General features: G+C 53.2%; 6 protein-coding genes across 8 annotated transcripts in view; 3 read left to right on the forward strand and 3 right to left on the reverse strand.

Annotated features, from left to right (window-relative positions):
* Positions 1 to 3,869, forward strand: part of LOC103171939 (zinc-binding protein A33-like) — a gene marked incomplete at its 5' end in the record, with an annotated part of 15,515 nt that extends 11,646 nt beyond the window's left edge. Inside the window, 6 exons of the mRNA XM_042344755.1 lie at positions 370 to 701; positions 1,738 to 1,833; positions 1,923 to 2,003; positions 2,730 to 2,752; positions 2,850 to 2,965; positions 3,358 to 3,869. Of these exons, the coding sequence (XP_042200689.1) occupies positions 370 to 701; positions 1,738 to 1,833; positions 1,923 to 2,003; positions 2,730 to 2,752; positions 2,850 to 2,965; positions 3,358 to 3,869 (1,160 nt within the window). The remainder of the gene's footprint in view (positions 1 to 369; positions 702 to 1,737; positions 1,834 to 1,922; positions 2,004 to 2,729; positions 2,753 to 2,849; positions 2,966 to 3,357) is intronic.
* Positions 3,870 to 9,932: 6,063 nt separating this feature from the next.
* Positions 9,933 to 16,688, reverse strand: LOC103171727 (probable cytosolic iron-sulfur protein assembly protein CIAO1 homolog). The gene is made up of 7 exons (XM_042344756.1): positions 16,473 to 16,688; positions 15,741 to 15,921; positions 14,774 to 14,880; positions 13,712 to 13,861; positions 12,600 to 12,680; positions 11,734 to 11,946; positions 9,933 to 10,141 (listed from the first exon to the last, which is right to left on the reverse strand). The coding sequence occupies exons 1-7, from the start codon at positions 16,686 to 16,688 to the stop codon at positions 10,022 to 10,024; spliced, it is 1,068 nt and encodes a 355-aa protein (XP_042200690.1). The 3' UTR covers positions 9,933 to 10,021.
* Positions 16,689 to 21,786: 5,098 nt separating this feature from the next.
* Positions 21,787 to 33,822, reverse strand: LOC103171726 (60S ribosomal protein L5-like). The gene is given in 8 exon segments (NM_001292612.1): positions 21,787 to 21,961; positions 23,577 to 23,668; positions 24,274 to 24,451; positions 26,916 to 27,118; positions 28,076 to 28,210; positions 28,832 to 28,947; positions 30,476 to 30,545; positions 33,743 to 33,822. Coding segments are annotated over 8 exon segments (894 nt in total). The 5' UTR covers positions 33,746 to 33,822; the 3' UTR covers positions 21,787 to 21,864.
* A 4,101-nt stretch (positions 33,823 to 37,923) lies between these two features.
* Positions 37,924 to 51,057, forward strand: LOC103172174 (death domain-associated protein 6). 2 transcript variants are annotated; one of them, XM_042344804.1, is made up of 6 exons: positions 37,924 to 38,327; positions 43,022 to 43,841; positions 45,515 to 45,985; positions 46,702 to 47,470; positions 49,634 to 49,772; positions 50,781 to 51,057. In XM_042344804.1, the coding sequence occupies exons 1-6, from the start codon at positions 38,052 to 38,054 to the stop codon at positions 50,838 to 50,840; spliced, it is 2,535 nt and encodes an 844-aa protein (XP_042200738.1). In that variant the 5' UTR covers positions 37,924 to 38,051; the 3' UTR covers positions 50,841 to 51,057. The 2 variants fall into 2 exon arrangements, with proteins under 2 accessions (XP_042200738.1, XP_042200739.1); XM_042344805.1 differs by having other exon boundaries at positions 49,634 to 49,757.
* A 5,904-nt stretch (positions 51,058 to 56,961) lies between these two features.
* On the reverse strand, positions 56,962 to 68,121 carry ercc6l (excision repair cross-complementation group 6-like). Its single transcript, XM_042344757.1, has 5 exons — positions 67,647 to 68,121; positions 63,341 to 64,633; positions 60,972 to 61,418; positions 58,026 to 59,399; positions 56,962 to 57,503 (listed from the first exon to the last, which is right to left on the reverse strand). The coding sequence occupies exons 1-5, from the start codon at positions 68,020 to 68,022 to the stop codon at positions 56,962 to 56,964; spliced, it is 4,032 nt and encodes a 1,343-aa protein (XP_042200691.1). The 5' UTR covers positions 68,023 to 68,121.
* An 83-nt stretch (positions 68,122 to 68,204) lies between these two features.
* Positions 68,205 to 69,700, forward strand: part of LOC103191425 (nucleoside diphosphate kinase homolog 5) — a 7,269-nt gene continuing 5,773 nt past the window's right edge. The window contains exon 1 of one of the 2 annotated variants that reach the window (XM_042344854.1): positions 68,205 to 68,267. The gene's annotated coding sequence lies outside the window, so the exon portion shown is untranslated. The remainder of the gene's footprint in view (positions 68,268 to 69,700) is intronic. The other variant, XM_042344853.1, reaches the window with a different exon arrangement.

The raw sequence follows: 69,700 nt of genomic DNA on the forward strand, positions 1-69,700 counted from the left end.
CTCAGCAAACAGAAGTGTAAGGAAACTTGCCCAATGTTTTGTCCGGCCTAGGATTCAATTAGGATCCTCTCGCTTGTGAGGTGAGTGCTCTAACCACGACAGGATGTTACAGGAATCCACAACCAGAGAGACGCAGTGAGAGGGTTAATCTGTCACTCAGTATTCACTTCGTTGATAAGTAAAGATTACAGGACGGAGCTGAAGAGCAAGTGACTGGTTATCAGGAAGGAGCCACTCCTCACAAACAGCGAAGTAAAAGCAATTTTGAATCAGGGAGTGCTGAGGGTGAAATGGCTTCTCAACACCAGACTCACGGTCTGACCGAGGAGTTAATTTGTCTGGTTTGTCTGGATTTCTTTACTGATCCAGTTCTCCTGTGTTGTAGCCACAGCTTCTGCCGCTCCTGCATCACACAGTGCTGGGAAAATAAGGGCGTGAACACCTGTCCTGTGTGTCAGGAGCCTTTCCCGGAAAGGAACCTCAGGACCAATCGGGCCCTGGCCAACCTGTCAGAGAAAGCTCAGGAGTTGAGGCTGACCCCAAAAGAGACAGAAATTAAACGTCGCTGTGAGAAACACCAGCAAGAACTCCAGCTGTTCTGTGAAACTGACAGGAAATTGATGTGTTTAGTTTGCAGAGATTCCCGGGAACACAGAGATCACAGCTTCCTGCCCATTGATGAAGCTGTTGAAATCTACAAGGTAAAAGGATCCTCACATGGGATTCATTCAATTACATTTTCACATTCAAATAATTTGATTCCGTCGTGTTTCCAGTTGAATGTTGGCAGGACGGAGGCCCTCCTGCTTAGCTCCCATCAGCTCCTCCTCACTTTAGGTGCTGACAGTATCACTATTCTAGGAATTTCCACTGACGTGAACAACAACAACAAAATTACATTTGTAAAGCGCCTTTCACATCAGGAGGACATCCCAAGGCACTAAAGAGTCGGAGATCAGGGTGAGGGAGGGCAGGCTTGGTATGAGGGAGGCCAGAGTTAGGAGGGCGGCTGAAGGTACGGTCAAAAAGTAGGAACTTAAGTCGCGTCTTGAAGGGATTGTGGGATGGAGTTCCAAAGGGTGGGGGCAGAGTGGCTGAAAGCCCGGCTGCCAATGGTAGGGTGGGTCAGGCAGGAGACATGGAGAAAGCTGGAACCTGTTGAATGGAAGGAGCGGACATGTTGATAGGGGGTCAGCAGGTCAGTGAGGTAGGAGGGGTCAAGGCCATGGAGGGCCGAGAGAAACAGGATTTTGAACTCTCGCCTCTGAGGGATGGGGAGCCAGTGAAGTCGGGCGAGGGTGGGTGTAATGAGGTCACGGAGCCTTGTGCAGGAAAGGGCACAAGCTGAAAAATTCTGGTTAATCTGCAGCTTGTGGAGGGAAGAGTTGGGGAGGCCAACAAGGAGGGAGTTTTCGTAGTCGAGCCTTGAGCTGACGAATGCGTGGATGAGGGTTTCAGTGTCCTGAGTGGTGAGCCAGTGGTGGAGTCGGGCAATGTTGCGGAGGTGGGCTAAGGCAGAGCAGGTCATGGCATGGATATGGGAGAGAAAGGATATTTTCAGGTTGAACAAGAATTCCAGGTTCCTGACTGGCTTGATGAGGTGGAGTGAGCATTCGTGGATGCTGATGCTGGAGAGACTCATGCGGGGAGAGGGATTGTGTGGACGGTCAAAGTCTGACTGTTAAACAGCACAGTGAAAGACCCCATATAAATGTGATTTGTTGTTGTTTATTCCAGGATAAAGTGAAATCCTCCTTAGCTTCTCTCACACAGAGGAAGGCCACTGCTCTCACAGCTAAAGAGAAACAGAAACAAAAGATTTCACAAGTGAAGGTAAGTTGTGTCGGGGCTGATGTCTGGGCTCTCAGTCGTGTGTCTCTCTTTACTGTGCACAGTGTGATGTCCGACGCTTCATTTTGTAGCAACAGGCGAACAGTCTGGAGAACCACGTCACGGCAGAGTTTGCTAAAATGCGCCACAGCCTCACTGACAGAGAGCAGCGTGTAATCCGAGAGCTCAGAGAGCAAGAGGAGAAGATTTTACACCAAATGGAGAATAATCTGAGACAGATTCAGGACAAGTTAGATTCTACTGAATAAAATCTCTCAGTTACTGAAACAGATGGAAAAGGACACACTCACCTTTCTGCAGGTAAAGAGATTAAATTATAATGGAGTTCAGTAACAGTTACACACAGTCTGGAGCAGAAAGTCAAAGTCTGACTGTTAAACAGCCCAGAGATTTTATGATTATTTGGTATATTCTGATGGCGACTCTGCTGCTGTCACTCAGTACAGAACTGAACCCACATTCAGTCACTCCCAGGGCCTGCGGTGTCCCTGCAAAGCCAACATCCAGGGACACGTCAGCTGTGGTTATCCTGGGATCAACATTTATTCGTCTGTGGGAGAATGTTATCATTCACCTTCTACTTACAGTGCAATCCTATTAATATTCTATTTACTGTTTCTACAGGTAAGTTACTGTAAGTTATTGAGTTTGACAGTGTGTGTCTGTAAGTAGGTCTCACTATGTGTCCCTGTCTATAACCTCACACAAACACCACTTTATATCTAAACTTTCCGGACTTTGGAGACAACATTGAGTGACTAACATTCCTGTAATAATGACAGTAAATTGTGTGCTGTAGAATTCTATTCTCTGTATCTGAATTTACAAATGTTGTGTCTCAGTGTGAGCTCAGATTTGTCTGTGTTTCATTTCTTTAGGAGGAAACTGCTCGGAAGAGAAGGTATAATCATTTCTTTACAAAATATCGGCAAAATTTACTGCACAAACAAATCACAAAGTGTAGTTTCACTTTATAATGTGAATGTCTCCTATTTCAGGATCAGTGCTGATGGTTTTGTGCTGTCAGTGTCTGGGGGGGATCTGCCTGTGGGGATATACAAAGGGCCTCTACAGTACACAGTCTGGAGAGAGATAATACACAGCATCAGCCCAGGTACATGTCTCCCACTCTCAGACTGAAGGTGTGTGAATATCTGACACTCACCTGATCCTAAATTAAACATTGTTGGTGATGAGATGTCACTGTAACACAGCGCAGAGCTCTGTACTCTTGTAGTTACCGCGTGACGTCAGCAGGTGGCGCTGTGTGAGCGTTTTCACCAACAGCGACTCCAGTCACACGGTCACCAGCGCCCTCTGCTGGCGGCCTGGCGGCGGGACACCCTCAGGGCTGTGTGTCCTGTGTTCAGCAACTGACCCTCTGACCACCCACTCACACACCGCCCCCTAGTGCCCGCCCTCACTCCTGCACCCCCCCCCCCCCCCCCCCCCCCACTGCACTGGGACCCCCTCACTCCACTTGGTGTTGTTTCTCTCTTCTCTCAGCTCCGGCCGCTCTGACTCTGGATCCTGACACAGCCCATCCCCGGCTCATCCTGAGTGAGGACCGGACCAGTGTGAGAGACGGAGATGAAGAGCAGCCGCTCCCTCACTCCCCGAAGAGGTTTAGTGACGATCCCATTGTCCTGAGATCTGAGGGCTTCACATCGGGGAGACATTACTGGGCGGTGCGGGTGGGCAACAAGTCAATGTGGGCTGTGGGATTGGCCACAGAGTCTGTCAACAGGAAACAACCAATCACTTGGTCACCAGAGGGTGGGGTCTGGGGGTTGTGGCTGTGGTTTGGGGTCTATGAGGCTCTGACGTCACCCCCCACCCCTCTGCCCCTGACAGTGAGACCCGGGAAGGTCGGGGTTTACGTGGACTATGAGGGGGGACAGGTGTCATTTTACAACGCTGACAACATGGCTCATCTCCACACTTTCACCCAAACTTTCACTGAGAAACTTTATCCTCTGTTCAATCTCAGGTTTGGTTCTGAGCCTCTGACGATCTGACGGTTATTGTATTAACAGTGATGTGGTTTTACCCGTTTCCACGTGATTCTCTCTCTTGTTTATGGGGATACAATGCGGTGGGGGAGGAGATTACAGGGGGAGGGGGTTACGGAGGGATTTACAGGGGAAGAGGGGGTAGTATTAAAAATACAAACTTCACAAATCTTCCTTTCTTTGTCTCTCTTTATTTTCCTATTGATCCAATCTGGTGTAGGTTTATTTATTTTCCCCTTATCTTCCTTTTCTTCTTTTATCTCCTGTTTATTTTCCTATTGATGCTTCTTGTTGAGTTTTGTTTATTTTGCCCTCCTGCACTTGGCTATATTACTTGTCCTTTGTGCAGTGCATCATGTTCTTCAAGGATTTCCATCGATCCCCAAATAATAAAGATAACAATAATAATCCTAGTATTTTCACATAGCGCCTTATCACCTCGTTGAGACATCTCAAAGTGTTTCACAGAATATGGTAAAGTGAGTGGACTGTATATTTGAGGGCGAAACGCAGAAGCCAATGGACCATCAGTGTCCCATAAACAGCCGTGGATTAAGTGACTAATTCTTTTTGCGGAGGGAGTTACTCCAGGAAAGCGACCCACCAATCAACAAACAACCAGGTTCCTACTTACTGCGAGGTAAACAGAGGTGTGTGGAGTAAGGAAACTTATTTAAAGTTCATTGAACTGATTTGTCATTGAGTTACACCTTCCAGTCCATGTCTGTCAGCTCAGCCCTCAGCCCCCTGACGTTTCCCCATCTAAAGTTATGGACCAATTTGATTATGTGCTGGTGCTGTTTTCCCAAGTTCAACTGAAGGTTGTTGAACTGTGGTCACTTCCTGAATAGTATCTGGATCACTGACGAGAATGATAGAAGGGACCTGGTTCTTGTGGGCTCCCTGACACACTGAGTATTTACACAGGGAAGGAGGGGGCAAGGCAGAGGGATTTATATAGATATATGTGGATTCCCAGTGTATGTTGGGCTGATTGAAGTGCCCCATCAGTACTACCTTCTTTCTCTCACACACTCCTAATAAGTTCATACAGTGACCTGTCATTCTCTCTGCTTTACTTTGGCGTTTGCAGCAAACCCCAAATGTTAATCCAGCCATTTTCTCTTTCAACTAATCTAACCGGAGGATTTCATTCCACGATTGATCATGGAACTCAGACTGATCCTATTCTCAACTACCTTAACATCTCTCTCTCTCTCTATGAATGGTCTCTCTCTCTCTATGTGCGGGGTGTGTGTGTCTCACTCTCTGATGGATCTCTCCCTCTGTGATGGATCTCTCCCTATCTCTTTCTCAAGGGTCAATATCTCTCTCTCTCTCTCTCTCTCTTGCTGTGTGGTGTGTATGTTTGATAGATCATATTTCTCTCTGACCTCATGGATCATCTCTCTCGCTCTCTGTGATGGATCTCTCTCTATCTCTTTCTCTCTGTGTGTGTGACTTTTGTATGTGTTTGCATAGAGTTTGCATCTCACTCTCTACGATGGGTCTGTCTTTCTCTCAGTTCGAAGTAGAATCCCTTAAACATCAAAATACATACTGAAGCATCAGTCGCTAACTTCACCATCTCTACACAGCCTGTGGCTGGGATCTCACTGACACAGCGTCTGGGGTTGACGTTTGTACAATATCACGGGTTCACATACAGAACAGAAAAGTTTATTGTAATCGAGGCAAACAGTGACCAGCCGTGAGCTAAAGTGCACAGGTAACGCCAACAACAATCCGCTCACTCGCTGCAACATCTGATACATCAAGACCTGATACGGCCCTATATCAAATGCAAGGATTATTATTATTATTTCTAAGCACTTCACTTGTAGTGTTTAAGTGTAGTGACTGTATATTGTCGGCAAATAATAATAATAATCCTTGCATTTGATATGGCACTTTTCACATCTTTTTGATGTCTCAAAACGCTTCACAGAATAGACTGTAAAGTGAATTGACTGTATATTTGTGGGTGAACGCGGCAGCCAATCGCGCGCAGCAGTGACCCACAAACAGTCGTGGATTGAAAATGACCAATTTATTATTGTTTTTGGTTTTGGAGGGATTATTATTAGGCTCTGTGTGGAGTAAGGAAACTTGCCCAAGGTTTCGCCCTCTGCCTGGAATTGAACCCAGGTCTCTCGCTTGCAAGACGAGTGCTCTAACCATTGAGCTGCAGGACGCACATCGACATCCCACAACTTATAGAACGCCCTTCACATGGGGTAGCATCTCAGGAGTATTTAATGGCGGCGGAGCTTGATGAACCTCACTCCTCTTCTCCCCGCATCCCCCCACCCACCCCCCCACAGCTTGTTTGACTCAGTCCCACCCTGTCCCCCCCTCCCCTCTGCCCCCTCACCCTCAGTTGTTGAGTCTTCAGTTCCCTCGCATCTAATCTTTGGGACTCCCTCCCTCTGCCTCTCAGTTTCACCCCCTCTTTTTCTGTCTTAATAAGAATTATAGGAATCCCTTGCACTTCATATAACGGCTTATAACATTGTTGAGACATCTAAAAGCGCTCCACAGAATATATTGTGAAGTGGCTTAACTGTATTTTGTGGGCAAAACATGTCAGCCAATTGTGTAAAACAGTATCCCACAAGCATTCGTGGATTGAGTGACCCCAATTTTTTTTATTATTTATTTTTGAGGAATTATTACCCAAGGAAAAGCGATACCACAATCGACTAACAACCAAATTCCTATTCACTGATAGGTAAACAGAGGGTGTGGAGTAAGGTTTCCCCCTGCCCGGGAATCGAACCCGACTCCTCTCACTTGCGAGGCGAGTGCCCTAACCACTGAGCTACAGGACTCCACAGGTCCCGTCTAAGAACCTCCCATTGATCATGTCAATTGTCACCTCCGCCCCCACCCCCCAGATTAGTCTCCAGCCACAGCCCTGTGAAGCATCCGAGACCCTACATGATGGGCAGTGTGTAAATACAAGTTGTTGTCATGGTTTGCCACCTCTGTTCCCCACAACACCAGGTCCCACGGGGAGCAATGTTGCAGACTTACATTGTCAGTGAATTCACTACAAAATAGATCAGAACAATATCTGACCCCGACCCCAGTTACAGCCCATCCTGTACCATGTTGTCCTGTCCCTCCCTGTCGCGAGCACCTTCCTCTGTGACTGAGCCTACGGCCACATCCCCTCTCTGCACGGCTCAGGGTTCTGCTCCACTGTTGAGCGCTCTGGGAAGCTGCGCAGTGTGAAGGCCGCTGTATAAATGCAGGTTGCTGTTGTCATGTTGTGCTGTGCCATCCCGTCCTCAGTTAGTTTGCGATAGAGGCAGGTAATGTGACGTAATCTGTCTCTCTCTCTCTCTCACTCTCGGGCTCCAGCACAGTTGGTGGGGAGGGTAATGTGCACTATTTCCAACCGCATTACCTTCTCTCTGTGCCTTCTCTTCTGTTCTGTCTCGTTGCTCACTGTTCTGTCCCACGGTGACCTGTCAGGTTCAAGTCCCTGAGCTCACAGTCCAGGCTGACGCTCCACTGCAGTGTTGTGAGGACGTCACATTGTCGGAGGTGCGTCCTTCACTTGAGACATAAAACCATAGTCCTGTCTGTTCCTGTTCAGGTGGACGTTAAAGATCCTGTGGTGCTGTTCCTAAAGAGAAGGGAGTTTATCGCTCCCGGTGTCCTGGATGACAATCCAATTTTATTTGATGAAATAAAATAAGCCCCTGACATGGGGCTTGAGCTCAGAAATGTCTGACTCTGAGGCAAGTGTGTGAGCGACTGAGCAAGGCTGACATGTGAGTTAGCGGAGCTGAGGTCGGGGCTGGGTGCGGTGGGGGGGGGGCTAGGCCTGCAGGGGTGTGGGGAGCCAGGCCTGCAGGGGTGGGGTGGGGGGGTGGACAGGGGGGAAAGAGCGTGGAGGGATTTGATATTAAAGTCAGTCAATGTAGTGTCTCCCAGCCCGAGTGTTGGTACCTGCTCAGGCCGTGCCGTCCGCTTCTCTTTCCTTTCACTCCTTTTCCTTACTGTTTGTGCTGAAATGAACAGAGATAACAGTTCGTCAACAACAACAACTAGTGTTTATAAAGCGCCCTTCACGTGGGGTAGCGTCCCGGAGCTTACACACCCTCGTGAATACCCAGAGGGACATGATTCACAGAGAAGGGATTCACAGGAGATTATATTATAATAATCATCATCGCAATAATCCTGGCATTTGATATCAGTTCTTATCACATCGTTGAGATGTCTGAAAACGCTTCACAGGATTCACAGGAAAGTGTTGTGTCCGTGTGTTTTGTGGGCAAACCCGGCAGCCAATTTACGCACAGCAACATCTCACAAACAGCCATGAGGTGAGGGATGAATTTTATTTGGGGGATTGTCGGCCAGGACACCGGGAGAGAGAAACCCTCTTCTCTTTTCAAATAGCATCGCGGGATCTTTCACGTCCACCTGAACAGACACAGACGGACCTCGGTTTAATGTCTCAGCTGAAGGACGGTGCCTCTGACAAGGCAGCGCTCGCCCAGCACTGCACTGGAGTGTCAGCCTAGAATTGGCAGCTCAAAGTCTCCGAGGTGGGGCTTGAACCCACAAGCTTGTGACCCGGAGGTGAGGGTGTGAGTGCCTGAGCCAGACCAGCGCAGAGCAGGTGGTACTCACCTCGTCTGGTGTACAGGACGATGGAGAGCAGAAGGAGCCAAAGGAGCAGGAAACAGCAGTACGTCACAATCAACACCAACACCGGCAATGAGACACAACCAGAACCTGACACACAGCAAGTCAGCGTCAGCTACAGGCTCAGAACATACATAAACAACACATGTACAAACAACATGCAAACAATGTACAACACACAAACATACAACACACAAACAACACACAAACATGCAACACATAAACACAACACACAAACATACAACACACAAACAACATACAAGCAACATAAAGCACACAAACGTACAACATGCAAACAACGTACAACACATAAACCCAACATACAAACATACAACACACAAACAATATACAAACATACAACACAACACACAAACATACATAAACAACATATAAACAACATACCGCACACAAATACACACACATCACACAAACAATATACGTAAATAATATACAACACAAAGACACAGGAGGTCAGCGTCAGCTACAGGTTCATGTCACACGTAAATAATGTACGAACACGCAAACACAACACACAAACAGCATAAAACACACAAACACACACAACACACAACAACATACAAAATACAACACATAAACACGCACAGCACACAAACAACAATCAATGACTCATAAACAACATACAACACACAAACAACATGGAAACAGACCAAACACACAACACGCAAACAACACACAAATAACACAGAAACAACACACTGAGGTTTCCGTGTCACACTTGGTTGCCAGTGTTTGCTCCTTTTCAGCATTGACCACCTGTTCCCTTTTTCAGTGGCTGCACAAACAGTTTCCCACTCACTACCAGGCGTGTGGAGTAAGGAAACCCTCCCAACGTTTCGCTCTGCCCGGGAATCAAACCCAGGTCCTCCGGCTTGTGAGAGCACTGCTACAGGTGGATGTGTGGGGGAGGGGAGGGGGGAGAGGGGGGGGAGGTTTGCTTATTTATCAACTGGATGGAAACCTGGAACTAGCAGGAGAGTTCTGGAGGGATGAGATTAGACCGGCCAAAAAGCCTGTGGTATTCACCCAAACCGACCTCGTGATAAATCCCAAGCCCCAACCCACCCACACACCCACCCGCCCGCCCGCCCGCCCCAGCGCTCACGCAATCACCAAGAACCTGCTGAATAATGACAAGCATCGGAACTCAAAGTTAACAAAAGCATTTAAATTCCGCTCTGAGTAATCAACAATACAGTCTCGTAACTCGCCACTTGCCGCTCTCAGCGAAAGGCTGGTACAAAAAAAAAAGGCTTCCTTTTACAACAAAAACATTGGCCACAGAGAACCCGGTGTCGGGATCAGGGGGTGTGGAGAACAGAGACCACAACGTGCTGACGGGGGGAGTGGTGGGGGGGGGGGGGGTTTGGGGAGGGATTCTTTATGTCAGTTAAGTAAAAAAAAAACTCTTGTCTTCAGGTTGAACCTTCCCCCATTCTCCTCCTGTACCCCATCCCAGAGAGTGGATCCAGTCGCTACACGAGATACGCGATCTTCAGGTTCCCAGCCACTCCAGCCACCGCGATGTACTGTCCGTCCAGCACGCTGTCCAGGGTCTGCACTGCCTTGTTGGTCAGGTCTATCTCACCCAGGATCTGAGGGGGAGAGAAAGAGGTAGCGAGCGACTGTAGTTAGGACAAAGTTACAACAGTCTTTACAATAATAATACAATGAGAAAATTACATTTGTGCAGCGCCTTTCACATCCCAAGGCACTGGGCAATCAGTGCTTCAGACCCGAGCTGAGGGTCAGGATTGGGGAGGGTGGAGGGCAGTGGGGGGAGAAGGAAGGTAATCGAAGGCACGGTCGAAGAGGAGGATCTTGAGATGGGTCTTGAAGGAGACAAGGGAGGGGGAGAGGTGGAGGGACTGCGTTCAAAAACAGCATTCTTCCCGACATGGTGAGTCTCTTCAGCAAAGTCAGCACCAAGTGTGGGGCCCTCCGTGACCGTCTCTAGTCCCGATTCCTGAGCCAGGCGTTGGTAGGGGGTTTGGGAGGTGGCAGCGGTAAGGGGGGAAGAGAGGCCATGGAGGGCTTTGAAGGTGAGGACCAGGATCTTGAACTGTATTCTCTGTGTGATGGGAAGCCAGTGGAGTCGGGCGAAGATGGGGGTGATAAGGTCGCGGAGCCTGGTGCGGGTGAGGACCCGGGCTGCTGAGTCCTGGATGATCTGCAGCCCATGGAGGCCGACAAGCAACGAGTTTGCATTTGATATAACACCTTATCATTGCCTCAGAGCACTTCAATATTGTAAATTGAATTGCCCACAGCAGTGCCCCACAAACAGTCACATACTGAGTGACTAAAATATTTTTGGTTTGTTTTTGGAGGGAATATTACCCCCAGAAAGCAATCCGCCAATCGACTGACAACCAGTTTCCTACTTACTGCTACGTAAACAGAGGCGTGTGGAGTAAGGAAACTTGCCCAACATTTTGTCCCTGTTGGGAACTGAACCTGGGTTCTTTCGCTTGTGAGGTAAACACGCTAACCACCGCACTACAGGACTCCAGATTTGGACGCATTTAACAGCACTTCACGTGGGATAACACCTCGGAATGTTTCACAAGGAGAGTCGGACACTGAGTGGGGATGGGGGTGGGAGTGACCATACGCATCAGGACTGAGTCAGCTCAGTGGAGGGGCTGAGCAGAGGAGTGGGGTATGAGCAAGTTGGAGACTTTTGTTTCTTTGCTCAGCCGGGTCTCTGACACATGCGGAAACCCATCACCGTGCATAAGAGTCTCCAAACCAACCTGAGAGTTCCATGCATCCCACATACACGTGGAAATCCCAGAGATAGATTGTTGGAATGGGATACATACTCTCTCCCTTGGAGGGATGCATCCTGCTTACCTAATTCCGCAGAGTATTAGGCGCAGGTTGACAAGAGCCAAGGCTTGAGAGTGTGTGTTGGGGTAACTGCTGGAGTCTAACCAGCTAAAGCCATTGATATCGCTGTCTGGCAAGCTTTCCCGCTGCTTTTCCAGCTTGGACCACCCTACCTGTTAGGGCTTTAGTTTGCAGAGTTAACAACAGTCATCAGCCCACAACTTGGGGCTTGAAACCACAGCCTTCTGACTGAGAGATAAGCGTTACTGACTGAGCCAGACTGAGACCTGACTGAGGCAGGCCGGCGGGGGTGGGGGGAATGTGGGGAGAAGGGGCTGATTGGGGTGATTCTTACCTCGCTGGTCTTGTGGTTGATGGCTTTAGCGCTGTTGGTGCCACTGCCCCCGGCCATCACAATGTCACGGTTACAGAAGCGGGCAGCATACAGGAAGTCACCCTGGTTCTGTCTGGACAGGAAGGGGATGTTCTTCTCTACCTCCCAGCGCCGAAAATCCCACAGCTGAAGAGCGTCCTGGGCCACCCACGAGGCCGTCAGTATTTTGTTGTCCTGACGCGGAATTTCACAACAATAATATGTTAGATTTTGAAGAGGAAATTTCATCCAAGATGTCGAGTAATCCTTCCATCTGATACAGCGCCTTATCATGTCTTTGAGACGTCTCAAAGTGCTTCACAGGATGCACTGTAAAGTGAAGTGACTGTGTATTTTACGGGTGAAATGCAGCAGCCAATTGCACACAGAAACGTCCCCACAAAACAGTGGTGGATTGAAGTGTCCAATTCATTATTTTTTTTTTGAAGGCATTATTACCCCCGGATAAGTGATCCACCAATCGACAAACAACTGGGTTCCTATTTACTGCTGAGTAAACAGAGGCGTGTGTGTGGAGTAAGGAAACTTAACATCCAGCTGAACAGGCAGACGGGAGCTCGGTTTAACGTCTCACCTGAAAGACAGCACTACTGACAATGCAACACTCCCCTCAGCGCTGCATTGGAGCATCAGCTTAGACTGTGCGATTCCAAGTCCTGACGTTTGAACCCACAACCGTCTAACTCAGAGGCGAGAGCGCTAATGACTGGGGCCAAACCTTAACTCAGTCTCACACGATTGACCCCATGACTTACCCTGATTTCGAGGGGCAGGAGGCGGGTGGTGGGGGTTGGTGCAGGGGGTAGGGGAGAGGGAATATGACTTACCCAGATGTCAATGCCGGGCCCACAGATGTGGGGGCCATTCAACACTCTGCGAGCCTGCTTCTCCATTCTCTTGTCCCAGACCTGCGACACACACAGGATTTAAATAGCATTTAAAGGACAACCGACGGCAGGAGCCGAGAGGGAGAGGGAGAGTCTTAAAGCGAGAGAGTGAGAGCGATAGAATAGAGTGAAAGACAGAGAGAAAATGAGAGACAGCGAGTGAGAGAGAGAAAGAGAGACTGAGAGTAAGAGGGGGAGAGAGACTGAAAAAATCTGAGACCGAGTAAGAGTGAGAGAGGCAGTGATATCAATGGCAAGCTGTGCGGATTTAGTTGGTTAGATTCCAGCAGTTACTCCAACGCACACTCTGGGCTCCCAACCCCCCACCACCCAAGCCTGTATTCTGTGAGTGAGAGTGACTATGTCACCACAGGTGTGTGCATGTCTGTGTGTGTGTCTGTGTGTGTGTGTCTGTGTGCGTGCGAGTGTGTGTGTGTCTGCGCCTAATACTGTCCGGAATTAGGTAAACAGGATGCGTCCTTCTAAGGGAGAGAGTTGTATCCCATTCTAACAATCTCTCTCCGGGATTTCCAGGTGTGGGTGGGAGGCCTGGAATTCTCAGTTGGGTTTGGAGACTCTTAAGCAACGGCGATGGGTTTCCCCAAGGGGTCAGATCGTGTTGGAGAAAGAGAAACATTTTGGTCGGCCAACAAAATAAGTGCTTCTCGATTGAATATTTCTTGATTCACGGCCTAAATCTCGGCTGTTTTGGTGTTTGTTTGATTATTTTGTTGGTCAACCACAAACAACAACAACAACTTGCACTTGTATACAAGCACTACAGTCGAAAAGGAAGGTTTTCAGGCGGGAGTTGAAAAAGGGGAGAGAAGGGGGGCAAAGCGGAGGGATTGAGGGAGAGTGTTCCAGATTTTCGGGGCTTAGTGGCTGAAAGCACGAACTCCGCCGACAAAAGCGGAGGGTGCGAGGGACAAGTAAGAGGCCGGTACCTCCTAAAAGGGTAAGTGAGCGTGCAAGCTGGCGAGCGTGCGAGCGTGCGAGCGAGAGAACGACTGAGCCAGGCTGAAGGGTGGAGCAGAGACCGGTGACACCACCTTGACTGAGTCGTCCCAGCCTCCGCTCAGGAAGATGTGCCTTTCCTGGGGGTGGAAACGCAGGGCATAGATACGGCGAGAATGCCCATCGATGGGCTGCAGGTCCTTCCCGCTGGTGACGTAATCCGCAGGTTCCAACACGTGAGTCACCTGCAAAAACACACACACAGCCTTGTGAACCTGTCCACACAACACGCACACACACTTCCACAGACAGGAGTGCGTGCACTCACACACACGGACACAGAAATGGCCAGCCACATGCAACACAACAACAACAACTTGCATTTATATAGCGCCCCTCAAGCAAGGTAGCATCCCAGAGCCCTGGGTAGATCATGCACACGCAGAGTCACGCACACATCCCGTGGTCACATAGTCGCTCTCATCATGCAAGCACGCACACGCAAGCTGTGTACACACAGATAGGTCTGCACACACATGCAGACACAGAAATGCATGTGGACACTCACAAACGCAGGCGGACATACACACACACTCGCACGCACCGACACACACAGACACACACACACAGATACACACACAGACACGCACACACCTGTGGTGACATAGTCACTCTCACTCACAGAATACAGAATGTTACAGCACAGAAGGAGGCCATTCAGCCCATCGTGCCTGTGCCGGCTCTTTGAAAGAGCCACCAGCGAGTCCCACTCCCCCGCTCTTACCCCCGAGTTCTGCAAATTATTCCTTTACGAGTAAAATATCCAATTCCCTTGTGAAAGCTTCTATCGAATCTGTTTCCACCACTTTTTCGGACAGTGCTTTCCAGATTGTAACAATTCTCTGGGTAAACAAATTTCTCCTTGTCTCCCCTCTGGTTCTTTTGCCAATTATCTTACATCTGTGTTCTTTGGTCAACAGTGGAAACACTTTCTCCCTGTCTACTCTATCGCAACCCCTCATAATTTGGAACACCTCTATTAAATCAACCCTTAACCTTCTCTCCTCTAAGGAGACCTCCCAGCGTCTCTTGTCTCTCCACATAACAGTTGTTGTCTACGGTTACTCTCACACATAATGATTTAACCCAGTGGTTACCTGGTTGGTTTTGACGTCGTAGATACAGATCCCTCGGCTCTTTCCCCCCGTGGCATAGTAACCCCCATCAGAGGAGATGTCTACAGCATTCAGCTGGTTCCCCTCCTCTGGAGGAAGGCAGAAAGATACAGGTCAGGAGTGGGGACAGGCCAGGCTGATAACAATAATAATAATCTTACATTTGGCACATCATTTAAGTGAGAGACTTGAGTTCAATTCCAGGCAGAGGGCGAAACCTTGGGCAAGTTTCCTTATTCCACACACCTAGTAATAATCCCTCCAAAACCAAAAACAATAATAAAAAAATTGGTCATTTTCAATCTACGACTGTTTGTGGGACATTGCTGTGTGCAATTGGCTGCCGCGTTCGCCCACAAATATACAGTCAATTCACTTTACAGTGTGTTCTGTGAAGCGCTTTGGGACATCCTCCCGACGTGAAAAGCGCTATATCAAATGCAAGGATTAGGATCATCACTTGGAGTGGTTTCAGTTTGTTGGTCACTGGGGACAAGAAATCCTGTCAAAGCCCAAGCACACAGGGTGGTCCCAGCTGGACAAGCAGCGGGAAAGCTGGCCAGACAGCGATATCAATGGCAAGCGATGGGGTTTTAGCTGGTTAGACTCCAGCAGTTACACCAACGCACACTCTGGGGTCCCCCCCCAACCTTGGCTCTCACCAACCTATGCCTAATACTCTCCGGAATTAGGTCAGCAGGATGTGTCCCTCCAGGGAGAGAGAGAGAGAAAGAGAGGGAGCGCCTTTCATTCCAACCATCATTCTCTGGGATTTCCATGTGTAGGTGGGAGGCCTGGAATTCTCAGCTTGGTTTGGAGACTCTCAAGCATGGTGATGGGTTTCCGTGTGTGTTAGACACCCAGCTGATCAAAATTACTGTACAAGTGGAGAGAGAAGCTATGAAGTAGAGAAGACTACGTCAATGGTATGTGTAAACAGACCCCTTACCCTTCATGGTGGCGATGCACTTTGCCACATCCGTTTTGTACACAGATATGATGCCTTCGGCTCCCACCGCGATCAGATAGTTGGGTTCAGTCGGGTGGAAACACATCGATGTGGTGGCTTGTCGTGCTACACCTCCACTGAATATATCTCGTATTACTTTACCCGTGGCTGGTTTCAAAGACTGGGACGAGGGGAGGAGGGGGAGGAAAAGAGGAAGGGAGTGGGGAACAAAAATTAGGAAGTAGTTAGCATGGAAATTCAGGCAGAGGAGCGGAGGTAACGGATAGACCAGTATGGGGTTAGCAGGTCACAGAGGTAGGGAGGATCAAGGTCATGGAGGGCTTTGAAAGCGAGGATAAGGATTTTGAACTATCATCACGGGATGGGGAGCCAGGCAAGGATGGGGTTGATAGATAGCTGCTGCAAGCCAAAGCCCTAACGGGGAGGGTGGTCCTAGCTGGACAAACAGCAGGAAAGCTTGCCAGCCAGCAACATCAATGGCAAGCTAGGAGGTTTTAACTGGTTAGACTCCAGCTTTTACGAAAACGCACACTCTGGGCTCCCCCCACCCCAAGCCTTGGCTCTTGCCAACCTGCGCCTAATACTTTCCGGAATTAGGTCAGCAGGTTCTGACAATCCAGGGAGAGAGAGAGAGGACGCCTTTCGATCCAACCATCCAACAACCTATCTCTCTCGGCTAACCCAAAAGAAATTGTTCTATCTTCATGCTACCTGAACAGCTCCGTTGCCGAAGCCCACGACCAGTTCATTGCCGCTGGGGGAGAAGACCACGCTGAAGATGTTGCGCGAGTCCCGGCTCAGCGGGACGTGGAATCGGATCTTCAGCTCTCCATAGGTCTTCTCTGGCGGAGGGGTGGGGCTCCGCTGATCCTGTGCAGTCTCCGTACCTTCCTCAGGCTCCCTGCTGGCACTGTCAGCCTCATCCATCTGAGCCAGTCACTGGGTCAGAATATAATACATAATAAATGTAATAATATACAATAATAATATGTAATGATATATAATTATATAATAATACATAAGTGTAATCCTCGCATTTGATATAGCACCTCATCACGTCTTCAAGACATCTTTTAAGGAATTATTATCCCCAGAAACACGATCCGCCAATCAACTGATAATTGGGTTCCTACTTACTGCTAAATAAACAGAGGCGTTGTGTGTGGAGTAAGGAAACTTGCCCAACGTTTCATCCTGCCCGGGAATCAAACCTGGGTCTCTCGTTTGTGAGGCGAGGGCTCTAACCACTGAGCTACAGGCCTCCACGTAATATCTAATAGTATATAATAAAGAATAACAAACATAAACTCCCCGACCACCACCATGGCCACCCCCTCGATCTTGCTATCTATCACTCACGGCTTTGACATCTCCAATCTGTCCATCAAAGACAAGGCCTTCTCAGACATTTCCTCATCTCCTCTCCTCCCACATCATCCTCCTCTCTTCCAAGCCCTCCACCATCTTTTCCCGACCTTAGTAAAAGCTTCCACCCAAGTACTTCCCTAACTTCCTCGGATCTCTTCTCCCTCTGGATTTCCACCTGCAGTGATCCTGAATGGGCCAACTGTTGATTTCAGACACAGAATAATGTGGAGTCCTGCAGCTCAGTGGTTAGAGCACTTGCCTCGCAAGCGAGAGACCTGGATTTCATTCCCTGCCAGGGCGAAATGTTGTGCAAGTTTCCTTACTCCTCTGTTTACCTAGCAGTAAGTAGGAATCTGGTTGTTAGTTGATTGGCGGATCGCTCTCCAGGCGTAATAATCTCTCAAAAAAAAATTATAACAATAATAATTTGGTCACTCAATCCACTAATGTTTGTGGGACACTGCTATGTTCGATTGGCTGCCACGTTTCGCCCACAAAATACACAGCCAATTCACTTTAAAGTATATCGTGTGAAGCGCTTTGAGACGTCTCGATGACATGATGAGGCGCAGTATCAAATCCAAGGATTATTCCTCACAGCCATTGGAGTCCTGTAGCTCAGTAGTTAAAGCACTTGCCTCGCAAGTGAGGGTCCTGGGTTTGATCCCTGGCAGGGCAAAACCTTGGGCAAGTTTCCTTACTCCACACGGCTGATAATAATTCCTCAAGAATAAAATTGGTCACTTCAATCCACAACTGTTTGTGAGGGGACGCTGTCGCGCGCAATTGGCTGCCGCGTTCCGCCCACAAAATATACAGTCAATTCACTTTATAGTGTATTCTGTCAAGCGCTTTGAGACACCCGGAGGACGTGATAAGGCGCTGTATCAAATGCAAGGATTATTACTACTGCTATTATAAAGTTAAATCCCCCCCTCCACCAGCACTTTATTTGACAGATATAGTACCTGAGGCAGGAGCGGGGGGGGAGGTGGAGAATATTCTTCTTCTGTTGACGAAAGGACAGTAGGGCTCCTTCCGGTACAGTACTGCCGGGCTCAGCCCGCGTTTAACGGGCGGACGAGGGCGACCGCTTCTCTCAGGTGGACCACAATGGCAGAAGACCACGTTCTGACTGTTCCCTGGCCTGACCGGGGCTGCTTACGTGGGCAGTTTGCTATTTACACGGGCCATTCCTCACGGCCCAGGGGACACACACAGCACCGGCCAAGACCATTGGCTGTGTCGTCCCATCACCGGCGGGTCCCGGGGCAGAGGAATGATACATCGCATCAGCTGGCGACGGGGCTCGGCCAATCGGGTGCTCTCCCGCTCCCGGCCTCCCTCTGTGACCTCACTGAGCATGTGACATCACCGCCTTGCTCAGCACATTGTCCTCAAGTCACCCCCATCATGTGACCGCCCTCGCTCGCCTCCCCCTTCCCCTCCCCCAACATGTGACCGCCCTCGCTCGCCTCCCCCTCCCCCTCCCCCAACATGTGACCGCCCTCGCTCGCCTCCCCCTCCCCTCCCCCAACATGTGACCGCCCTCGCTCGCCTCCCCCTCCCCTCCCCCAACATGTGACCGCCCTCGCTCGCCTCCCCCTCCCCCTCCCCCAACATGTGACCGCCCTCGCTCGCCTCCCCCTCCCCTCCCCCAACATGTGACCCCCCCCCCTCGCCTCCCCCTCCCCCTCCCCCAACATGTGACCGCCCTCGCTCGCCTCCCCCTCCCCCTCCCCCAACATGTGACCGCCCTCGCTCGCCTCCCCCTCCCCTCCCCAACATGTGACCGCCCTCGCTCGCCTCCCCCTCCCCCTCCCCCAACATGTGACCGCCCTCGCTCGCCTCCCCCTCCCCCTCCCCCAACATGTGACCGCCCTCGCTCGCCTCCCCCTCCCCCTCCCCCAACATGTGACCGCCCTCACTCGCCTCCCCTCCCCCTCCCCCAACATGTGACCGCCCTCACTCGCCTCCCCCTCCCCCTCCCCAACATGTGACCGCCCTCCTCGCCTCCCCCTCCCCCCAACATGTGACCGCCCTCACTCGCCTCCCCCTCCCCCAACATGTGATCCCCTTTCCCTCTCTCCCCTTCCCCCACAACATGTGATCCCCTTTCCCTCCTCCCCTCCCCCCAACATGTGATCCCGTCCCTCCCTCCCCCTCCCCCCAACATGTGATCCCGTCCCTCCCTCCCCCTCCCCCCAACATGTGATCCCGTCCCTCCCTCCCCTCCCCCAACATGTGATCCCGTCCCTCCTCCCCTCCCCCCAACATGTGACCCCCTGTCCCTCTCTCCCCTTCACCCCAACATGTGATCCATTGTCCCTCTCTCCCCTTCACCCCAACATGTGACCCCATCCCCTCCATCTCTCCCCCAACATGTGACCCTCCTGTCCCTCTCTCCCCTTCCCCCAACATGTGATCCCCTGTCCCTCTCTCTCCTTCCCAACATGTGATCCCATGTCCCCCTCTCCCCTTCCCCCCAACATGTGACCCCCCCTCCCTCTGTCCCCTCAACATGTGAACCCGCTCCTCTCCCTCCCAACATGTAAGCCGCCTTCCTCTCTGCCTCTCCCCATTAACATGTGATCCCCCTCCCTCTCCCCAACAACATTTGCAACCCCCCCTCCCAAAAGTATCGCTCCTCCCTCTCCCACAAGTGACCGCCCCTGACGCTCTGCCCCCCAATTAAACCCTCTCCCTCTCCCACAAGTGACCGCCCCTCCCTCTCTCCCCCTCCCCAACATGTGAGCCCCTCCCTCTCTCTCTCTCCTTCCCCAACATCTGAATCCTGTTGCTCTCTCCCCTACCCTGTGTGACTCCCTTGCTCCCCCCCCCTCTGTCTCCATGTCACCCCCCCCCCCCCAACTCTTTTTTTCTCTATCCTTTCTCTCTCCTCCCCACCCCCAGCTTGTGTGAGCCCCTCCCTCTCTGATGAGCGACAGCTATGGCAGCTAATCACTGTTTGGACTCTGCCCTCTTTTTAAATCCCGACAAAGATTTAAATAAACCACATTTTTACAATGATTCAGCAGCCACATTTGAACTGAAAACTGCATTTGATACAGCACCTCATCACGTCTTTGCGACGTCTCAAAGCGCTTCACAGAATATACTGTAAAGTGAATTGACTGTATTTTGTGGGTGAAACACAGCAGTGTCCCACAAACAATCGTGGATTGAGTGATCAAATTATTTTTTAATTTGGTTAAGGATCCCGAGCCCTTTCTTGGAGACAATCCTTCACTGGCGATATCCCACAAACAGCAATAAAGTAAATGACCAATTTTTGTCAGTGGGCGGAGGGGGAGACATTGGGACAGAAACTCCTTTCTCATTTTCGAATAGCTCCGTGGGATCAGTTTAACTCCTCTCTCCCCTTTCACCCCCATCCTCGCCCGACTCCACTGGCTTCCCATCACAGAGGATAGTTCAAGATCCTGATCCTCACCTTCAAAGCCCTCCACACTCCCCTCCCTACCTCTCCGACCTCCTAACCCCCTACCATCCTGCCCGTTCCCTCCGCTCAGCGGGCTCCGGCCTGCTTCTCGTCCCCCACCTCACCATTGGCGGGCAGGCCTTCTGCCACTCTGCCCCCACCCTCTGGAACTCTATCCCGCAGTCTCTCCGCCTCGCCCCCTTCCTTGCTTCCTTCAAAACCGTCCTCTTAGACCGTACTTTCGATCTCTCTGCTTCCCCCCTCTGCCATCTACCCTCGCCACCCCCATCCCCCCCAACTCGGGTCCAATACACTGACTATCCAGCGACTTGCGATGTCCTCCTAACGTGAAAGCCACTATACAAATGTAATTTTGGTGGTGTTGTTGGTCCTCATCTTTAAAGCCCTCCAAGACCTTGCTCCCTCCAACTTCTGTGACCTTCTCACCCACAACCAACCTGCCTGTTACACGCCCCCCACCCCGCCCGCCCCACCATTGGCGGGCGGGCCTTCTGCCCCCACCCATCCCGCAGTGGAAATCCAACCCACAGTGCCTCTGCCTCGCCCCCTCCCTTGCCTCCTTCATGACCCTCCTCTTCGACCGTGCTTTCGATCACCCTCCTTCCCCTCTCTGCCTTCCACCCACCCTCTCCGAAGCACTGTTTGTCCAGCGCACTGGGACGTCCTCCCGACGAGAAAGGCGCTATATTCATGTGCTACTTTGGAGGATCAGCCTTGGACTTGAAGCTGAGAGTCTCCACATGGGATTGAAACACCAGAATCTTCTGACTCAATCAAGTGCTGTGGACCGAGCCGGGCTGCCCAGCAATAAGATGATTGTCACCCAATTGCTTATAGTCTCTCACACCACCCCTCCATTTTTTTTTTTGGGGGGGGGAAACGAGGGGATGGGTAGGGGCCAGCCAGGTATCTGCAACGCAGACTGCCATCACCATGCTTAAGAGTATCCAGAGTGAGTATCCACCCACACATGGGAATGCTCGATAATTATCGAAATGGAAAGCAAACTCTCTCCCTGGAGGGACACTTTTTTTTACCCAATTCCGGAACGTATTAGGCGCAGGTTGGCAAGAGCCAAGGTCCCCCCTCCCACCACCCAGAGCGTGCATAGGGGTAACTGCTTTCGAAATGCGGCAACCAACTGCGCCCGGCGGTGTCCCACAGTCGGGCTTAAGAAAAAGAGGAGGGATTTTTGCTGTTGCTCTTTTATTGTATTTTTGGTCACAGATCTGTTCCGTGTAGTAGGTGGGCAACCAGCAGGTTTGGTCACATTTACTTGTCAACGGCTGCCTGAGCCCTCAGATAACTGGCCTTTCGCTGGGCAACTCGGTCCTTGCGCTGAGCCAACGAGAACTTGGCCCGATTCCAGCTGCGAGACACAAGAAGCAAGTTAGCCACGAACAGTAAACATCATACATCAACCTCGCACACAGCGAACTCCTGCCTCGCCCGCCCCACCGTTGGCAGGCAGGCCTTCAGCCTCTCTGCCCCCATCCTCTGTAACTCCAGCCCACAGTTCCTCATTCTCGCCCCCCACACTCCTTTGCCTCCTTCAAGGTTCGTCTCAAGACCCTCCTCTTCAACCGTGCCTTCGGTCACCCTCCTACCCCCACCCTCTCCGCCCTCCTACCCACCTGATCCCAACCACCAGCTCGGGTAAGGATCCCCGACTGTCCAACACCTTGGGACGTCCTCCCGACGTGAAAGGCGTTGTGTAAATGTAAATGTTGTTGTTCTTGTCCATACATCATCTCCACACACAGTGAACTACATTGAACAACTCCACACGCGAGGAATAGTAATGTGGAATCCCATAGTGTAGCGTAAATGCCCTGAGACACTACCCTGTGTGGAGGGCGCTATGTAAGTGCTTGTAAGTTGTTGGTACTGGTTTTCACGCTCGTCTCACAAACAAGAGGACCTGGGTTCGATTCACCCTGAGACATCTCAAAGCGCTTCACAGAATATACTGTAAAGTGAATTGACTGTATATTTTGTGGGTGCAACACGGCAGCCAATTGCGCACAGCAGCGCCCCACAAACAACAACAACAACAACAAAATGACATTTATAGAGCGCCTTTCACGTCGGGAGAATGTCCCAAGGCGCTGGACAGTCAGAGGTCAGGATCCGAGCATGGGGGAGGGATGGGGTAGGGTGAGGGAAGGCAGAGATGTGGGAGCACGACCGAAGGCACGATCGTAGAGGATTGAGCAACCACATTTTTTTAAAAGGATTATTACCCCCAGAAAGCGATCCGCCAATCGACTATCAACCGGGTTCCTACTTACTGCTGGGTAAACAGAGGTGTGTGTGTGTGTGTGTGTGTCTGTGTGTTTGTTAGAGTAAGGAAACTTGCCAAATGTTTGGCCCTGACTGGGAACCGAACCCGGGTCCTCGCTTGCGAGGCAAATGCTCTAAACCACTACGCTGGAGTCCTGTAGCTCTAAGTGGTTAGAGCACTCATTTTGCAAGCGAGAGACCTGGGTTCAATTCCCGGCAGGTGAGGGTGAAACCTTGGGCAAGTTTCCTTACTCCACACACATGCCTGATGATAATCCCTCAAAAAAGAAAATAATAAATTGGTCAATTTCAATCCATGACTGTTTGTGGGACGCCGCCGTGCGCAATTGGCTGCCGTGTTTCACCCACAAATATACAGCCAATTCACTTTACAGTCTATTCTGTGAAGCGTTTTGAGACATCGAGAAGACGTGAAAAGAGCAATATCAAATGCAAGGATTATTATTATTATTATATCCTTTTGAAAGTTATTATCCAATCTGCTCCCACCACAACCACCGCAGTCAATTCACTTCACAGCGTAACCCGTGAAGCGCTTTGAGACGCCTTGATGACGTGATAAGGCGCAGCATCAAATGCAAGGATTATTACTATTATTAATTATTATAACTACACATGTACTGTAACGAGGTGAGGTGGGGGATTCCGGGTCGCGGAACAGTTTAAAGATGGGATCTTACCGCTTGGGTTTGGTGATCTTCTTCTCTGGTTTCTTCTCGTGCACGGGGTTGGAGCGGATACTCTCGTGCGCCTTCTTATAAATCCCCTCCATCTGCGGGTCACAAACAGTGCTCAGTGCCCGCTAGGGGTTACGACGCCCAAATATATACGGAGAGACCCAGCGTCAGAGTGACGGTCATTTCGATTTGGTTTGCGTTTGCCCGTCCGGGAGTCTGACACGCGCGGAAACCCATCACCGTGCCGAGGAGACTCCAAACAAACCCCAGTTTTCCAGGCTTCCCACCCACATCTGGAAATCCCAGAGAGTTTGTTTGAATGGCACACACACTCTCTCCCAGGAGGGACGCATCCTGCTGACCTAATTCCGGAGAGTATTAGGCGCAAGGTTGGCAAACTCACTGCTTGTCGGCCTCCCCAACTCCTCCCCACACAGGCTACAGATCATCCAGAGCTCTGCAGCCCGTGTCCTCTCTTGACCCTATCACCCCCATCCTCGCCCGACTCCACTGGCTTCCCATCACTCAGAGGAAACAGTTCAAGATCCTGGTCCTCACCTTCAAAGCCCTCCACGGCCTCTCTTCCCCCCTTACCGCTGCCACCTCCCAAACCCCCTACCAACGCCTGGCTCAGGAATCGGGACTAGAGACGGTCACGGAGGGCCCCACACTTGGTGCTGACTTTGCTGAAGAGACTCACCATGTCGGGAAGAACGCTGTTTTTGACGTACTGCGAGAACTGCTTTTTGTAGGCGTCCTCGTCTTCCTCCATGAGTTGCCGCATGTAGTCAGCCACGTTCACCCCGTAGATGTGACGCCGGTGGATCTCAGCATTGAATTCTTTGCTCTCGGAGTCATAGCCAGGGAATCGCTTGGTGCTGGAACATACAGGAGAGACGGCGGCTGAACAATTGTCATAATCTTTATCACAACAATAATCATAATCCTTATTACAATACTCCTTATTACAATAATACTCATTACAATAAAACTTATTACAATCATTACCTGGAGCACTGGACAAGTGGTGGAATCTGACACGGAGGCGGGGAGGGAGAGGGAATTGGGAGGAGACCGTGACCAACATTAAAAAGGAAGGTCTTTGGGCGGGATTTGAAAGTGGGGAGGAAGGGGGGGGGGGGGGGGGAGGTGCGGAGGGAGCAAAGTGGCTGAAAGCACAGCCGCCGACGATGGAGTGGAGGGCGTGAGGGATAAACGGGAGGCCGGAGCCGGGCCGAGCGGAAGCAGAGATGGGACACAGAGAAGTTTGAGGGTTGATACAATTACAGTCTTTAAGCTTCTGAAGGGATTAGATAATGTAGACCCGATATGCTGTTTTATCTTGTATTGAACAGCACAATCAGAGGACACGGCCTACGACTGAATGGGGGTAAATTCAGAACAAATCTGTGGAAACTCTTACTTCAATGAGCGAGTAGTAAAGTAGCAAAGTTGGAAGCAGAAAATGTCATTGGTTTCAAGAAAAAATAAGATAAGATTTCTGCTAGAAAATAATATCTCTTGGGGAGTCCTGCAGCTTGGTGGTTAGAGCCCTCGCCTCGCAAGTGAGAGAACCCGGGTTCGATTCCCAGGGCAGGGAGAATCGTTAGGCAAATTTCCTTACTCCACACACACACACACACACACACACTCTGTTTCTCCAGCAGTGAGTAGGAACCCAGTCGCTAGTCGACTGGGGGATCGCTTTATCGGGGGTAATAATCCCTCGAGAGGAAAACAAAAATAATTTGGTCCCTCAATAATTTGGGACGCTGCTATGCGCAATTGGCTGCCACGTTTCGCCCACAAAATACACGGTCGATTCACTTGACAGTGTAGTTTGTGAGGCGCTTTGAGACGTCTCAAAGACATGATAAGGCATTGGGTTGAACGCACGGATTATTATCATTATTATTACAGTATGTAGTTCAGGACACGACATGTCAGGCTACTGGATGGACCTTGGTCTTCCTAGGTCAGAGAATTCTGTGTGTATAGCGCCTTTCATGTCGAGAGGACGTCCCAAAGCGCTGGACAGTGTACAGTATTTCAGGCCCGAGTTAGGGTCGGCGGGGAGAAGGGAGGCGAAGGGGGGTGGCCGATGGCACGGTCTTGAGGCGGGACTTGAAGGAGGCTAAGGAGGGGGTGAGGGGGAGTGATTGGGGGATGGAGTTCCAGAGGTTGGGAGCAGAGTGGCTGAAGGCTCTCCTGCCAATGGTGGGGCGGGTGGGTCGGGGGACGTGGAGCAGCCAGAGCCGACTGAGCGGAGGAAGCAGGAGGGATGGTAGGGGGTTAGGAGGTCACAGAGGTAGGGTGGGACGAGGCCATGGAGGGCTTTGTAGGTGAGGACCAGGATTTTGAACTGGATCCTGAAGGATAGGGAGCCAATGGAGTCGGGCGAGAGTGGGGGAGATGGGGTCACGGAGTTTGGTGCGGGAGAGGACACGGCTGCAGAGTTCTGGATTATCTGCTGCCTGTGGAGGGAGGAGTTGGGAAGGCCGACAAGCAGGACGTTTGCATAGTCGAGCCTGGAAGTGACGAAGGCATGAACAAGAGCTTCAGCGCCTGAGGGGTGAGGTAGTGGCGGAGTCGGGCGATGTTACGGAGGTGAGGGAAGGCAGAGCGGGTCATGGCTTGGATGTGGGGAAGAAAAGACAGTTGAGGGTCAAACAAGACACCCGGGTTCCTGACTGCTGGTGAGTTGTAGTGAGCAACCATGGAGGGTGATGCTGCCAGAGCCTGAGGTGCTCGTTCCAGGACCTTGGAGAGGAATGGGAGGTGAGAGATGGGGCGGTAGCTGGAGAGGAGGGATGAATCCAGCAAGGGTTTTTTCAGGATGGGGGTGATGACGGCTGTTTTTAGGGGAGTGGGAACTGAACCGGTGGAAAAGGAGAGGTTGATGACGTCGGACAGGAGAGGGGCCAGAAGTTGGAGCTGAGAGATGAGGAGAGAGGTGGGGATGGGATCGAGGGAGCAGGTGGTGGGTTTGAGTTTGCGGACAGTCATGATGAGGGAGGAGGGAGATAGGCTCAAAGTGGGGGTGGGTCATGAGGGAGAGGTGATGTGGGGGTGGCTGTGGAAGGGGCTGAAATGGCTGAACGTATCCCTTCAATTTTAGATTCGAGGAAGTCCAGCATCTCCTCACAGTTGGAGTTTGAGGAGAGGATGGGCGAGGTATGGGAAGGCGGACGGAGATGGTTTGTGGTCGAAAAGAGAAGCCTGGGGTTGTCCTTTGCCTCCAAGATAACCTTGGAGTAGAAGGAGGATTTGGCGGAGGTAAGAGCGCGGCGGTAGGTCTTGCGTAAGCAAATCGGGCAGAGCCCAGTGAGACCCTGACTTTACCTGTGTGGGATGGAAAGACCCCCGTCCACGGCCCCCTTCATCGCCCCGAAGACCTTGTTCCCCGAGGTGGTGCGGGTCAGCCCAGCGTCCAGGTAACAGGTGAAGGCCGAGGGTTTCCCATCGATGCTCTCGATGTTGAATTCTTTCCCAGTTGCCTCCACCTCCCCCTCGTAAATCTTGTCCAGGTTGAACTTGGTCAGTAGCTGCTCGAGAGGAAACCGAGGAGGGGAGAGAGAGAGAGAGAGCATGTGTTACTCCGTGATCCCATCACCCCGCACCCTCGCCCAGCTTCACTGGCTCCCCATCCCCCATAGCTTCCTGTTCAAGCCCCTCGACTTGAGATTCAAAGCCCTCCCTACCTCTGCGGGGCTTAACCCCCAACCAACCCGTCCACTCCCTCCGACTTGCCCCCTCCCTTTGCCTCCTTCAAGGCCCATCTCAAGACCCTCCTCTTCGACTGGGCCTTCAGTCACCCTCCCCTACCCCACCCTCCTTGCCCTCCGCGCCTCTTGATCCCGACCACCAGCTCGAGTGCAAACCCTTTCCTGTCCCAGAGCCTTGGGATGTCCAACATCAAAGACGCTGTGTAAAGGTAGTTTGATGTTGTTGTTGTTGTTGTACATTCCGGGGTTTTGTTAGAGGTTTGAAACGAGTATGGGCAGGAGAAGGGACACAGAGAAGGAAAGGGAAGAGAGAGAGAGAGAGAGAGAGAGAGAGAATATAAGGGCAAATGAGAGAGAGCGAAACCGAATGCATGAGAGCAGAGAATAAAGGGAGAGAGAGGGAGCGAGCGAGAGAGAGAGAGACGGTAAAAACAAGAGAGGAAAGGGAAAGGAGACAAGAGTTAAAAAAAAAAGAGCCGGAGAGAGAAAGTAGAGAGAGAGAAAGCATCAGAGCGAATGAGAGAGATCGAAAGAGAATGCACGAGAGCAGTGAGCAAGAAAAGGGAGCGAGAGAGAACGTAAAATAATAATAATCATAATAATCCTCGCATTCGATACAGTGCCTTGTCATGTCTTCAGAGACGTCTCAAAGTGCTTCAAAGGAGTGCAGTGACTGTGCACTTCGTGGGAGAAATGCAGGGACCAATTGCGTACCGATTGGAGAGAGGAGAGAAAGGATAGAGAGAGGGAGAGAGAGAGGGCGAGTCCAACTCTTACCCTGCGAGCGAGCAGGAGTCCTGTGCAGTAAGCTGCTGCGTAGTTTGTCAGCCCGACTTTCACGCCATATCGGGGAAGCTCATGAGAGTATGCTGCGCACACAATGATGTCTCCCTCGATCTTGGCGTACGCTACCTATAACAACACATTAATATTAATAACAATAATAATAAGCCTCGCGTTTGTCACAGCCCCTCGTCGCCTCAAAGCGCTTCACGCTGTAGTGACTGTCGTGTTTTGTGGGCGCAATTGATTGCCGTTACGGCCAGAGACCATCACAGGGGGGAAAAAAAACCACCTCCCCCACCCCAAGGAGGTAAAACATTGATTCCCACAACCCACCCCCATCCCACCCCTCACACACACGCAGGAGTGAGCAAAGCACTGCCCTTGTACACTCTCCACACCCCCCATCACGAAGAGTGACCCCCACACACACACACTCACTCGCTCCCCACCCCACCCACCCGATCACAGGGAGTGACACCCACATTCACACCCAGCCACCCCCCTCCCTATCCAATCACAGGGAGTGACCCCCACTCACACCCCCCATCCGATCACAGGGAGTGACCCCCACACTCATACCCCCTACTTCCCCCCCATCCGATCACAGGGAGTGACCCCCACATTCACACACCCCCTAACCCCCCCTCCCATCCAATCACAGGGAGTGATCCCCACAGTCACTCACCAAGCCCCACCCCACCTCCAGGGTTCACGGGAATGGAGTGGTCCTCATCACACAGCACTCACCTGGCAAATGATGTCCCTGTTGGTGATACGCACTATCATGCGGTATTTGGGGGTGTTGTACTTGTTCTTGTCTTGAACCACAAGGCGTTTTCGTGCAAAGTAGTCGGTCTTACCCTCTGGGGGAGAGAGAGAGAGTTAGAGACCCTCTGACCAGCAGACTATATCCCTGCCAGCCAGTCCACCCACCGCCCACCCACCGCCACACCCGGTGTTATTTGCCTTTAAGCTCCTGTGACCTCTTCAACACCACCCCAACCCATCCACTCCCCCCGGCGCAGATGTCACTTCAGGAAGCGCCAGCCGGAGGCCATTTTTATGGCCTGGTTACAACCTGAATTCAGGGACATAGAAATAGGAGGAGGCCATTCAGCCGCTCGAGCCTGTTCTTGCCATTCTATTAGATCTTGGCTGATCTGTTACCCACCTTTGCCCCATATCCCTCGATACCCTGACCCAACAAATGTCTCTCCACCTCAGGCTTGAAAATTTGAATGGATCCACATCCAGAGCCTTTCGGAGGGAGAGAGTTCCAGATTTCCACGAACCTTTGCGTGAATAACTGCAGCCTGAGTTCACTCCTAAATGGCCTCGCTCCGATCTTAAGATCACGCCCCCTTGTTCTGGATTTCCCCCACCAGAGGAAATAGTTTCCCTGTTGCTATCCTATCAAACCCCTTTATTATTTTATAAAAACCTCAATCGGATCACCCTTTAACCTTCTCAACTCCAGGGAATACACACCAAACATTTTCGTTACAATAACAACAACAAGATTCCATTTATAAAGCGCCTTTCACGTCAGGAGGACGTCCCAAGGCGCTGCACAGTTGGGTCATGACCCGTGCAGGGGGGATATGGTCAGGGTGAGGGGAGGGAAGGGAGGGAGCGAGGAGGGGGGATATGGTCAGGGTGAGGGGAGGGAAGGGAGGGAGCGAGGAGGGGGGAAATGGTCAGGGTGAGGGGAGGGAAGGGAGGGAGCGAGGAGGGGGGAAATGGTCAGGGTGAGGGGAGGGAAGGGAGGGAGCGAGGAGGGGGGAAATGGTCAGGGTGAGGGGAGGGAAGGGAGGGAGCGAGGAGGGGGGAAATGGTATGGGGAGGGAAGGTTACAACAACGCATTACACTTACACTGCGGTTTTCACATCGGGAGGACGTCCCAAGGCGCTGGAGAGTCAGGGATTTATTTGAACCCGAGCTGGGAGGGGCTGAGATCGGGGATTGGTGGAGGGCAGAGAGGGGCTCACAGAGCGGAGACATCTATACGGGGTAAGCAGGTCACAGAGGTGGGGAGGAGCAAGGCCAGGGAAGGCCTGGAAGCCAAGGACCATGATTCTGAACTCTATCCTCTGGGGGATGGGGGGCCAGTGGAGCCGGGCGAGGGTGGGGGTGAAGGGGGTGATGGGGTCGGGGAGCCTGGTGCGGGAGAGGACACGAGCTGCAGAGTTCTGGATGATCTGCAGCTTGTGGAGGAGGGAAGAGTTGGGGAGGGCGACAAGCAGGGAGTTGGCATAGTTGAGCTTGGATGTGACGAATAGTGGGCTGGACCGAATTGTGGGAGCTGAACCAACACGGACACGTCCTTCACTGAACATTCAGACAGAGCCCTGATGGTTGGCCAAGGTTCTGGCAGTGACGGCAGCACTCACCTCTCCTCCTCCTGTATTTGACCTGGTATCTTCTGAAGTAAGCCTTGTTTTTGACAACTTTCACAAACCCCTGCAACAGAAGACGGGCAGAGATTTAGCGAACGAAGAAACCCTTGCTCAGCGGGTACAGGGAGCCAGCGGAGCCCAGAGACATCGAGGGGAAGGAGCAAAAAAAAACACCAACACAGCAGCCGAAATTTGCACACGGTAACGTCCCACAACCAGCAAGGAAAATAATGAGGAAGATTAAATGATAACTAAATAATCCTTGCATTCGGTATAGCAGCTTATCGATTATTATTATCTATTATTGTTATTATTAGCCTCAAAACTCTCATTTTCGACCGTGCCATTGGTCACCCACCTCCCCCTACCCTCCCTTTTCCCCCCCCTGACCCCAGCTCGGGTCTGAAATGCTGTACCCTGTCCAGCGACTTGGGACGTCCACCCGACGTGAAAGGCGCTATACACATGTAATCTTGTTGTTGTTATCACGTCGGGAGGACATCTCAAAGGCGATCGCCGCAGCCCAACTGTGCACAGCAACGTACCGCAAACAGCCACGAAACAAACCACCATTTCTTTATTTGGGGGATTTGTCGGTCAGGACACTGGGAAAGAAACACCCTTCTCTCTTTGAATAGCCCCGGGGGATCTTTAACGTCCACCTGAACAGTCACAGACAGGACCCGGGTTTAAGGTCTCACCCAAAAGATGGCATCTCCGACACTGCTGTGCTCCTCCTCACCCCCACCCCCCCACCCCTCCAACCACACCGCGTCATGCGAATTTCCCAACGTAAGAGCTTGAATATCGACGGTCTATTCAGCCTCTCTGCCCCCATCCTGCGGAACCCCATTCCATAGTTCCCTCAGCCCCCTCCCTCCCTCACCTCCTTCAAGATCTGTCTCAAGCCCCTTCCCCTTCGACTGCGGCTTTGGTCACCCTCCTACCCCCACTCTCCCTACCCTCCACCCTTCCTGATCCCAACCCCCAGCTCGGGTCTAAATCCCTGACTGTCCAGCGCCTTGGGACGTAATTTGCTGTTTGACGTTGCAAACGTTTAAAATTTGGGCTATTCCAAAATGTAGAAAAACACAAACTGCACAGCAGTGCACAGCCAAATCGGGTTCAAAAGACAACGTTTAACAGCTGAACGTTCAAAAACCCACTTCCTCGTCTTAGGGTAAATATTCCGGGGCCTGGAATTTAATGCCAGGCCTGGCTCAGTTGACAGCACTCTCACATCTCAGTCACGACACACTCAGTTCAAGTCAAAGATAAAAAATAATCCCTGCGTTCTGACACACTTATCCCGTCGCTGAGACGTCTCAAAGCCCTTCGCAGGATATACCATAAAGTGTGTAGTGACTGTGTATTCTGCGGGCAAAACGCGGCAGACAGTTGTGCACAGCAGCGACCCCCTCCCAAACAAACAGCTGTGGATCGGGTGAACAGGTTATCATGATTATTATATTGCTTTGAAGGGATTATTAACCTCTGTCAATCGATTAACAACCAGAGCCTTTACTAACTGCTCGCGAGGCGAGTGCTCTAACCATCAGACACAGTAATTTCCTAATACCCTGCAGCCCCCGCCCACCACCGCCACCCCCGGATAAAAAGTGGGGTGTATTCACGTCACGGTGGGACATCACCGTGCGCAGAAGTGGGGGGGATGGGGTGGTGGCGGGGGGGAGGGTGGGGTGGTGGCGGGAGGGGGCATGGGGTGGTGGCGGGGGGGATGGATGGTGGAGGGGGAAGGGGTGCTGGCGGGCGGGGATGGGGTGGCGGGGGGGGATGGGGTGGTGGCGGGGGGGATGGGGTGGTGGCGGGGGGATGGGGTGGTGGCGGGGGGGATGGGGTGCTGGCGGGCGGGGATGGGGTGGCGGGGGGGATGGGGTGGTGGCGGGGGGGATGGGGTGCTGGCGGGCGGGGATGGGATGGCGGGGGGGATGGGGTGGTGGCGGGGGGGATGGGTGGTGGCGGGGGGGATGGGGTGGTGGCGGGGGGGATGGGGTGGTGGCGGGGGGGATGGGGTGGTGGCGGGCGGGGATGGGGTGGCGGGGGGGATGGGGTGGTGGCGGGGGGATGGGGTGGTGGCGGGGGGGATGGGGTGGTGGCGGGGGGGATGGGGTGGTGGCGGGGGGGATGGGGTGGTGGCGGGGGGGATGGGGTGGTGGCGGGGGGGATGGGGTGGTGGCGGGGGGGATGGGGTGGTGGCGGGGGGGATGGGGTGGTGGCGGGGGGATGGGGTGGTGGCGGGGGGATGGGGTGGTGGCGGGGGGGATGGGGTGGTGGCGGGGGGGATGGGGTGGTGGCGGGGGGATGGGGTGGTGGCGGGGGGATGGGGTGGTGGCGGGGGGATGGGGTGGTGGCGGGGGGGATGGGGTGGTGGCGGGGGGGATGGGGTGGTGGCGGGGGGGATGGGGTGGTGGCGGGGGGATGGGGTGGTGGCGGGGGGATGGGGTGGTGGGGGGGGGGGGGTGGCGGGGGGGATGGGGTGGTGGCGGGGGGGATGGGGTGGTGGCGGGGGGGATGGGGTGGTGGCGGGGGGATGGGGTGGCGGGGGGGGGATGGGGTGGTGGCGGGGGGATGGGGTGGTGGCGGGGGGATGGGGTGGTGGCGGGGGGGATGGGGTGGTGGCGGGGGGGATGGGGTGGTGGCGGGGGGGATGGGGTGCTTCCGGGGGGGGAATGGGGAAGAGACTGCCTCCTTCGCCCTCGAAACCTCGCAGCCAATCTCACACCGAGAAGCGCTCTGAGGCGTTCCTCCCGGCGGCGGCGGCGGTGCCCCCCCCACCGCACCCCACCCCACCCCACACCCCGAAAAACCCCGGGCCGGGGCGGCGGGTCCCGCCAAGCGCTCCGGGGGCGTCCGCGAGGGCGCGACGAGGCGCCGCGTCAGACCCGAGGTTATCATCATCATCATCCTCCTCCTCCTCCTCATCTTCATCAAACATCTGCAGCTTAGAACCTGAGCAACAATCGCAGCCACTGAGAAGCAAATGGCGTTTGAACGACATCCCGTGTCCCGGTGTGAAGGGAAATAATCGGTATTAACGCCCGCGGTGTCCCCCTCCCCCTCCCCCCCCCTCACTGTCATGGCAGCCACTCGCTCAGCCTCACACACACACACACACACACACAGAGCGCCCGCGGTTCGCATCCGCCCGATATCCCGTCCATCCGCGCCCCCCGGCGGCCGGTCCCGGGCCCCCCGGGAGGGCCGGGGTGGGGCTGATCCCCGGGGCCGCCCCGCGCTCACCATTTCGGGTGATTTCGGGAGTCTGATCCCCGGGATCCTCAGGTAACGATTTCAGTTGCGGGCCTCCAGCGGCGGAAAGGGCCCGCCTCACTGCGCAGGCGCAGGACAAGCCGAGCGGCCGCGACGGCCCCGCCCCCCGTCTGATTGATTCTGCGCGTGCGTCAGGGCGCGAGGGGGGGGTGGGGCAATCGCTCCCGCCTGACTGCGCGTGCGTCAGGAGAGGGGGGGGCTCTCCCACGCGTGACTGCGCGTGCGTCAGGGCAGGGGATTTCCCCTTCGAGACTGCGCATGCGTCGCGACACACACACAAACACACACACAGAGAGAGAGTGAGAGTTTGGAAGAAGTTTTCTTATCGGAAAGACACCTTTGTGGGTTGTCGAGTGTGTTTGAGTGCACGTGGGGGTGTGGTTGATCCATGACAATGCTTTATAATAATAATAATAATCCTTGCAATTTGTTATATTTGGATGTCCTCCCGACCTGAAAGGTGCCGTACAAATGTAATTTTGTATTTTGAATGCAGCGCCTTCTCACATCATTGAGACGTCTCAAAGCGCTTCACAGAACTTACTGTAAAGTGAATTGACTGCATGTTTTGCGGGCGGAATTCGACAGCCAATTGCATACATCAACGTCCCATAAACAGTTCATGGATAAAGTGACCGAATATTTTTGGAGAGATTCATTACCCTCAGAAACAATCCGACAATCAACTAGCAACATACTAAGTAAACAGAGGCGTGTGGAGTAAGGAAACCTGCCTAACCAATCAGGTATAAAAACAGCACCCAGTCAGAAACTGAGAGATCCAAACAATTGCCGGCTGCCTGCCACTCTCCAAGGGATAGGCAACTATATATACACGGGGGCTTAAAGCACAAAAGTGAAGCAATAATTGCTGAACTTGTACAAATCATTGGTTAAATTACAACTGGAGTACTTAACTGTATTTGGTTTTGGGCACCTCACTTTAAGAAGGATGTTAAGGCCTTGGTGGGGTGCTGAAGAGGTTTATGAGGAAAACCTTGTATACCGGGGTGAGGAGCTATTTTTATAATAATAATAATAATCCTTGCATTTGATATCGCGCTTTTCACATCTTCTAGACATCTCAAAGCGCTTCACAAAATAGACTGTAAAGTGAACTGACTGTATATTTGTGGGCGAAATGTATGAGGAGAGATTGGAGACGTTGGGCCAGAGAATGCCAGAGGTGAACAAAATTATGGGGGACGTTTCATGGTAAATAAGGGAGAAGCTATTTCCACTGGTAGTGGAGGCAGTGATTTGGGGTCATAGTTATAAGATAGAAATAAATAAATCATAATCCTTCTATTTGATATGTCATCGAGATGTCTTCTTCAAGATGCTTCGTAGAATATACTGTGAAGTGAATTATATTTGTGGACGATATATGAGAGATAGAGCCCTGATTCGGTGTGGGGATAAGGCAGGGCAGTGGGATGGAATGGACACCTTGCTGTGAGAGCTGGTGCAGACTAGATGGACCTAACTTCCTATGATTCTATAAGTGCGTGCATTACCACTGCTGTCAGGGGGAATCTGTTGAAGATGGACCAGGGTTTCTAGTTCCTTTCAGGAAGAAACCCAACTTGGAACAGACAGAGGGTAGCGTGGGTTCAGGCCAAGGTTAGACTGGACAAGGGGACGAGATGGACTGAGAGTGAGCCTTTATAGATGTGATGATGGATTCACTGCCCCCGACTCCATCACACATTGGGAATCTGCTGAGCATGTCCCGCACTCTAACAGTCGTGTGGGTTCGGTTGGGAATGGAGGGGAGGCGTGAAGCACTTGGAAGCCATGGTAGAGCGGACCAATGGGAGCACCGGTTACAGACCACCAATGAGAGCACGAGTCACAACTACCCAATGGGAGCACTAGCCACAGCTGGCCATGGCGGCCAGTGAGAGCACCAGCCACAGCTGGCCATGGCGGCCAGTGAGAGCACTAGTCACATCTACCCAATGGGAGCACTAGCCACAGCTGGTCATGGGGCCAGTGAGAGCACCAGCCACAGCTGGCCATGGGGCCAGTGAGAGCACTAGCCACAGCTGGCCATGGGGCCAGTGAGAGCACCAGCCACAGCTGGCCATGGGGCCAGTGAGAGCACCAGCCACAGCTGGCCATGGGGCCAGTGAGAGCACTAGTCACAGCTGGCCATGGCGGCCAGTGAGAGCACCAGCCACAGCTGGCCATGGCGGCCAGTGAGAGTACCAGCCACAGCTGGCCATGGCGGCCAGTGAGAGCACCAGCCACAGCTGGCCATGGCGGCCAGTGAGAGCACCAGCCACAGCTGGCCATGGCGGCCAGTGAGAGCACCAGCCACAGCTGGCCATGGCGGCCAGTGAGAGCACTAGTCACATCTACCCAATGGGAGCACTAGCCACAGCTGGTCATGGGGCCAGTGAGAGCACCAGCCACAGCTGGCCATGGGGCCAGTGAGAGCACTAGTCACAGCTGGCCATGGGGCCAGTGAGAGCACCAGCCACAGCTGGCCATGGCGGCCAGTGAGAGCACCAGCCACAGCTGGCCATGGCGGCCAGTGAGAGCACCAGCCACAGCTGGCCATGGGGCCAGTGAGAGCACCAGTCACAGCTGGCCATGGCGGCCAGTGAGAGCACCAGCCACAGCTGGCCATGGCGGCCAGTGAGAGTACCAGCCACAGCTGGCCATGGCGGCCAGTGAGAGCACCAGCCACAGCTGGCCATGGCGGCCAGTGAGAGCACCAGCCACAGCTGGCCATGGCGGCCAGTGAGAGCACCAGCCACAGCTGGCCATGGCGGCCAGTGAGAGCACAGCCACAGCTGGTCATGGGGCCAGTGAGAGCACCAGCCACAGCTGGCCATGGGGCCAGTGAGAGCACTAGTCACAGCTGGCCATGGGGCCAGTGAGAGCACCAGCCACAGCTGGCCATGGCGGCCAGTGAGAGCACCAGCCACAGCTGGCCATGGCGGCCAGTGAGAGCACCAGCCACAGCTGGCCATGGGGCCAGTGAGAGCACCAGTCACAGCTGGCCATGGCGGCCAGTGAGAGCACCAGCCACAGCTGGTCATGGGGCCAGTGAGAGCACCAGCCACAGCTGGCCATGGGGCCAGTGAGAGCACTAGTCACAGCTGGCCATGGCGGCCAGTGAGAGCACCAGCCACAGCTGGTCATGGGGCCAGTGAGAGCACCAGCCACAGCTGGCCATGGGGCCAGTGAGAGCACTAGTCACAGCTGGCCATGGCGGCCAGTGAGAGCACCAGCCACAGCTGGCCATGGGGCCAGTGAGAGCACCAGTCACAGCTGGCCATGGCGGCCAGTGAGAGCACCAGCCACAGCTGGTCATGGGGCCAGTGAGAGCACCAGCCACAGCTGGCCATGGGGCCAGTGAGAGCACTAGTCACAGCTGGCCATGGCGGCCAGTGAGAGCACCAGCCACAGCTGGCCATGGGGCCAGTGAGAGCACTAGTCACAGCTGGCCATGGCGGCCAGTGAGAGCACCAGCCACAGCTGGCCATGGCGGCCAGTGAGAGCACCAGCCACAGCTGGCCATGGCGGCCAGTGAGAGTACCAGCCACAGCTGGCCATGGGGCCAGTGAGAGCACTAGTCACAGCTGGCCATGGCGGCCAGTGAGAGCACCAGCCACAGCTGGCCATGGGGCCAGTGAGAGCACTAGTCACAGCTGGCCATGGCGGCCAGTGAGAGCACCAGCCACAGCTGGCCATGGCGGCCAGTGAGAGCACCAGCCACAGCTGGCCATGGGGCCAGTGAGAGTACCAGCCACAGCTGGCCATGGGGCCAGTGAGAGCACTGGCCATGGCGGCCAGCGAGAGTCAGCCAGTGCGTGAAACCAGCCAATGAAAATTGAAGGATTACAGCCAGCCAATGGTATTCAGCCAATGGTAGTGGCTGTTGGAGGCAGATAGTGGGTACGCCGGACCAATGGAAACGGCGGTTACAGGCGTCTAGTGGGTGAGGCAGAGGCCGACCAATGGAAGCGGCGGTTACAGGCGGCCACGGTGGGAGGCGGACCAATGGGTGAGGTGGTTACAGGCGGCCACGGTGGGAGGCGGACCAATGGGTGAGGTGGTTACAGGCGGCCACGGTGGGAGGCGGACCAATGGGTGAGGTGGTTACAGGCGGCCACGGTGGGAGGCGGACCAATGGGAGAGGCGGTTACAGCGGGGCTGGGATTTGTGTGATGGCGGTTACGGACCGCATCGCGTCGCGCGCTGACTGACCCCCCGCCGCCACCACCGCCGCCATTAGCCACACGGCACGGGAGCCAACCCGCTGCCCATGGAGACACCGGGGGGCGACGGCATCGTCAACCTGCTGACAGACGATGAGGAAGAGGAGGAGGAGAAACCCGAGGCCCAGGCCTCACCCGGGGCCCAGCCGGGGCCTGGCTCCCAGCGGAGGCTCCACCTGCAGCCCCCGGTACCCGTCCCGGTTCCGGTCGAGCTCAGCGCCATCCTGACCGGGGTGGAGCTGGCGGGGGAGGCGCTGATGGAGGAGCAGCGGCAGCGCGAGCGCGGCCTCGTCCTGAGGGAGAACCAGAGGCTCTTCACCGAGGTGAGACCCCGGGGGGAGGCCCCGGGCCCCGGGCCTGGTCTGCCCTCTCACACACTGTCACAGTCACACACACAGTCAGTCACACACTGCCACACAGTCACACAGTCAGTCACACACTGTCACAGTCACACAGTCAGTCAGTCGCACAGTCACACACACAGACAGTCACACACACAGTCAGTCACACAGTCACACACACAGACAGTCACACACACAGTCAGTCACACACTGTTACAGTCACACACAGTCACACACTGTAACACACAGTCACACACTGAAACACACACAGTCACACACTGTAACACAGTCACACACTGTAACACACACAGTCACACACACAGTCACACACAGTCACACACACACACAGTCACACACTGTAACACACAGTCACACACTGTAACACACAGTCACACACTGTAACACACAGTCACACACTGTAACACACAGTCACACACAGTCACACACTGTTACAGTCACACAGTTAGTCACACAGTCACACACACAGTCAGTCACACACTGTCACAGTCACACAGTCAGTCAGTCACACACAGTCAGTCACACACACACAGTCAGTCACACACACAGTCAGTCACACATACACAGTCAGTCACATACACACACACACACACAGTCAGTCACATTGTACTCCCAACTACACACACACACACAGTCAGTCACACACAGAGTCAGTCACACATACACATACACAGTCAGACACAGAGTCAGTCACACATACACACGGTCACACATACACACACACACACAGTCATTCACACATACACACACACACAGTCAGTCACACATACACACACACAGTCAGTCACACATACACACACACAGTCAGTCACACATACACACACAGTCTCACACACACACAGAGAGACACACACACACAGACACACTCACAGTCTCACACAAACAGTCACAGTCTCACACAAACAGTCACACACACACACAGTCAGTCACACACACATTCACACACACATACATACAGTCACCAGTCAGTCACACACATACACCTAGTCATACACACCTAGTCATACACACACAGTCACACACACACAGTCAGTCACACACACACAGTCACGCACACACAGTCTCACACACACACACAGTGAGTCGCATACACAGTTAGTCACACAAACACACACAGTCTCACACACACAGTCACACACACAGTCAGTCACACAAAGTCAGTCACACACGCAGTCAGTCAGTCACACAGTCTCACACACACAGTCAGTCACACACACACAGTCACAGTGAGTCTCACACACACAGTCAGTCACACACACAGTCACAGTCAGTCACACACCCAGTCACACACACAACAGTCTCAGACAGTCACACCACCACACAGTCACAGTCAGTCACACACACATTCAGACACACACACAGTCAATCACACACACACCCACAGTCAGTCTGACACATGCAGTCACAGTCTCACACACATACACAGTCACAAACAGTCACACATACACAAAGTCACAATCACAACACACACAGTCACAGCAGACACACACACAGTCACACACACAGTCAGTCACACACAGTCACACACACACAGTCAGTCACACACACACACACGCATACTCACAGACAGACACACACAGTCACACACACACACAGTCAGTCACACACACGCATACTCACAGACAGACACACAAACAGTCACACACACACAGTTAAAGTCAGTCACACACAGTCACACACACACACAGTCATAGTCAGTCATGCACACGCAGACAGTCAGTCACACACACCTTGTGTCTGATCTTCCAAAATTCCTTGGATTCTGGAGCAGTGCCCATGGACTGGAAGATCACAAATGTCACACCACTGTTTAAAAAGGGGGAAAGGAAAAGATGGGGAACTATAGACCAATTAGTCTCACATCAGTGATGGGAAACATTTTAGAATCGTTGATTAAGGATGTGGTAGTGCGGTATTTAGGGCACAATATAATTAGGCCGAGTCAACACGGCTTTACAAAAGGGAAGTCATGTTTGACAAATCTCAGAGAGTTTTTTGAGGACATTTCCAGTAAAGTGGATATGGGTGAATCAGTGGATGTGGTCTATTTTGACTTCCAGAAGGCATTCGATAAGGTGCCGCACAAAAGGTTAGTCCAAAAGATAAGGGCCCATGGAATTGGGGAGAGCATATTAACGTGGATTGGGGAACGGTTAACGGGTCGGAAACACAGATTAGGGATAAACGGGTCCTTTTCGGATTGGTGGGATGTGACTAGTGGAGGGCCACAAGGATCAGTCCCTGGGCCTCAGCTATTTACCATCTACCCCAACGATCTGATGTGGACATCGAAGTTAATATATCTAAATTCGCGGATGACACAAAACAAAACGAGGAGGAAGTGTCAACACAGAGGACGACATTAAAAACAATGCAGTGAGACATAGAGAGGTGAGGTGACTGGGCAGGTAGGTGCCGATGAAGTATAATGTAGGGAGTGCGAAGTCATCCGCCTCAGTAGCAAAAACAGTAGAGCGGATTATCGTTTAGAAGGGGAGAGATTGGAATGTGTCAGTGTCCAGAGGGACTCGGGTGTCCTTGTACACCAGTCACAGAGAGTTAGTCTGCAGGTGCAGCAGCAATTAGGAAGGGGAACGGTATGTTAGCGTTCAGTATGAAAGGATTAGAGTATAAGAGTAGGGAAGTGTTGCTGCCACTGTATAGGACTCTGGTGAGACCACACCTGGAATACTGGGGGCAGTTTTGGTCTTCTCATTTAAGGAAGGATGTACTTGCCTCGGAGGGGGAGCAGCGTAGATTTACTGGGTTAGTACCAGGGATGAAGGGGATGAGTTACGAGGATAGGCTGAACAATTTGAGAATTAGAGGGGATCTTATAGAAACCTATAAGATCATCAAAGGGCAGTTGAGGAAGAACTTCTTCACTCAAAGGGTGGTGAATGTATGGAATTCGCTACCCCAACACAGTCAGTTAGTCACACACACAGTCAGTCAGTCACGCACACAGTCACACACACATACACACAGTCACAGTCAAACACACACACACACACAAAGTCACACACACAGTTACAGTCAGTCACACACAGTCTCACACACACAGTCACAGCCAATCACATACACACGGACAGTCAGTCACACACACAGTCAGTCACGCGCGCGCAGTCAGTCACACACAGTCTCAGTCAATCGCACACACGCAGTCACAGTCAGTCACACACACACAATCACAGTCAATCACGCACACGCAGACAGTCAGTCACACAGTCAGTCACACACACAGTCACAGTCAATCACGCACACGCAGACAGTCAGTCACACACACAGTCAGTCACACGCACACACAGTCACATTCAGTCCCACATACACACAGTCACAGTCGGTCACACACATACTCAGTCAGTCACACACACACACACAGTCACAGTCAGTCACACACAGTCACAGTCAGTCACACACAGTCACAGTCAATCACACACAGTCAGTCAGTCACACAACACAGTCACAGTCAATTACGCACAAGCAGACAGTCAGACACATACATACGGCCAGTCACACACGCACACACAGAGTCACGCAAACACACAGTCACACACAGAGTCACATACACACAGTCACACACACAGTCACAGTCAGTCACACACACACAGTCTCAGTCAGTCGCACACAGTCATAGTCAGTCACACACACATTAAGACACACACAGTCAGTTAATCACACACATGCACACAGTCAGTCACACACACACACAGACACACACATAGTCAGTCACACACACACACAGTCACAGGCAGACACACGCACATAGTCACACACACAGTTACAGTCAGTCACGCACACATTGATTCACACACAGTCAGTCATAAACACAGCCACAGTCAGTCACACACAGTTACAGTTAGTCACACACACACGCGCGCACACACAGTCAGTCTCACACACAGTCAGTCAGTCATTCACACACACACAGTCACATGCAGTCACAGTCAGTCACACACACAGTCGCACACAGTCAGTCTGTCTCATACACAGTCCGTCTCGCACACAGCAGTCTGTCTCGCGCATGCGCTGTCCGTCTCAAGAGACGTATTGCGTGCTACGGACTGCGCACATGAGACACACTGCACACGCACGCGTTCAGCCCATCTCTCACATTCACACAGTCACACACATACAGTCTCTCACACTCACACAGTCACACACATACAGTCTCTCACACTCACACAGTCACACACATACAGTCTCTCACACTCACAGTCACACACATACAGTCTCACACACACACTGCCAGACACATACAGTCTCACACACACAGTCAGTCACACACACACAGTCAGCGCCTTGGGTCGTCCTCCTGACCTGATACAAATGTAATTTGACGTTGTTGCTGACTGACTGTGTGTGTCTGACTGACAGTCTGTGTGTCTTTGGGTAAGTTTCCTTTACTCCACTCCACACGACTTTATTTATCCGGCAGCAAGCCGACTGATGGATCACTTTTCCATGACGGTTTGTCGGGTGGGGGGAACGCTGCCGGGCGCAGTTGTCTGCCACGTTTCGCCCACAAAACACACGGTCACTCCACCTCATAGCCTGTCCTGTGAAGCGCTTTGAGACGTCCCAGCGACGTGATAAGGCGCTGTGTCAGATTATTGTATCTAACGTAACCCCCTCCCCTCTCTCTCTCTCTCACACAGTTTGTGGACTTCTGCCGAACGTTGACGGAGGAGAACCCGGAGGTGATCAACTTCCTGGAGAAGAAGTACAGCAAGGCCTTCGGGGCCTACCTCTCCTCCACCGAGTTCCGGAACGTGCTGGGCCGCTGCCTGACCCGGGTGCAGAGCAAGAGGAGCAAAGTCTTTGTCTACATCAAGGAGCTGTGCACGGCCCTGAAGGCCAACTCCCAGAAGACCAAGGCAGCGCTGGGGGCAGTCGCGGCAACGGCGATGATTACGGGCCGCGACGGGGGGCCGGAGGGCCGGGGCGACCAGCTCAAGGCCCCGGCCCCCGACCGGAAGCGCTCCGGGGGGGGCTCCCGCCGGCAGATCCGCTACCTGGAGAACCTGCTGAGCGTCTACACCAATGAGATCCGGCGCCTGCAGGAGAAGGAGCTGGACCTGAACCAGCTGGAGGACGAGGATTCAGTCTACATCCAGGAGCATCGGTTGAAGAAGAAGATGGTGAAGATCTTCCAGAAGCTGTGCGAGCTGAAGAGCTGCTCCAGCCTGACCGGCCGGGTCATCGAGCAGCGCATCGCCTTCACGGGCACCCGCTACCCCGAGGTCAACCGGCGGGTCGAGAGGTTCATCAACAAGCCCGACAACTTCCCCGACTACCAGGACATTCGCAACATCATCACCAAGGCCAACGCCAGGCACGGCCTGGGCCTGGGCCAGAGGCACATCCAGAGCATGGCCCAGGATGCCTTCAGGGAGGTGGGCAACCGCCTACAGGAGAGGAGGCACCTGGACCTGGTCTATAACTTTGGCAGCCACCTCACAGACGATTACAAACCAGGTGGGTCGGAGATCAGAGACGCCCCTTGTCGTAACCACCACCCAACCCCCATGGTCGGCTTCACGTCCCCCCACCCCATCTGCCCTGCCATCAGCAGTCGGGTACCTTCAGTGTATCTGGAGGCCTGTAGCTCGGTGGTTAGAGCCCTCGACTCGCAAGTGAGAGGACCCGGGTTCAACTCCCGTGCAGGGAGAGAAGTTAGGCAAGTTTCCTCACTCCACACACGCCTCTGTTTACCCAGCAAAGGGGAACCCTGTTGTTAGTCGATTGGCGGATCGTTTATCCGGGGGTAATAATTCCTTCAAAAATAATAAATTGGTCACTCAATCCACAGCTGTTTGTGGGACGCCGCTGTGCTCACTTGGCTGCCGTGTTTCGCCCACAAAATACACAGTTAATTCATTTTACTTTATATTATGTGAAACGCTTTGAGACGTCTCGGAGATGTGATAAGCCACTGTATCATAGAATCATAGAATAATACAGCATAGAAGGAGGCCATTCGACCCATCGCGTCTGGGCCGGCGCTTTTAAAAGAGCTATCCAGATCAATCCCACTCCCCCGCATCTCTCCCCATAGCTCTGCAAACTTGTCCTCCCCAAATAATTATTTACTTCTCTCTTAAAAGTTGTTATCAGATTGGCTTCCACCGTCCTTTCAGGCAGTGCATTCCAGATCTGAACAATTCGCTGTGTGAAAAAATGTCTCCTCACCTCCCCACTGTTTCTATTAACAACTATTTCAAATCGGTGTCCTCGGGTTCCCGACCCACCGCCAGTGGGAATAGTTTCTCCGTGTTCACCCTATCGAATCCCCTCATAATTTTGAAAACTTCTATTAAGTCTCATCTTAACTTTCTCTGGACAACTTTTCTAAATCCTAAAAAATCCTAACTTTTCTAGCCTCCTGATAACTGAAGTCCTTCATTCCTGGTTCCATCCTGATAAATCTCCTCTACACCCTCTCCAATGCCTTGACATCCTTCCTAAAGTGTGGTGCTCAGAACTGAACACAGTCTCTCGCTGAGGCCTAATCAGTGTTTTATAAAGGTTCATCATAACTTCCTGACTTTTGCATTCTATGCCCCTACTTATAAAGCCCAGTATCCTGTATGCTTTTATAACAGCTTTATCTACCTATCCTGCCACCTTCAAACATTTACTTATATGAGCCCCCAGGTCTCTCTGTTCCTTCATACCCCTGAGTATTGTACCATCAGATTATATTGCCTCTCCTCATTCTTCATCCCAAAATGTATTACTTCGCATTTCTCCGCATTAAACCTCATCTGCCACGTGTCTGCCCATGTTACAACAACAACAATATTCCATTTATTGAGCGCCTTTCTCGTCGGGAGGACGTCCCAAGGCGCTGTACAGTTGGGTCAGGACCCGAGCAGGGGGGAAATGGTCAGGGTGAGGGGAGGGAGCGAGGAGCGGGTAGAGAGTCGAGAGAGGAGCTGAATGCACGGTCAAAGAGAAAGGTCTTGAGACCGGCCTTGAAGGAGGAAAGGGAGAACCAGTTACCAGTCTGTCTGTGTCCACTTGCAGTCGGCTACTGTCCTCCTCACTGTTTACGACTTCTCCAGCTTAGTATCATATGCAAAAGATTATTATTGCAAGGATTATTATTGTTGTTATTATTACTAAGCGTTGTGCTGCTGCGTTCCCAGGTAAGGACCCTGCGCTGATGGACACCGGGCTGGACAAGCGTCTGAAAGCGAACCGCTCGCTGGCCATGAGCCACCTGGACGAGGTGGTGAAGAAATACGCAGGAATCCAGGACGTGGGCGAGATCGAGGAGGAGGAGAGGAGGCGGCAGAAAAAACTGCTACAGGCGGCCTCCGCCCCGGAGCCCACTCCCACCACCCCAGCTGAGCCATCGTCCACCACCAGCCCCACCCCAGCCCCTGACAGCACGGACCCAGAGGAGAGGACGAGGGGGGGAGAGCCGGAGGGAAAGCCGGAGGAGAGGCAGGATGCAATGGGATCGGAGGAGGAGGACGGGGAGGAAGAGGAAGAGGAGGAGGAAGAGGAGGATGATGAGGAGGAAGAGGAAGATGACCTGTCATCTGATCCCGACATAGAGGAGGAGCTGGCCAAAATCCCAGAGGAGGCAGAGGGTGAGGAGGAGGCACAGGAAGGTAATGCTGGGTGTAGGGGGTGGGTGCTCTCTCTGCTCGCTGTCAGTTCATATTGTTCTCACACAAGCTATCACTCTTGTGCGCTATTTCTTGCGCATTTCTTTCTCTTGCACACTTAGCGCCCTGTCTTTCTCGCCCGCTCTCACTCCCTAGCACTCTGTCTTTCTCGCATGTTCTCTCTCACTCTCTCTCGCCCGCGGTCACTCAATCCACCACTGTTTGTCGGACACTACTCCGTGCAATTGGCTGCTGCGCTTTGCCCACAAAATATACAGTCAATTCACTTTACGTGAATCGCTTTGAGACGTCTCAACGATGTGATAAGGCGCTATATCAATTTGCGAGGATTATTAACGGGGTTTCGGTTAAAGCTGCAAATCAGCCATATTTATAAGGTGTGTTCTCTCTCTCTCCCACACATCACAGAATATACTGTAATGTGAATTGACTGTATATTTTGTGGGTGAAACGCTCAGTCAGATAAGTGTTGCCTACATGCCAGCATCAAAGGTGGCTGCCTGGCAGTGGTTCTGTGCCCACATCAAAGATGGCTGCCTGAATGTGTTGACGATGTGCCAGCATCAAAGATGGCTGCATCATTGTGCATGCTCCATGCCAGCACCAAAGATGGCCACATTGATTTGTGGGTCACACGCCAGCACCAAAAATGGCTGCCTCCTATCCTCACCCGTTTCTTCCTAACATTGTCGTTTCAGAGGAGAAACTGGCGGGCAGCGAGGCCGAGGAGGGGGAGCCGTCTGACGAGTCTGTGGCCTCTTCGGACGAGGAGGAGAGCAGGGTCAGCGAGGAGGAGGAGACTCACCGTCTGAACGGGGGCAAGGAGGAGGAGGAGCCCGAGGGAGAGGGAGGGGTCAGCGCGGACAGGGAGCGCGGAGCAGGGGAGGGGCCCCCAGGGGGCAGCGGCCACAAGTGTGCAGCTGTCCCCATCGCGGTGGGGGGGTCTGGGGCCCATGGTGAGCCTTCCCCCATCACCGCGGCAACGGCGACCGAGACAGGAACGGGAAGCACCAGCGAGGGCGGGGCTGTCACCCCCGCAACGGCAGAGGAGGGGCGGGACTCCAAGAATGGGGGCGGGGCCAGCGAGGGGGGCAGCCCCCTGATGTTTGACCACGAGAAGGCGACGGAAGCCAGAGAACTACATGGGCTCAGCCCCCAGGACACTAACCCCCCAAGCGTTCGCTCAGACCCCCGCCAGGGGGAGAGCCAGAGCCCTCCCCCCGAACACGAGCCAGAGTCGGCCCCAAGCACAAACAGCCTGGCCCCCCCACGCCCCCGGGACACGGAGCTGCGGGCGGATGAAAAAGCCGCACGAGACGAGCCGTGCTCCGGGAAGATGCAGGAGCGACACGCGCAGAGACCAGAGACGTGTCTGACCGCAGTGAACGGCAGGAAGCGGGAATCTACCAACCACGGAGCCTCCCCCATCACCAAGCGGGTTAAGAGGGAGGTCGGAGCACAGGACTGGTAAGTCTTATGAGTGGAAATTGCCCCCCCCCACCCCGGGCTAGGGATAGGAAGTAATGCACAGTCCCCCTCGGAGAGACACACATCGGTTAGCTAATGCCGGACAGTGTTTGGCACAGATTGGCAAGAGTTTAGGCTTTGGGTTTAACCAGCTAAACCGCGTGCACTCGTCCTGTAGCCCAGGGGTTAGAGCCCTCGCCTCACAAGCGAGAGACCTGGGTTTGATTCCCGGGCCCGGGGGATGGGAGGGGGGGGAACGTTGCGCAAGTTTCCTTAGTCCTCTGTTTGCCCAGCAGTAAGTAGGAATACGGTAGTTAGTCAATTGGCGGATTGCTTTTCCAGAGGTAATAATCATAAAAAAATTACTATTAATAATTTGGTCGCTCAATCCGCGACTGTTTGCGGGACACTGCTGTGCGCAATTCACTGCCGTGTTTTGCCCACAAAAATATACAGTCATAAAATGATCAAAGGGGAAGGTCTTAAGATGGGCCTTGAAGGAGGACCTGTGGGGTGAAGGTCCAGATGGTGGAGCCAGAGAGGCTGCAGGTCGGACCGCCGATGGGTTGGGGGGGGCAGGGTGAGGACATGGAGCGGACAGATTGGTAATGTTTTAGTCACAGAGGTAGGGAGGAGCAAGACCTATTATTAATATTAAATCAGAAATAATAATGATTTGGTCACTCAATCCATGACTGTCTGTGAGACGCTGCTGTGCGCAATTGGCTGCTGTGTTTCACCCCCAAAATATACAGTCAATTCACTTCACAGTATGTTCTGTGACGTGGTTTGAGATGTCTTGAAGACGTGATGAGATGCTGTATGAAATGCAAGGATTAATATTGTTTGGGGGTTTGGTTAAAGTTGAATATCAGTTAGTTCTATTCCTTTCCAAGATCCTGGAACGAGTTGTTGCTTCCCAGCTTTGCTCCTTCCTCTCTCACCACTCCCTTCTCGAACCCCTCAAAGCCCTCCATGTTCTTGCTCCCCCCTACCTCTCCGACCTCCTAACCCCCTACCATCCTGTTCGCTCCCTCCCTCCCTCCGCTCAGCGGGCTCCGGCCTGCTTCATGCCTCACTCGCCCCACTTCCCTGCCGCCCACAGCACAGAAACCGCCCTGGTCAAAGTGACCAATGACATTCTGTCCATCTGTGACCATGGCTCCCTCTGCCTCCTCATCCTCCTTGACCTCTCTGCTGCCTTCAACACTGTTGACCACTCTATCCTCATCCACCGCCTCTCGTCACCACAGACGCTGACAGCATCACCATCCATGGTTGAACACTCCATCTTGCTGAGCCGGTCTAGAACCTTGGTGTCTTGTTTGACCCTCAACTATCCTTTCTACCCCAAATCTGCGCCATGACCCGCTCTGCCTTCCCCACCTCTGCACCATCACCCGGCTCCAGCACTGTCTAACACAGCAGGCCCCCGAGACCCTCATACACACCTTCATTACATCCAGGTTCAACTACACAAATTCCCTGCTGGTCGGCCTCCCCAACTCCTCCCTCCACAGGCTGCAGATCATCCAGAATTCTGCAGCCCGTGTCCTCTCCTGCGCCAAACTCCGTGACCCCATCACCCCCATCCTCGCCCGACTCCACTGGCTTTTCACACAGAGGATACGGTTCAAGATCCTGGTCCTCATCATCAAAGCTCTCCATGGCCTCGCTCTCTCCTTCCCCCCCCCCCCGGCACCTCTCCGACCTCCTAACCCCCTACCATCCTGTTCGCTCCCTCCGCTCAGCGGCCTCTGGGCTGCTTCATGTCCCTCACTTCGCTCGCTCCACTATCGGCGGGTGGGCCTTCTGCCACTCTGCCCCCACCCTCTGGAACTCCATCCCACAGTCCCTCTGCCTCGCCCCCTCCCTCCCTCACCACCTTCAACACTCAACTCAAGACATTCCTCTTCGATCAGGCTTTCAAACTCCCCGCTTACCCCTCCCCACCCCGACCCCCAGCTCAGGTCCGTAACTCTGTCTGTCCAGTGCCTTGGGATGTCCTCCCGACGTGAAAGGCACTACATCAAATGTAATTTTGTTGTGGTGGTTGTTGTATTTATAAAATGAGTTGTCTTGTATCCCCTCTCTCTCTCTCTCTCCTCCCCGTCTCTCTCTCTCACTAAATCTCTCTGGTTTCTCTGATGAATGGGCACACAGTGGTGTGGAGGTGATCGAGCTGATGGAGTCAGACGAAGGCTCGGAGGAGCTGGCGGGGGGCCTGGTGACGTGTGAGGGGGTGAAGAGCGCGGTGTCTGCTCTCAGCAGCTCACAGCCCAGCCCTGTAAGGCACGAAAGGGTAAAAGGGTTTTCATTAATTTATGCCTTTCTTTCCTCCTCGGGACTCTGTCAGGTGGGGGGGGAGGTGGAGCAGGGGAGGGGGATTGGGGGTTGGGGTAAGGAGCAGAGAGTGCAGGGGTGGGGGGCTGAAGCCCATCACCCATCGCTGAGACAGCCATTGCCCCACCTCTCTGGGCATTTTCTCCTCCCCCCCCCCCGCTCTGCCCCTCCATCACAGCATCGAGTCCCAGCGTCTGGCCTCAACCTCCCTCCTGGCAACCCCCTTATTGACCCTGTGGCTCAGTAGCAGTGTTCTCTCTCCTCTCCGTCAGAGGGTTCAAGCCCCACGTTGGGACTTGGAGGCACGTTGTGTCCAACCGGTGGCCCATGGGCCGCATGCGGCCCAGGGTTGATTTTGTGTCCGGCCGGGAAACACAAAAATATTGCTTAAGCAGCCAGCGGAAAGCTTCTCAAACGGGGCATCTGGCCCTCGGCAGCCAAAATGTTGGAACCCCCTCTCCTCCCACATACCCCCACCCTCTCCACCGGTCTGGGCTGACGCTCCAGTGTAGTGCTGGGAGGAGAGAGCACCGGCTGCATTGTCGAAGGTGTTGTCCTTCGGGTGAGAAGCTGAACTGAGGTCCCGTCTGCCTGTTCAGGTGGAGAAGGGAGATTCCCCCCCCCTCTCTCCCCCGGTGTCCCAGCCAACAATCCCCCCAAATAAAATTTGTTCAAGCCGGGCTGCAAGACTTTCCACCATCTGGTGGGAAAATAAAAGGGCAGGGGGTGGGGAGGAGAGAGAGAAAGGGTGGGGTGTGTGTGTGTGTGCTGAGGGTTGGGTGTGTGTGTGTGTGCTGAGGTTCGGGGTGTGTGTGTGTGTGCTGAGGGTCGGGGCGTGTTTGTGTGCTGAGGGTCGGAGCATGTGTGTGTGTGTGCTGAGGGTCGGGGGGTGTGTGTGTGTGTGTGCGCTGAGGGTCGGGGGGTGTGTGTTTGTGTGTTAATCGCTCGTCTGTCCGTGTCTCTTCAGGTGAATGTGGCGACACAGTGTGACCCGGAGGAGATCATTGTCTTGTCTGACTCCGACTGAAGTGGGTTTGAGGTGGGGGGGAGGTGGAGGACGGACGGACGGACAGACAGACTTACAGACAGTCAGACGCGGGAATCATGCCCCCGCTCCAGGCAGCCACCGAGCGAGTCAACCGCACACCGGCCAGACAGCGACCGAGCAACAAAACAGAGCTGTAAGGAGCGTACACTGGGCCCTCTCTCTCTCTTACTCTCTCTCCCCCACTCCCCCACCACTACCCACCATACCACCCAACCCCCCCCCCCCCCCCCCCAACACCACCCCATACAACTGAGCGCTGTGAGACAACAGCAAAACCACAAACAAACAAACAAACAAAGCCATTGTGTCGGGATCTGGGCTGAAACTTCAGGATCTGTGTCCTTGCTGTCAGCTTAATTGGAAGCCAAACTGTCTTTTCAGCAAGGACTTTCTGTCTGATTCACAAGGACTGACCCCCCGCCCCGCTGTTCCCCCCCCCCCCCCGTGTTGGCTGTGGGTCGGGAGCTGAGAGCTGTGTTCATCTCCCCTCCGTCGGGGGGTGTAAAGTCACCTCCACATTGCGATCGCTCAAAGCGCTTTTACTGCTCACGAAAGAAACAGGTTTCAGCACTTTTTTAATATATATATTTAAGAATAGAACTGGGAATAAATTGAGCTTTTCTCTCCTCTCCTCTCCTGGCTCCGCCCCCCCTCCTCCCTGCAGCCAAACAGCCCCCCGTCCTCCCGCAACCATGCGACCAAACTCTCCCCCACCCCCCCCCCCACCCCGACTCAGTAAGTTTCCCCACTAGACGATGCTCACAGTTTGGCTAAGCTGTTTGCTCTCAACTTTGGTGAAGGTGTGTGTTGGGGCGAGTTTGTGTGTGTGTGTGAGTATGTATGGGTGAGTCTGTGTGTGTCCGAGCGAGTCTGTCTGTGTGTGTGGACGAGTGTAGGGCCGAGTGTGTGTTTTTGCAAGTGTGTGTGTGTGTGCGCGAGTTTGTGTGCGCGAGTGTGTGTGTGTGAGTGAGTGCGTGCGTGAGTGTGTGTGCGCGTGCGTGTGTGTGTGGACATGAAAAAACTAATTCTCCAGTGTACGTAATAGACAATGTGAATCTTATTTTGGGCAAAGTGATTCACGGAGTGAGATGGTGAGCAACAGGACGGAGAGATAGGCAGCAGCTGGGAGAGTGTTGTGGGGTGGGGTGGAGCAAAGAAAGGATAAAATGGCTGTAAAATTGTGGGTATGCTACAGTCTTTGAGTAAATCTGAATTCCAAGGTAATTTTTTCTCTGCAATTCAATTAAAAAAAAACAGAATTGTCCAAATTAAACCAGATTAAAAAAAAATTCACAACTCCTCCCGATCTCTTTATATTTGAAACCCAACCGACTAACCCACCAGCCAAAGCCCTAACTAACGGGGAGGGTGGTCCCAGCAGCGGGAAAGGTTGTCCCGACAGTGATACCAATGGCCAAGCGATGTGTGGATTTAGCATTTACCCCCAACGCACACTCTGGGCTCTCCCCACACCCCCACTCCCACACACAAGCCTTGGCTCTCGCCAACCTGCGCATAATACTCTCCGGAATTAGGTCAGCAGGAAGCCTCCCTCCGAGGGAGAGAGAGAGAGACTTCCATTCCAACCACCTCTCTCTCCGGGATTTCCAGGTGTGGGTGGGAGGCCTGGAATTCTCAGTTGGATTTGGAGACTCTTAAGCAACAGTGATTTGTTTCCGCGTGTGTCAGACACCCCACCCACCCCCCACCCCAAAAAAAAGGTTTGCTAGGATTTCGGGGTCAGTTTGGAAACGTTTTGAGAATTTGAGGCTGGACAGAGAGAGAGAGAGAGACGGGTTAATAAACGGGCGCAGTAGTTTTTTACTCCCCCGCCCCCCTTCCAAGTTTTACTTGCTTTTCTGTACATAGTTCCTTTGATTAGATAGTTATTGTCGAGAGCAGAGATCCTGCTTAATTCATCCCCCAATGCATTTCCCGGGTAAATAAAACTCAAATGGAATAAAGATGCACCCGTGGGTGTATTTTTTAATTTACAACAAAAAACACAGAATGAATTGGCAGCTGGTGCATTGCATTACATGTATTATTCCCAGGAGGAGAGAGCGAGAGAGAGAGAGGCAGGAGAGGGTTGTAATGATGGCATATTTAATGTGAATGGCTTTTGTGGTCGGGCTCGTAACAGCTCCATCCCTTCAAGCCATCGATTTGCCTGTCACGGCCAAAGGAAGCAGAGACGGGGGTGGTGGGGGGTGGCAGGGGGTTGGGGTAGCGCGAGAGTGACGTCCCTCTCTTATTTGGTAGCGAGGACACAAAGCTCGCTGTGAACTATTTATATCTTTATGTAGAATAATGACAACGGGGAGGTGTGTTTTATAATTGCTGTTTCTATTTTTAAACCAAACAGGAAAACTTGTGGGGCTGCGATACCAATTCACGGGGTGTGGGGGTCTGTCATTCCATTACAGGGCACACAGGCCTGTAATACCAATACACACTAAGATCGTAATATTGTTTTAATACCACTTGGGTCTGTAATAGGACTGTCTGAAGTTTGGGACTGTAAGCGTCGTTGGGGACTGCAGGGCTGACATTACCGATGCAAACCGTGGTTGCGTAATGCTGTTACGCACCATGTGGGCGTGTAATAGACCGTTACGAACCTGCCAATGGCTTTGCCCCTCGTTTATTTTTCTTCCCCAAGTGGAGATGGTCCCCAGCCTCTGCCCCACCTTAGCCAACAACAACAACAACAACAGGTCTCCCTGAATCCCACCATTCCCTTTCCCGCTTTCTTTTCCCCTCCCGGGCTTTTTTAAAATGTGATTCGATCCCAACCTCCCAAACAAACCCACTCCCGGGCACTGCTCTCCACAGAGGACAAAGCAACTTTCTCGACGGTCTGGTGTAGTCACAGCAATCGCTGGGAACTCGCAGCAGGTCAGGCAGGTCCACGGGGAGAGGAAAATCAGTTGACATTTCAGGTGGACGACCTTTCATCAGGTCATTGAACCTCCGGGTTCCCAGCGATGTCTGTGTTTATAACCAGATTTCCTGCATCTGCAGTACTTTGCCTTTTGTTTAGTGACAATCTGACTACTGATGGTTGTTCATTCTCTGTCTGTCTCTCTCTGCCTCGACTGGAGAGCAATGCTCACGGTTTAGAAAAGGTTGTGTTTGTGCTGTGGCTCTGGTTTGTCTTCTGCTCCTTCCCCCTCAGTTTAATGGATCCATTTGCTTGAGTGAGAGCAGCCAACGGCTGAGACATTGAGCTGGACACTGGTTGCCATTTGGATCTGAAGCCTTTTTGAGGGACACAGAAGCCTGTGTCTTCTCCCAAGTGCTGCCCAGAGAGTCGGGCAATGAGCAGCAACTTCTGTCCAGAAGGTTGTGTGTGTGTGAGGGGGAGATGTCAATGACTCGAGCTCAAGTAGATTCATTTGAGGTGAGACCAGACGAACAAGGTAGTCTAAATCCTGGAGGGGGAGGAACAGAGAGAGAGGAGAAAGGCTCAACGAGCTCCAAAGGGCTTAAATCCGGTGGCAGATTTTTACTTGGCCGACAAAATAATCACAGAAATCACAAACGAGCATTTGTTTATGCCACTTATCGAGAAACCAGTCAATCAAGCAGCGTGTATTTTGTGGGCCAACCGAAGAGTTTGTCCATCACTGGTGTCGGTCTTCCCTCCAGTTCGGGGCTGTGTGGGGGGTGAACAGAGGGACTGACAGACACAGGCAGCTTCACAAAGGGTGGTGGGTGGGGAGGAAGCAGAGAGAGCAATGAGGAAACTCAAAAACAAGTAAAACAGGGATTATGTGTTTACCTCAAGTGTGCTGTATACCTTAACTTTTTTTTAAAATTACAAAGTTAATTTTCTATTGATGTCTCACCAACGATTTACCTGTTTTGGCAACAGTGTCATTAAAAGTACTTTTTTTGTACAAGTCGAAGTGTACGAGGCCTTTTGTTGTACGAACTCGTTGAGAAACACACAGCGGGGGTTGGGGTTTTTATTAAGGCTCCAGTTTGCTCCTTCATCCACCTCTTTATAATGATGGTCCGATGGGGGAGTAGGGGAGGAGGCAGCCGAGCGGGTAGCAATCCTTGCATTTGACACGACGCCTTTCACGATGTCTCACAAGTGCTTCACGCAATTTATCGCAGAATACAGCAACGACCAACTGTAATATTGTGGCGTCCTGTAGCTCAGCGGTTAGAGCCCTCGCCTTGCGAGCGAGACACCTGGGTTGGATTCCCGGCAGAGGGCGAAACCTTGGGCAAGTTTCCTTACTCCACACAGAGCCTAATAATAATCCCTCCAAAAGCAATAATAAATTGGTCATTTTCAATCCACAAATGTTTGTGGGACATTGCTGTGCGCAATTGGCCGCCGCATTTCACCCACAAATATAGTCAATTCACTTTAGTCTATTCTGTGAAGCACTTTGTGACGTCGAGAAGATGTGAAAAGCGCTATATCAAATGCAAGGATTATTATTAATATTCTGCTCCTGGCAGTTTTGGAGTCTCCCCGTTAGCGCTGAATGAACAAATAGTCATCAGGACAGAGGTCGATACAAAAACAACTTTTAATAGACAAGTTACTGAACGGCAAATACGTTCACAAAACGATTCCCTGCGGAGGGAAAGGCACACCGTGTGCAGTGCTGTCTGTGCGAGATTCGGCTGAGCAAAGCAGGTCTGCGCAGGGTGACCACAAGGTCCTGTTGCCAAACCGATGCGAGACATCAGAGGAGCTGAAACAAGCCGCCAGAGACACGCGTCGCCTTCCTCACACCGTCCATGTTACAGACGATGACACACTTGTCAAAAGTGTCAGGTCATTATCTGCCATGAAAACAATGGCGCTCGCTCGCTCACTCCCGTTCTTTGCACATCGAAATAGTTAACACACGTGTGCTGAATGCAATCAAGTGCTTCTAAATACAACCATCAGCTTTCTTCCACACCCTTCGGTCCTTCGTCAGAAACACACACACACACACACACACCCTTGTGGGGAACAGGACATTGTGGTTACACCGACAATGAAAGTCCTTTATGAGCAAAGAGTAAGAAGCAGAGGAGAGAGAGAGAGGGAATGACATACTGACAGACTCAGAAATGGACACCTTTGAGCACTGAGCGCACACACACAACACACACAGACACAGTGGAAAACCTAAGAGATTGTTTCCCAAACTAAACTGAAGCCGTTGCCTCCTGTGTGGCAGCTCAGCTCTTCCTCTCCCCCAACAGACCACAGACCGTGAATGACCCATTATTAAGGCCCCAACAGCCCAGAGCCAGAGGGGACTGTACAGATTGGGGGGTTTACAGTAACAGCCAACACAGTAATACCCAACTCCGGCCACTAGAGGCCGCCAGGCGAGAGGTGCGGCTCAACCGCGCCACTTAGTGGCCAAACCCCAGAACTGCAGCAGCACAGCCTCAGACTGACACACACACACACACACACACACACAGCTCTGGGAACTCGAGATCATATCATCATCAATAATATTCTTAATAATTAAAGATGTGAAACAACCAGGAGCCACGCGACACGAACAGCGGCTCAAACCGAGAGAGTGCGGAAACCCATCTGGGCTTTGCCAGAGAGAGCAACATCATCATCATCATCATCATCAGTCCACACAGAGCGAGAGAGAGAGTTCACATACTCTTCATCTCCCGGAGTTTTCAGACTATTCCACCTCCATTCCAGTCAGTGACAGAGAGCACTGGATTGGAAAGGCGGGCGGGGGTGGGGGGGGAAGGGGAGAGGGCGGGGGTGGGGGGGGAGGGGGAGAGGGCGGGGGTGGGGGGGGAGAGTGCGGGGGTGGGGGGGGGAGAGGGTGGGGGGGGGAGAGGGCGGGGGTGGGGGGGGAGAGGGCGGGGGTGGGGGGGGAGGGCGGGGGGGGGGCGGGGGGCGGGGGGGGAGAGATCTCTCGAGGCGAACAAGGCAGCCACCTTGCCCACAGCAAAAACAAATCCCACAGCCGTGAGCTCCGGGGGGTGATTGAGTGATTCATCGAGGATGGTTGTCTCAGACTCTTTTAAGCGTGGGGTATGGTAGAGGTGCCTGACCCCCCCTCTCCGTCTGGTCTGGTCTCCCCGGGCTGGAGTCTGCGCTCTCTCAGCTCTGGCTGAGCAGACGGTACAACCTAATGGTAGTTAACTGCACCTCAGGGTCTCCACTCTGCAGGTCCAGGGCTTGCAAGAAGCAGTTCAGAGCCTCCTTGGCTTCTCCTCTCTCCATCTGCTCCTTGCCCTGTTTTATGAGCTGCTGGTAATGGCCGCCCTCCAGCCCCACCTGCCCGCTCTCTGCCCCGGTCAAGCCCAGCCCCGCCTGCCCGCTCTCTGCCCCTGGCCTGGTCAAGCCCAGCCCCGCCTGCCCACTCTCTGCCCCGGTCAAGCCCAGCCCCGCCTGCCCGCTCTCTGCCCCTGGCCTGGTCAAGCCCAGCCCCGCCTGCCCACTCTCTGCCCCGGTCAAGCCCAGCCCCGCCTGCCCGCTCTCTGCCCCTGGCCTGGTCAAGCCCAGCCCCGCCTGCCCGCTCTCTGCCCCGGTCAAGCCCAGCCCCGCCTGCCCGCTCTCTGCCCCTGGCCTGGTCATGTCCAGCACCACAGCTGACTCCTCAGCCATGGTGAAGGTCTCTACCTGCTCCCCCGAGTCCAACTCTGGGTCAAACGTTCCCGACAGCTCCTCCTCACTGCTGATCCTTATCCCCGAGCCCTCGAAAACACTGTCCTCCTCCTCTACCTCCCGGCTGCTCTCCTCCTCTACCTCCCGGCTGCTCTCCTCCTCACCCTCCCGGCTGCTCTCCTCCTCACCCTCCCGGCTGCCCTCCTCCTCACCCTCCCGGCTGCTCTCCTCCTCACCCTCCCGGCTGCCCTCCTCCTCACCCTCCCGGCTGCTCTCCTCCTCACCCTCCCGGCTGCCCTCCTCCTCTACCTCCCGGCTGACCTCCTCCTCTACCTCCCGGCTGACCTCCTCCTCACCCTCCCGGCTGACCTCCTCCTCACCCTCCCGGCTGACCTCCTCCTCCCGGCTGACCTCCTCCTCCTCACCCTCCCGGCTGCCCTCCTCCTCCTCACCCTCCCGGCTGCCCTCCTCCTCACCCTCCCGGCTGCCCTCCTCCTCCTCACCCTCCCGGCTGGCCCCCCTCTCCTCACCCTCCCGGCTGGCCCCCCTCTCCTCACCCCGGTTCCCCCTCTCCCTGTCGTCGGGGTCGTCGGTGCTGAAGAAAACGTCGCCCGTGTCCTCGCTCACATCCTCCTCCACATCCTGCAGATCGTCAATGGTCATGTGGACCAGCGAGCGCCTGGAGGCCACCGACCTCCGAGAGGCGGCTGAACGGTTGGCGCTGCTCAGGAAGGAGGCCAGCGGGGAGTTTGTGGCCTTGGGGGTGGAGGTGGAGGCACAGGGGAGGCAGAAGCCTGGCCGGACTGGGCTGTCGCACACCTCGGAAAGATTCCCCGCAGGGAACGTGCGCAGGACCTCCATCTCCTCCTCCTCTTCACTGTCGCTGGAGATGACTCGGCCTTTGTTCTTCTTTTTCGACCGTAAGATCATAACCACCGAGTCGTCTCCCAAGCTGGCGCTCCCCTCCCCAGGGCTGTCAGTCACTCCAGGCACCCCCTGCGACTCCTCTCCCTCCCCGTCGCTCCCAGACTCTCCTGCGCTGTGTGACTCCACTGCCACAACGCTCCGAGACTCATCGACACTGTGTGACACCCCCTCCCTATCACTCCCAGACTCTCCTACGCTGTGTGACACCTCACCCTCCCCAGGGCTGTCAGACTCGGCCCCTCTATTCTCAGCCTCCTCCCCACTGAGCGATGCCTCGGCCATCGACTGGTCCCCGATGCTGAGCACTGACTGGTCGACGGAGCGAGGAGCTGTCGTGGGGCCCAGAGAGGAGCCTCGGGAACCCCTGGGCTGAGTGTCGGCCTCTCGGGATAGTCCCTGGTCCTCGCCCTCCACCGTGTCCTCCAAAACCAGGTTAAAGTCCGACTGGCACATCAGCCTGGAGGCGGGCGAGTTAACCTGGGAGCCGGTTAGCTCACCTTCACACATAGCTTCTTCCTCGTCGAAAAAAAATGTCCGCTCTTTGCCCGCGGGAGCCGAGGAGAGGATATCTAAGGAAGCCTCCCCTTCGCTAGGCTGCAGACTAGGGCCTGGATTTGCAGCATTGCCCCCGGCCCAGCGCCCCGTAACGCAGGACGACTCTCTGCCTGAGGGAACCGGGGGCCTCCGAGGCGAAGGGGACATCATCTCCACGTCGCACAGATCGATAACCGCAGCTGGGGGTCTCGCGGCAGGGGAGCCCACCCCGACTGAGCGCTCGGTGGCCCGTTCGCTGTCACGGTTGCCGAGTGCCTCCGGGTTGGAGTCTTCTTCCAGCTCCACCAGGCTCCCGTCACTCTGCTCGGAGTCCAGCGGCAGCCCCGCCAGTTTGGTGCTGATGTTCAGGATGTCGTGGTCCATCGCCTCCCCATCGTGGTCATCGGTTAAGTCGACTGTGGCCTGAGGGTCAGGCTGGTCACCTCGAGGAGCCCCGGTTACTGCCCTGACTGGAGAGAGACAGAGAGAGAGAGAGAAAAATGTCAGCGTCCCACAAAATACACAGTTACGACACTTTACGGTATGTTTGTACTGCGCTCCAGGGAATCCTGTGGCTCGGTGGTTGGAGCCCTGGCCTCACAAGTGAGACGAACTGGGTTCGATTCCTGGGCAGGGAGAAACATTGGGCAAGTTTCCTCACTCCACACACACACACACACGCGCGTGCCTCTGTTTACCCGGCAGTAAGTAGGAACCCGTTCGTTAGTCAATTGGCATGAGAATAAATTGCTTTATCATAATAATAATCCTTGCATTTGATATAGCGCCTTATCATATCTTTGAGACGTCTCAAAGCGCTTCACAGAATAGACTGTCAAGTGAATTGACTCTATATTTGTGGGTGAAACGCGGCAGCCAATTGCACACAGCGGTGTCCACACAAACAGCCGTGCTTTGAAGTGACCAATTTATTATTGTTTTATTTTCTTGATGGGATTATTATCAGGCGTGTGTGTGGAGTAAGGAAACCTACCCAAGGTTTCACCCTCACCTGCCGGGAATCGAACCCAGGTCTCATCCGCATCATCTCTACGTCACAAGACGCTATAGCGAATGCAAGGATTATTATTCCTTACATTTGGTACAGAGCCTTTCGCTTTGGGGTTGACGTTCATACTGTAAAGTGCAGCGACTGTGATTTTGTGTAGAAAACATAGGATCTCAGAGGCACTCGGCCAGATGTCAACATCAACAACAACTTGCATTTATTATAATGACCTTCGCGCTGGGTAGCTTCCCAGAGCGCTTACGGTCACCTCCTCCCTTTCCCTGGCTCTTCGTCACCGTTAAGCGCTGCCTGGCGTGAAGGGCGCCAGGTAAATGCGTTCTAGCTCGTGTCCTCTCCTGCACCAGGCTCCGTGACTCCATCACCCCCACCCTCACCCAGCTCCACTGGCTCCCTATGCCTCAGAGGATAGAATTCAAAATCCTCGTCCTCGCCTTCAAAGCCCTCCACGGCCTTGCCCCCCCCTTCCTTACCACTGTGACCTCCTGATCCCATATCAACCTGTCCGCTCCTTCCGCTCAGTGGGCTCCAGCCTGCCCCACGTCCCCCACCGAGCCATCCCACCATCAACGGTCAGGCCTTCAGCCTCTCTGCCCCCGCTATCTCCCCCAAAAAGCTGTGGACCCAGGATCCGGAGGTGGATGGATATTGTGAGGTCGGGGTATTAAGGGATGAGGGTGTGTAACTGGACTTGAGTTACAGATCAGCCATGATGGCGGAACTGGCTCAAGGGGCTGAACAGCCCATTCCTGTTTCCATGTTTCTTTGGAACTCCATCCCAGTCCCTTCACCTTGCCGCCCCCGCCCTCCACCCTTGCCTCTTTCAAGGCCCCCTCTCAAGCCCCTCCTCTTCGACCACACCTTCAGTTTTCCTCCTAACCCCACCCTCCCTGCCCTCCTGATCCCAACCCCCAGCTCAGGTCCAAGCCCACGACTGGGATGTCTTCCCGATGCAAAAGCTGCTGTTGGTTGGAGAGAAGCCGGGGTGGGGAGAGGACGACAAATGCAGTGGTACCTGTGGTGTCTGGCTTGTCTCGGGCCGTGTTGAGCCACATGGGCTCAGTGTTGGCCTGGAGAGACTGCGTGAGCTGCCGGTGTAACTGAGACTCGGCAGCCATCAGCTCCTGTGCCTTCTGCACTCGCTGCTCGATGTACTGCTGGGACTGGCCGCCAGAACCTCCCTCTCCCCCCTCCTCCTCCGCCTCATCTCCCTCCGCGGCAAAGTCCTGGGAGTACATGAGGTCGTGATCGGTCACCCCGTACATCTCCAGGGTGTGCAGGAAGGTGATGTGCTCGTCCAGCTGTGTGTCAGAGTGGCGCTGGCTGGAGTGCAGTGACTGCAGCTGTCTCTGGGTGGCTGAGGTCCTGGTTTCCTCCAGAATAAACAGCTCCCGCAGGTCCTGCCTGCTGAAATAACGGAACGGATTCTTCTTCTCGCCCACCGTCTGGCGGATTAGCGAATCTGGGGAGAAAAACAAAAGTCGCTCATAAAGATTTGCAGCACAGCTGCAGGATACTCTGAAGTCCTGTGGCTCAGTGGTTGGAGCACTCGCTTTCCAAGCCAGAGACCTCGTTTCAATTCCCGACAGGTAAGGGCGAAACCTTGGGCAAGTTTCCTTACTCCGCACACACGCCTGATAATAATCCCTCAAAAAAAAATCGGCCACTTCAATCCACGACTGTTTGTGGGACATTGCTGTGCGCAATTGGCTGCTGCGTTTCGCCCACAAATATACAGTCAATTCACTTTACAGCATATTCTGTGAAGCGCTTTGAGACATCTCGAAGACATGAAAAGCGCTATATCAAAAGCAGGGATTATTATTATTATTTATTACTATTATTGCTCAGGCAAACATGTCCATGCCGGTGTTTATACTCCACATGAATAAGAATCCTTGCATTTGATACAGCGCCTTATCAGACGTCTCAAAGCGCTTTACAGAATATAATAATAATAATAATCCTTGCATTTGATATAGCGCTTTTCACGTAGGGAGGACGTCCCAAAACGCTTCACAGAACACACTGTAAAGTGAATTGACTGTATATTTGTGGGCGAACGCGGCAGCCAATTGCGCACAGCAATGTCCCACAAACAGTCATAGATTGAAAATGACCAATTTATTATTGTTTTTGGTTTTGAAGAGATTATTATTAGGCTCTGTGTGGAGTAAGGAAACTTGCCCAAGGTTTCATCCTCTGCCTGGAATTGAACTCACTTGCAAAGCGAGCGCTCTAACCACTGAGCTACAGGACTCCACTCAATGTGTTTGATAACTCCACCAAAAATCTTCATAGGGAATTGTTGACAAGTGCAGGGATTCTGTATAGCAAACATAGCACCCGATTTGAGCAGAGACAGATCATACAAATGGTCATTCATATCATGACCAATTTATCTGGGGGTTTCTTGCCAGATTGGGAGATATACTGTAAAGTGAATTGACTGTATATTTGTGGGAGAAACATGGCAGCCAATTGCGCACATTTGATATAATCATAATACAATCTTTGCATTTGATATTGTGTCTTATAAAATCATAGAATATACAGCACAGGAGGAGGCCATTCGGCCCATCGTGCCTGTGCTTTGGAAGAGCCACCCAATCAGTCCCACTCCCCCCTTCTTTCCCCAAACCCCTGCAATTTTTTTCCTTTTCAAGTACCTATCTAATTCCCTTTTGAAAGTGGTCATGGAATCTGTTTCCACCGACCTTTCGGACAGTGCATTCCAGACCTTAACCTCTCTCTGTGTAAAAAAAAATTCTCCTCCTCCCCTCTGGTTCTTTTGCCAATTATCTTAAATTGCTTCAAAATAAATAAGTCACTCAATCCACGACTGTTTGTGGGACGCTGCTGTGCACAATTGGCTGCCGCGTTTCGCCCACAAAAATATACACTCAATTCACTTTACAGTATATTCTGTGAAGTGCTTTGAGGCATCTTATAGACGAGATGAGGTGATAATGCAAGGATTATTATGATTATTATATCATAAATCAATATGCCCTGGTCACTCTCCCACAAGCCAGTGGAAACAGTTTCTCCCTCTCTACTCTATCAAAGCCTCTCATAATTTGGAACACTTCTATTAAATCTCCCCTTAACCTTCTCTGCTCTAAGGAGAACAATTGCAGCCTCTCTCGTCTCTCCACATAACTAAAGTCCCTTTTCCCAGGTACCATTCTGGTAAATCTGCACCGTCTCCAAGGCCTCGACATCCTTCCTAAAAGTGTGGTGCCCAGAATTGGACACACCTCCAGCTGAGCCCTATCATGTCGTTGAGACATTTCAAAGCATTTCACAGAAACACCGTGAAGTGGTTGACTGTATTTTGTGGGCGAAACACCAGCCAGTCCTGTACACATCTCTAGGAGTTACCTTTGAACACCTGACGCCTGTAGATCTTCTCCTCCACCGAGCCACAGGTGATGAGCCTGTAGATCACCACGTTCTCTGTCTGCCCGATCCTGTAGGCCCGGTCCACAGCCTGGGCATCGGTGGCTGGGTTCCAGCTGGGGTCGAAGATGACCACCCTGTTGGCCGCGGTCAGGGTCAGGCCCACCCCGCCCACCTGGGTGGTCAGCAGGAACACGGAGTAGTCTGGCTCCCGCTGAAAGATCCCGATCTTCTTCTGCCGCTCCGGCAGCTGGACTGTGCCGTCGATGCGCATCACCAGGAAGCCCCGGTTGACCAGTACCCGCTGGATGATGTCCAGCATCTTCCTGGACTGTGAGAAAACTAGCGTGCGGTTACCCTCAGCCTTCAGCCTCTCCAGCAGCCCCACGAGGAAGACCATCTTGCCCGACTCCTGGATCAGATCCTGGTCAGACACGCCGTCGATCTCGCCCACCGCCCCCTCCTCTCCCCCCCCCTCCTCCTCCCCCTCCTCGAGCGGGTAGGAACCCCCGCCAGCCCCGTCCAGCCCCAGGTGTTGGCAGGTCCTCTTGGACAGGAGCCTGGGGTGGTCGCACAGCTTCTTGATGCTGTTGAGCTGTGCCAGTGGAGAGCGGCTCGTCTGCAGCAGCTCCTGGATCAGGTCGAGCGACAGAAACTTCCGGTAGATCTCCTCCTGCACCGGGCTCAGGTAAACCCAGATGATGAAGTCATTCTTCCTGCTCAGGGTGGGCATCTGGGCACTCGGCAGGTCGCCCTCGGGGTCACACTCGGCCTGTTCCTTCTGCGCCGCTTCCGTCTTCTTCACATCTTCCTTGGTCCTCCTCAGGAAGTAGGGCTTGATGATCTCCATCAGGTTCTCCGAGATCTTCAGGCCCAAAGCCTTCTCGCCTGGCGTGGAATCCTTCTCCCGGGCCCTGGTGATGGGGTTCCCGTACTCCATCTTGAAGGTCTTGGAGGAACCCAGCAGCGAGCCCTGGCAGGCGAAGTCGAACAGGGCCCACATCTCCTGCAGGTTATTCTGGACGGGGGTGCCCGTCAGGAGGATGCGGTTCCTGGCCGGGATGGCGTGGGCAGACTTGGCCGTCTTGGTGGAGGAGGTTTTGATCTTGTGGGCCTCGTCCAGAATGGTGTAATCCCAGGTGAACTCACGGCCCTGGAAGCTGGACAACTGCCCCCAGTTGTTGATCAGCATCTGGTAGGTAGTGATCACCACCCCTCCTCGACGCTGCACCTTCTCCAGGTTCTTTGTCCGCTCGTTCTTGCTGCCGTGAAACTCTGTGAAAGGGACAGACGCCGTCAGCGGTCTGATACACGCAGCCACCCCCACCAAACACCACCAATAAATTGCATTCGCACAGCTCCTTGCACATCCGGAGGACTTCCCAGGGTGAGCTGGGGCCTGGGTTCAGGAGGGGTAGAGGACGGGGACACAGTGAAGGTAGGAGAGTGACCGAAGGCGCTGTCGAAGAGGAGGGTCTTGAGACGGGCCTTGAAAGGAGGCAAGGCAGGGGACGAGGCGGAGGGACTGTGGGATGGAGTTCGAAAGGGTGGGGGCAGAGAGGGCTGAGAGCCCGACTGCTGATGGTCGGGCGGACGGGCTGGGCGGGGGCATGGAGCAGGCCGGAACCTGCTGAGTGGAGGAAGTAGACGGGTCAGTGTGGTGTCAGCAGGTCTAAGAGGTAGGGAGGAGCAAGGCCGTCCAGGGCTTTGAAGGCAAGGACAAGGATTTTGAACTCTATCCTCTGGGGGGTGGAGAGTCAGGTGAGGATGGGGTGAGAGCATCACAGAGCTTGTTGAGGGAGACGACACGAACAACACATTCTGAATGATCTGCAGCTTGTGATTCTGGAATTTTGTTATCACGAGAGGCGATTGAGCACAAAGCCAACACAAGGGAAGGTCATCTTTTTATAGCGCCTCAAACAACAAGGTCTCAAAGCACTTCACAAGGAATTATTGTCACGTTTAGCAACTTTCTGTAAGCAAACGGAAAGTCCAGTAGCGTAGTGGTCTCTCAAGCGAGGAGACCCAGGTTCGATTCCCAGGTGGGGCAAAACCGAGTTTCCTTACTCCATATGCCTCTGTTGACCAAGCAGTATCAACAACAAACTACTTTGCATAGCGCTGGATAAGTGAGTAAGAACCTAGTTGTTAGTTGATTGGCTTTTCTCACTTTACTGGGGTAATAATCCCTCAAAAAAAAATATTGGGTCACTCAATCCACAACTGTTTGTGGGACACTGCTGTGTGCAATTAACTGCAAAAATACACAGTCAATCCACTTTACAATATATTCGGTGAAACAGCGGCGCGATAAGGCGTTATATCAAATGCAAGGATTATTATTATTGAAGTGACCAATTATGTTTTTTTTAAAGGAATTATTACCCTCGGAAATGCGTTTCGCCAATTGACACTACTTGGTAAACAGAGGCGTGTGGATTAAGGAAACTTGGCCAACATTTCGCCCTGCCAGGAATCAAACCCAGGTCTCTCGCTTACAAGGCGAGCGCTCTGTGTGTGTATATATATAGGGGTTATTAGTGAGCTCACTAATACTTTCACCCTCATGCTACATGTCTGTGCACACATACATACATATTTGGTTGTGTGTATATATATATATGTATATGGGAGAGTCACTGTTGGCTGTGTGTTTATTTTTTTAGGGGATCACATTAACCTTTCACCATCGTGCCCTGTGTTTGTGCCCATAATGATAATAACCATTGCATTTGATACAGTGCCTTATCAGGTCTTCGAGAAGTCTCAAAGCACTTCACATAATACACTGTAAAGTTAATTGACTATATTTTGTGGATGAAACACGGCAGCCAATTGCACACAGCAGCGTCCCACAAACAGTCGTGGATTGACTGACCTATTTATTATTTTTTTTTTGAAGGAATTATTACCCCTGGAAAAGCGATCCGCAAACAACCAGGTCGCTAAATACTGCTAGGTAAAAGGAGGCTTGTGGAGTAAGGAAATTTACCTTTGGAAAAGTATCACCCTGCCCGGGAATCGAACCCGGGTCTCTCGCATGCGAGACGAGTGCTCTACAGGTGCTGCATATATATTTTTTGGTGGACATCTCACAAACTTTTCACCCTTATGCCTTGTGTATGTATATATAATACAGTGAGTGTGTAACTGTCAGTCACTAACCTTTCACACTCATGCCCTGTGTGTTTGTTTGTGTGCGTGTGTGTGTATATATATATATATACACACACACACACATATATACACACACACGCACATTAACCTTTCACCGTCATGCCAGGTGTGTGTGTGTTTGCATATATATATACACACACACATGCACACGCATATTTAGTTATGTGTATATATTTTACAGGGGGGTCACTATCGGTTGTGCGTATTTTGGGGGGGTGGGGGGGAAATCACCCTCATGCCCTGTGTGTGTATGCATATATAATATGTGTATATAAAATGTATATATGTGTATATAAAATGTATATATAAAATATTTTTTGTCTGTGGGACGCTGCTGTGCGCAATTGGCTGCCGCGTTTCGCCCACAAAATATACAGTCAATTCACTTCACGGTATACAAAAACAGAAGTGACGGGGAACACTCAGCGGGTCAGGCAGCACCTCTGGAGAAAGGAACGCTGGAGGTTGACTCGCTTTCCTTTCTCTGTAGATGCTGCCTGACCCGCTGAGCGCTCACAGACACTTCGCTTTTTTCGTTCCGGATTTCCAGCATCCGCAGTGTTTTGTGTTTCACTTTGCAGTGGATCCTGTGAAGCGCTTTGAGACATCTCGACAACGTGATACGGCGCTGTATCAAATGCGAGGATTATTATTGTCATTTATTTATTATATACATATATACATGTAGGTGTTAAATATACTAAATGTATATATTTTTATTATACACATACATACACACTATATATACACACACACTATATATACACACCATATATACTACATCCACACGCACACACTATATACACACACTATATATATACCATGTATACACACACTATATATACACTATACACACACTATATATACTATACACACACACTATACATACACACACACCATATACACACTACATACACAATATATATGGTATATACACTATACACTCACACATATATACACACTATATATGTATACACACTATATACACACACACTATATACACACACCATATATGTACACACACCCTCACACCTACATGTATGTATGTATGTATGTTTACGGGGTTTATACAGTGTATATGTGTGTGGGGGCGGAGGGGGTGACTGACCTTTGACCCTCATGCCCGGGGTCCAGTGGGTGAACTCCCGGCTCCAGGTGTGTATGAGGCTGGAGGGCAGCACCAGGAGGCAGTGGCGGACCAGATCGGCGTCGAACATACCGGACAGGAAGGCGATCACCTGCACCGTTTTGCCGAGGCCCATGTCGTCGGCCAGAATCCCCCCGCGGCGGCCGCGGCGGTGCAGACCGTACAGGAAGGCCACCCCCTCCCGCTGGTGCCGGTACAGCCGCTCGTACAGCTGCCGGTACAGCCTGAGGCCGGAGCCCAGCACATCCACAAACTCCTCCTCCTCCTCCTCCTCCCGCTGCTGCTGCTGCTGCTGCTCGGCCTCCATCTCCGCCAACGCCTCCCGCAGCCGCTCCATCCGCCGCAGCAGCTTCCCGCTCGGCCGCACGGCCCAGGCCAACCCGAAGCTGTCGAGTGAGCCCCGCAGGTCCCCGCTCAGCGCCCGCTCCTTGCCGGCCCGCACCAGCCCGCGGTAGCGCTCGGCCAACCCGGCCTCCAGGGGCGGAGAGCCCGAGCCGGTGCCCGAGCCCGACAGCCTGGAGGGGGGGGTGGCCATCACCAGCCCCGAGGCCATGTGGCAGAGGCTGAGGCTCTGTGGTGAAGGTGAGAGGCGCGCGGTGGCGGTGGTCCGGGGCGCGCGGTGGCGGTGGTCCGGGGCGCGCGGTGGCGGGTGGTCCGGGGCGCGCGGTGGCGGTGGTCCGGGGCGCGCGGTGGCGGGTGGTCCGGGGCGCGCGGTGGCGGTGGTCGGGGGCGCGCGGTGGCGGGTGGTCCGGGGCGCGCGGTGGCGGGTGGTCCGGGGCGCGCGGTGGCGGGTGGTCCGGGGCGCGCGGTGGCGGTGGTCCGGGGCGCGCGGTGGCGGTTGACGTCGGCGCCTCTGTTCAAATTTCAAACAGGCCCCGCCCCCTCTCTCGCTCCCTGCCACTCACCCACGTGACCTGGTTGGGCGGCTTCACGCCCAATTGGGCGGGTTTTGTCGATCTTGTTGTTTGGGCACACACCCCTCCCTCCCCCCCCCCTCACCCATCCCACAGTCTCTTCGCCTCGTCTCCTCCCTCCCTCCCTCCCTCCCTCGACTCCTTCAAGCCCCGTCTCAAGATGCCTTCAGTCGCCCTCACTGCCCTCCACCCATCCCTGCCCCCTCCCGCCCTCCTTCCCCCCACCCAGTCCTCCCTACCCCCACCTTCCCGCCCCCCCCACCCCCTACCTCCCCGCCCTCTTTGCCATCCACCCCTCCCTGCCCCCCTCCCTACCCCCCACCTCTGCGCCTTCCCTACCCTCCCTACCCCCCACACCTTCCCACACCCCCACCCCCCGCCTTCCCTGCCGTCCCGAGCCCCCACGTACCCCCCACCCTCCCTGCGCCTCCGCCATCCCCACCAGATTATTATTATTTTAGTATTTTATTATTACATTAGTATTAATGGTATTATATTCATAGTACAACAACTTATAATGGTAATAATTCTTGCATATGATACAACGCCTTATCAGGTCATTTTGACATCCCAAAGCGCTTTACAAAATATACTGTAAGGTGAATTGACTGTATATTTTGTGGGCAGCCAATTGCTCACAGCAATGTACCACAAACAGGTTGAATTTATAGAGCGTCGGGAGGACGTCCCAAGGCGCTGGACAGTTGGGTCAGGACCCGAGCAGGGAACTGGTCAGGGTGAGGGGAGGGAAGGGAGGGAGAGAGGAGGGGGTAGAGAGTCGAGAGGGGAGCTGAAGGCTCGGTCAAAGAGAAAGGTCTTGAGACCGGCCTTGAAGGAGGAAAGGGAGGAGGCGGCGAAGGCACTGGGGATAGAGTTCCAGAGCCTCGGTGCTGAGAGGCTGAAGGCCCGGACACCGATGGTAGGGCGGTTGGGGCGGGGGACGTGGAGCAGACCGGAGCCAGAGGAACGGAGGGTACGGGCAGGTAGGTAGGGGGATAGTAGGTCAGAGAGGTAGGAGGGAGTGAGGCCATGAAAAAAAATCTACTTTTTCCTTGAAGGATTATCATCAGGCGGGTGGAGTAAGGAAACTCAGGTCCAAAA

The sequence above is a fragment of the Callorhinchus milii genome, unplaced genomic scaffold (assembly GCF_018977255.1).
Source record: "Callorhinchus milii isolate IMCB2004 unplaced genomic scaffold, IMCB_Cmil_1.0 Scaffold30, whole genome shotgun sequence".
NCBI lineage: Eukaryota > Metazoa > Chordata > Chondrichthyes > Chimaeriformes > Callorhinchidae > Callorhinchus > Callorhinchus milii.

Coding starts and splice junctions, on each gene's coding strand:
- LOC103171727 (XM_042344756.1), bottom strand. CDS start 16,688: ATGGATGAGGCTGACAGTGCCAGCAGGGAGCCTGAGGAAGGTACGGAG. Junction 14,881..15,740: donor GTGCATCGCCACCATGAAGG/GTAAGGGGTCTG, acceptor GCCTTCCTCCAG/AGGAGGGGAACCAGCTGAAT. Junction 12,681..13,711: donor GCTGGGACGACTCAGTCAAG/GTGGTGTCACCG, acceptor TGTGTGTCGCAG/GTCTGGGACAAGAGAATGGA.
- LOC103172174 (XM_042344804.1), top strand. CDS start 38,052: ATGGAGACACCGGGGGGCGACGGCATCGTCAACCTGCTGACAGACGAT. Junction 38,328..43,021: donor ACCAGAGGCTCTTCACCGAG/GTGAGACCCCGG, acceptor TCTCTCACACAG/TTTGTGGACTTCTGCCGAAC. Junction 49,773..50,780: donor GCCCTGTAAGGCACGAAAGG/GTAAAAGGGTTT, acceptor GTGTCTCTTCAG/GTGAATGTGGCGACACAGTG.
- ercc6l (XM_042344757.1), bottom strand. CDS start 68,022: ATGGAGCGGCTGCGGGAGGCGTTGGCGGAGATGGAGGCCGAGCAGCAG. Junction 59,400..60,971: donor AGACAAGCCAGACACCACAG/GTACCACTGCAT, acceptor GTCTCTCTCCAG/TCAGGGCAGTAACCGGGGCT. Junction 57,504..58,025: donor CAGGGAGAGGGGGAACCGGG/GTGAGGAGAGGG, acceptor CGTTTGACCCAG/AGTTGGACTCGGGGGAGCAG.